This window comes from Takifugu flavidus, chromosome 15 (genome assembly GCF_003711565.1).
Source record: "Takifugu flavidus isolate HTHZ2018 chromosome 15, ASM371156v2, whole genome shotgun sequence".
NCBI lineage: Eukaryota > Metazoa > Chordata > Actinopteri > Tetraodontiformes > Tetraodontidae > Takifugu > Takifugu flavidus.
Window position 1 is genome coordinate 15,214,492 of NC_079534.1, and position 60,158 is coordinate 15,274,649.

At 52.4% G+C, this 60,158-nt stretch overlaps 2 protein-coding genes and 1 long non-coding RNA gene across 6 annotated transcripts in view; all 3 read left to right on the forward strand.

Annotated features, from left to right (window-relative positions):
• The window catches only part of pip4p1a (phosphatidylinositol-4,5-bisphosphate 4-phosphatase 1a), an 11,318-nt gene extending 8,820 nt beyond the window's left edge, over window positions 1–2,498 (forward strand). For both annotated transcript variants that reach the window (XM_057057096.1, XM_057057095.1), the window contains exon 7: window positions 771–2,498. In XM_057057096.1, coding sequence (XP_056913076.1) covers window positions 771–914 — 144 coding nt within the window. In that variant the 3' untranslated portion in view covers window positions 915–2,498. The remainder of the gene's footprint in view (window positions 1–770) is intronic.
• Window positions 2,499–6,063: 3,565 nt separating this feature from the next.
• LOC130538823 (uncharacterized) lies at window positions 6,064–22,610 on the forward strand. Of its 2 annotated transcripts, XR_008953984.1 has the most exons (6): window positions 6,064–6,516; window positions 6,620–6,725; window positions 8,521–8,998; window positions 18,719–18,776; window positions 21,785–22,012; window positions 22,471–22,610. It is a non-coding gene; the product is annotated as an uncharacterized LOC130538823 (long non-coding RNA). The 2 variants fall into 2 exon arrangements; XR_008953985.1 differs by lacking the exons at window positions 6,064–6,516; window positions 6,620–6,725; window positions 8,521–8,998 and having other exon boundaries at window positions 21,782–22,012.
• Window positions 22,611–26,548: 3,938 nt separating this feature from the next.
• lig1 (ligase I, DNA, ATP-dependent) lies at window positions 26,549–57,378 on the forward strand. 2 transcript variants are annotated; one of them, XM_057056745.1, is made up of 27 exons: window positions 26,550–26,829; window positions 27,138–27,194; window positions 27,451–27,619; window positions 30,036–30,162; window positions 32,308–32,451; window positions 32,890–33,174; window positions 33,258–33,366; window positions 35,223–35,309; window positions 36,036–36,092; window positions 36,363–36,421; window positions 37,202–37,315; window positions 37,424–37,590; window positions 39,069–39,145; window positions 39,245–39,336; window positions 42,123–42,222; window positions 42,409–42,494; window positions 42,928–43,043; window positions 43,530–43,625; window positions 46,404–46,514; window positions 46,676–46,747; window positions 46,859–47,003; window positions 47,249–47,331; window positions 49,015–49,167; window positions 49,268–49,321; window positions 50,179–50,322; window positions 52,905–52,997; window positions 57,216–57,378. In XM_057056745.1, the coding sequence occupies exons 1-25, from the start codon at window positions 26,813–26,815 to the stop codon at window positions 50,230–50,232; spliced, it is 2,631 nt and encodes an 876-aa protein (XP_056912725.1). In that variant the 5' UTR covers window positions 26,550–26,812; the 3' UTR covers window positions 50,233–50,322; window positions 52,905–52,997; window positions 57,216–57,378. The 2 variants fall into 2 exon arrangements, with proteins under 2 accessions (XP_056912726.1, XP_056912725.1); XM_057056746.1 differs by lacking the exons at window positions 46,859–47,003; window positions 49,015–49,167; window positions 49,268–49,321; ... (1 more) ...; window positions 52,905–52,997; window positions 57,216–57,378 and having other exon boundaries at window positions 26,549–26,829.
• Window positions 57,379–60,158: the final 2,780 nt, after the last annotated feature.

Genomic DNA, 60,158 nt, shown 5'->3' on the forward strand with positions numbered 1-60,158 from the left:
GGAGCGCCTCCAGCACGGCTCCACCGTACCGGCCATCCGGAAAAATACACACAACTCTTATTTTTGCCATGATTGCAGCGACAGGAAGTGGTGCAGAGGAAATAAACATCTGGAAACATTTTCCAAACCTCCCAGATGTGCTTGTCTGACCAAAGTAAACCCAACTTAATCAATTAATTAATTAAGGAGGAAGTATTAGGAATAAAGTCTGTGGCTGGTTTTATACGCTGTAAAGGCTCATTTCCTACATGAACTCCGTCACTACTGCCTGGCGGAGCGGCACCGTGCTGCTCAGCGTAGCAGCTTCCAGAGTACTGTCGGGGCTACATCAGCGCCAGATGTGAGGGTTCGATAGATTAGACGGCACATGTCTCCCGCCATAGGCTCCGCCCACATGCCCTAGCCTGACCCTAACCCTGGTTAGGGCTCCGCCCACATGCCCTAGCCTGACCCTAACCCTGGGTTAGGGCTCCGCCCACATGCCCTAGCCTGACCCTAACCCTGGGTTAGGGCTCCGCCCACATGCCCTAGCATGACCCTAACCCTGGTTAGGGCTCCGCCCACATGCCTAGCCTGACCCTAACCCTGGTTAGGGCTCCGCCCACATGCCCTAGCATGACCCTAACCCTGGGTTAGGGCTCCGCCCACATGCCCTAGCCTGACCCTAACCTTGGGTTAGGGCTCCGCCCACATGCCCTAACCTGTGCTCCGTTCCTGTGCTGTGAAGCTTGTCACATGTTCTGACGTGGGCCGCCTTCTTGTCCCTCCAGGCTGGAACGTGGGGGAACGCTCGGACCTACCCAGGAATCTACGCCTCATGGGCCGCGCTGCTGCTTCTGGTCCTCATCAGCCTGGCCCGGGCCCTTTACTGGGCCTGTATGAGAGTCAGCCAGCCCCTCCAGAACTTCACGTAGAGCCCTTCCCCAGCTTCCATCGGCGGCTCACTGGCTGCAGAGAGAAATTGCCAGCAAAGAAAACATGGAATATTTATTGAGTCAAACCCAGGACTGATGGCGCCCCCCATCTGCTGGTGTCCTCCAGTGGGTGCTGAGGGCTGTGACTGCTGTATCCATACATCCGTACTTCGGCATCGACGCTGCCTATAGCTTAATGTCCTCCTTATAATTGTGGCCAGTGTGGCATTTATCTTTTAATGTGTCCCCCCCCCCGTGCTGTTGATGACCATCTCATCTGGTTCGGTTCCTCCTGGGCTCATTTAGGATTCACATCCACGATGTGGAGAAGCAGTGAAGAGGCTCAGGGACGCCAACCAGTGGTTGCTGATGGTCACTGCTTGGGGCCGTCGGCCTCCTTCAGCCTCTGAGCAGAACCCAAATGTAGTGGAACCCGTCTGAGAATGGAGCTGAGCAGGACGTGAAGACAGGCGGCCACGTCTGAGAACCACCTGACTCCATGAAGGCGTCCCAGCCTCGGGGGGTCCCAGAGGCAGAGCTGCAGACAGCTCTTGTTCTGACTTCACACCTCCATTTTGTGAGGAGCCGGGATGGAATGTTTGGAGCCACGTGTGGATGTTTGTTCACAGCAGCAGAACACCGGCTCGGCCCGGTTCCCTCCGTAAACCGTTAGCATAGCTTCCCTTCTGCTACTCCACCCTCGTTCTTCTGTCTTTGATGTTCTCGGTGGTCCCAGACTCGTCCCGCTGACGCTCTTGTCTGTGTCTACAGTCCATCACTGCGATTGTGTTGAGGGCTGGTGTGAAGCTGCCTCCTCACCAAGGAGGGGAACCTCCAGCTGCAGGTGGAGGGCACAGCCAAGCCACAGAGACCCGCTGACCTTTGACCCCCACGCAGCAGACACCACACAGACGGCCTTTTGTGGGCAGTTCAGGACCTGTGGGACATCACAGTGTTGGCAGGTCCTGCTGTGAGATGAAAGTGTGACGCTGAGGAACCTCCGCCAGGCCCTCGCTCATCCTGACTGGGTCAGAGCGGGACGCTGAGGGCAGACGGGCCCACCTTGGAGCGCCACTGTGTGTCAGCGCTCGTGTCCGTGCACAGCAGTGCCCAGCTGCTGTGCACGGACACGAGCGCTGCGCAGCCACAAACCCACCAGCTGTCACCTTCAGGCAGCCCGTGGAACTGCAACACTACGGCTGTGAGCGCTCCCTGAGCTGGTTCTGACCCAGTCAGCCTCTGGAGGCCCTGGGGCTCGTTCTGCTCTGGTGGGAACCAAGTTCAGAACCAATCCAGCTTCTTTGCCTGACTCAAACTGGCCTTTTGAGTGCTTCATATGTCATTTATTTCCTGTCTTCATTTCTCTCCTTCAACTGTGAACCTGGTTTAACGACTTTTAAACTCCCTGCAGCAAACGTCTGTTTGTGTTTGGGCTGAAGACGCTGTGGTCACATGACTTGTTTCATAAGCGCTGTTGTTGCAGAGGAGTTTGACCCATGAAATCATGCTAATGCTAATAATCAATAATCTTGATGCTCTTCTCAGAGTTTGTTTACACATAATAAAGAAATGATGACCTGGAAAGGAGAGGATTTGGGCTATTTATTATTGTTGTTATTATTATTATTATTATCCATGTTCCTATTGGTCACCGGAGCCACTTGAAGTGGTCGTCGTTAGAACGGGACAGACATCGTCTTGATTCAGCTTTTTCCAGTGAAATGTTGGTTTTGTTGCACCATGAGTCGATACATTGTGGAAATGCTGATTAGCTTCTTTCTTTTTACTCGGCATCAAGCGGATCACTGCTGGGATCTGTGGGACGCGGATCTAGAACGGGCTGGGATCTGTGGGACGCGGATCTAGAACGGGCTGGGATCTGTGGGACGCGGATCTAGAACGGGCTGGGATCTGTGGGACGCGGATCTAGAACGGGCTGGGATCTGTGGGACGCGGATCTAGAACTGGTTGGGATCTGTGGGACGCGGATCTAGAACGGGCTGGGATCTGTGGGACGCGGATCTAGAACAGGCTTCAGTCCCACTTCTCCTGCTCTTGTAACTCTTGAAGCAGTTGCTGCTCAGCTGCTTTCAGCTAAATCTGCACGTTCACATCAGCCTTTTTATCAGAATTCAGATAGATGGAGAAAGACCAGTTAACCCCAACCCTAGTTAACCCTAACCTAGTTAACCCTAGCCCTAACTGTAGTTAACCCTAACCCTAAGACCAGTTAACCCTAAGACCAGTTAACCCAAACCCTAAGACCAGTTAACCCTAAGACCAGTTAACCCTAACCCTAAGACCAGTTAACCCTGACCCTAGTTAACCCTAAGACCAGTTAACCCTAACCCTAAGACCGGTTAACCCTGACCCTAGTTAACCCTAAGACCAGTTAACCCTAACCCTAAGACCAGTTAACCCAAACCCTAAGACCAGTTAACCCTGACCCTAGGTAACCCTAACTAGTGTCTCTGAGTTGAGAGGCCGTCCCTGAACCAGTTGGATGGTATCTTTGAGGTGACTCTTTGGATCTCTGTTCGTCAGAAGGTTTGGAGGAACCAGCCTCTGTCCTCTCAGCTGTGGCCCCAGCAGCCTCTACAGTTCCACCAGGATCTGGGTCCTAACCCTAACCAGCCTCTGTCCTCTCAGCTGTGGCCCCAGCAGCCTCTACAGTTCCACCAGGATCTGGGTCCTAACCCTAACCCTAACCAGCCTCTGTCCTCTCAGCTGTGGCCCCAGCAGCCTCTACAGTTCCACCAGGATCTGGGTCCTAACCCTAACCCTAACCAGCCTCTGTCCTCTCAGCTGTGGCCCCAGCAGCCTCTACAGTTACACCAGGATCTGGGTCCTAACCCTAACCCTAACCAGCCTCTGTCCTCTCAGCTGTGGCCCCAGCAGCCTCTACAGTTCCACCAGGATCTGGGTCCTAACCCTAACCCTAACCAGCCTCTGTCCTCTCAGCTGTGGCCCCAGCAGCCTCTACAGTTACACCAGGATCTGGGTCCTAACCCTAACCAGCCTCTGTCCTCTCAGCTGTGGCCCCAGCAGCCTCTACAGTTCCACCAGGATCTGGGTCCTAACCCTAACCCTAACCAGCCTCTGTCCTCTCAGCTGTGGCCCCAGCAGCCTCTACAGTTCCACCAGGATCTGGGTCCTAACCTAACCCTAACCAGCCTCTGTCCTCTCAGCTGTGGCCCCAGCAGCCTCTACAGTTCCACCAGGATCTGGGTCCTAACCCTAACCCTAACCAGCCTCTGTCCTCTCAGCTGTGGCCCCAGCAGCCTCTACAGTTACACCAGGATCTGGGTCCTAACCCTAACCCTAACCAGCCTCTGTCCTCTCAGCTGTGGCCCCAGCAGCCTCTACAGTTACACCAGGATCTGGGTCCTAACCCTAACCCTAACCAGCCTCTGTCCTCTCAGCTGTGGCCCCAGCAGCCTCTACAGTTCCACCAGGATCTGGGTCCTAACCCTACCCTAACCAGCCTCTGTCCTCTCAGCTGTGGCCCCAGCAGCCTCTACAGTTACACCAGGATCTGGTCCTAACCCTAACCCTAACCAGCCTCTGTCCTCTCAGCTGTGGCCCCAGCAGCCTCTACAGTTCCACCAGGATCTGGGTCCTAACCCTAACCCTAACCAGCCTCTGTCCTCTCAGCTGTGGCCCCAGCAGCCTCTACAGTTCCACCAGGATCTGGGTCCTAACCCTAACCCTAACCAGCCTCTGTCCTCTCAGCTCAGCTGTGGCCCCAGCAGCCTCTACAGTTCCACCAGGATCTGGGTCCTAACCCTAACCAGCCTCTGTCCTCTCAGCTGTGGCCCCAGCAGCCTCTACAGTTCCACCAGGATCTGGGTCCTAACCCTAACCAGCCTCTGTCCTCTCAGCTGTGGCCCCAGCAGCCTCTACAGTTCCACCAGGATCTGGGTCCTAACCCTAACCCTAACCAGCCTCTGTCCTCTCAGCTGTGGCCCCAGCAGCCTCTACAGTTCCACCAGGATCTGGGTCCTAACCCTAACCCTAACCAGCCTCTGTCCTCAGCTGTGGCCCCAGCAGCCTCTACAGTTACACCAGGATCTCCTTTGTGTCTGGAGCCCATAGATGGAGGGAGAAACCTTTCAGAAACCACAGCTCCCAGGAGGCCACAGCCAGAGGGCCACGCTCACCCCAGGTCTGCTGTCATCCAGCAGTCCAGATGTTTTCAGTCTCAGAGCGAAGGGTTGAAGCATGACGGCCGCGGCTCTTCTGGAAGGTTTCATCCACTTTGCTGCTTCGCCTGGCCTGAAGAGGTCCAAGGTCTTCATTAGCTCCTAGCACGTGTGCGATGGACGCTCCTATTATGTGAGAGGACGTGACTCCTTTCACCTCACTTTCATCTCGAGGTGATGAAGCTTCCCAGTCAGCAGACGTGCTCACCCCCCCCGGGCGGTGACGTGCTCACCCCCCGGGGGTGTGACGTGCTCACCCCCCGGGCGGTGACGTGCTCACCCCCCGGGCGGTGACGTGCTCACCCCCCGGGCGGTGACGTGCTCACCCCCCGGGCGGTGACGTGCTCTCACCCCCGGGCGGTGACGTGCTCACCCCCCGGGCGGTGACGTGCTCACCCCCCGGGGGCAGGAAAGACTCGGAGAAACGTTGAGGCTGCCACGGTGAACAGATGCTAACCCAGATGCTAACCCAGATGCTAACCCTACCCACCTGTGCATCCATCCCTCCATCCATCATCTATCCATCTTCCATCTGTCCATCATTTCACCATCCATCCATTTATCCATCCTGAACACACACACACACACACACACACCACACACCACACACACAACACACACACACACACATTGCAGGGTGCCTTACTAAAGCTTTGATCCCTCTCCTTCTTAACAGGATTTGAACCTTAAGTCCTGCAGCTTGACCCTTATCTTCTGCAACTCCATCATCCTGTTTATCATACACTGTCACTATTGTCCTGCTCACACACACACACACACACACACACACACACACACACACAGTCAAACCCTGTACCAGGTGATGTAAAACTGACAACCTGCTGTAGTTGGAAGTGTAACTGTTACAGTTACCAGTTACCACTGGAGATGAAGAGTGTGTGTGTGTGTGTCTGTGTATGTGTGTGTGTGTGTGTGTGTGTTGTGTGTGTGTGTGTGTGTGTGTGTGTGTGTGTGTGTGGTGAAGAGCAGAGGCGAGCATGTAGCTAAGCTCTAGATTAAGGCACTGGGGTCGTCAGCCCTAAAACAAACAGTCCTTTTAGCAGGGATCAAAACCAGACCCGACCCACCACCCTCGCCTCCTCCTCCTCCTCCTCCTCCTCACCCTCCTCATCCTCACCCTCCTCATCCTCCTCACCCTCCTCATCCTCACCATCCTCATCCTCCTCACCATCCTCATCCTCATCCTCTGTCCACAAACACAAAGTTATTTGGCGATGACACCTGATTAGGGTGTTACCTGCATTACCTGTGTGTGTGTGTGTGTTGTGTGTGTGTGTGTGTGTGTGTGTGTGTGTGTGTGTGTGTGTGTGTGTGAAGGACAGGACGTCCCTCTGGTGCAGGGTGTCCTGGCCCGGCTCAGAAACCATGACAACAACGAGGTAAGAGACAAATATTTGATCATTTATTTGCAAGAGTGAGTTCATAAACACAAACAAAGATGGCTGCTGAGGAGCGCTGAGCAGGAGCTGATGTGCTCCTCAGGTAGCTCCGCCCACCAGGTAAACCCCATGGTGGAAAACAACACAGCAAGGACCAATCAGGAGACTCATCCCTCCCTCCAGAAGGAACCAGACCCAAACGTTGCAGGGTCAGTGAGCTCCATCAGCAGGAAACTGGGAATTAGCCCAACTCAAGAAGTCGTTATCTCGTGTGACGATGACGAGGAGCTTTGGTCTCCCTGTCCAGTCCTTTGTCTCCCTGTCCAGTCCTTTGTCTCCCTGTCCAGTCCTTTGTCTTCCTGTCCAGTCCTTTGTCTCCCTGTCCAGTCCTTTGTCTCCCCTGTCCAGTCCTTTGTCTTCCTGTCCAGTCCTTTGGTCTCCCTGTCCAGTCCTTTGTCTTCCTGTCCAGTCCTTTGTCTCCCTGTCCAGTCCTTTGTCTTCCTGTCCAGTCCTTTGTCTCCCTGTCCATTCCTTTGTCTCCCTGTCCAGTCCTTTGTCTTCCTGTCCAGTCCCTTGTCTCCCTGTCCAGTCCTTTGTCTTCCTGTCCAGTCCTTTGTCTCCCTGTCCAGTCCTTTGTCTCCCCTGTCCCGTCCTTTGTCTTCCTGTCCAGTCCTTTGGTCTCCCTGTCCAGTCCTTTGTCTCTCTGTCCAGTCCTTTGTCTCCCTGTCCAGTCTTTGGTCTCCCTGTCCAGTCCTTTGTCTTCCTGTCCAGTCCTTTGGTCTCCCTGTCCAGTCCTTTGTCTCCCCTGTCCAGTCCTTTGTCTTCCTGTCCAGTCCTTTGTCTCCCTGTCCAGTCCTTTGTCTCCCCTGTCCAGTCCTTTGTCTCTCCCTGTCCAGTCCTTTGTCTCCCCTGTCCATCCTTTTTGGTCTCCCTGTCCAGTCCTTTGTCTTCCTGTCCAGTCCTTTGTCTCCCTGTCCAGTCCTTTGTCTCCCCTTCCAGTCCTTTGTCTCCCTGTCCATCCTTTGTCTCCCCTGTCCAGTCCTTTGTCTCCCTGTCCAGTCCTTTCACAGCCTGAGGATTTACTGCTCGCACAGATTTTAGTGTTGCACAAGAGGCTTGTGGCCAGGTTATAGCATGATAATAGCATGATAATAGCATGATAATAGCATGATAATAGCATGATTATAGCATTATAATAGCATGATAATAGCCTGATAATAGCATGATTATAATAGCATGATTATAGCATGATGATAGCATGATGATAGCATGATGATAGCATAATAGCATGATAATAGCATGATAATAGCATGGTTATAGCATAATAGCATTATAATAGCATGATAATAGCATGACAATAGCATGATATAGCTCCTTGTTGCCTGTTTCACCAAATGTTCACGTGCACAAATGTGTGCGTTGCTCCTTTTGTGTGACCCTGAGTGAGCCAACGTTCCCCTCAATTAGTGGCATGAATAATTGATAGCTGTCTGGGAGGGTATTTGTATTTACACTGGAATTAAAAGCCTCCGGTGTCAGCTGTCACATGAGAGGCGATAAGCGTGCGTGCGTACGTGCATGTGCGTCTTCTGTACATCATAAGCCTAATGGACCTAATCTGAGCCTCCTGTCTGCTGCCGTGCTAAAACTAAATCAGTTAATCCAAATAGAAACAAACCTGAACCAGCAGAGCGCTGAAACAGTCACCAGTGTGTGTGTGTGTGTGTGTGTGTGTGCGTAAGTGTGTGTGTGTGTGTGTGTGTGTGTGTGTGTGCGTAAGTGTGTGTGGTGTGTGTGCGTAAGTGTGTGTGTGTGTGCGTAAGTGTGTGTGTGTGTGTGTGTGCGTAAGTGTGTGTGTGTGTGTGTGTGTGCGTAAGTGTGTGTGTGTGTGTGTGGTGTGTGTGTGTGTGCATGCAATTTGTAAAACACACTTTCAATTCTCTCGAACGCCAAACTTGGACATTGAGGAAGTTTTCAGCAAAACAGTGATTTCTGTTTTCACAGTTAGTGAATGAAGTGACGTCATCTGAACAAGGAAAGGTGCCCCAGGTGCCCCAGATGCTCCAGATGCCCCAGATGCTCCAGATGCTCCAGATGCCCCAGATGCCCCAGGTGCTCCAGATGCTCCAGATGCCCCAGATGCCCCAGATGCTCCAGATGCTCCAGATGCTCCAGGTGCCCCAGATGCTCCAGATGCTCCAGATGCCCCGGATGCTCCGGATGCTCCAGATGCCCCAGATGCCCCAGATGCCCCAGATGCTCCAGATGCTCCAGGTGCCCCAGATGCTCCAGATGCTCCAGATGCTCCAGATGCCCCAGATGCCCCAGGTGCTCCAGATGCCCCAGATGCCCCAGATGCCCCAGATGCCCCAGATGCTCCAGATGCTCCAGATGCCCCGGATGCTCCGGATGCTCCAGATGCCCCAGATGCCCCAGATGCCCCAGATGCTCGTTTAGTCTGGTGCTTCAGCATCTTAAGCAGGTGAGACGGTTGTCTGGATGCAGCTTTATAGAAAACACACTTGGGCTGTGTCCTAACCCCCCCCCCCCCCCATACCCTACATAGGCTGTGTCCTAACCCCCCCCCCCATACCCTACATAGGCTGTGTCCTAACCCCCCCATACCCTACATAGGCTGTGTGCTAACCCCCCCATACCCTACATAGGCTGTGTGCTAACCCCACCCCATACCCTACATAGGTGTGTGCTAACCCCCCCTATACCCTACACAGGCTGTGTCCTAACCCCCCCTATACCCTACACAGGCTGTGTCCATAACCCCCCCATACCCTACATAGGCTGTGTCCATAACCCCCCCATACCCTACATAGGCTGTGTCCTAACCCCCCCATACCCTACACAGGCTGTGTCCATAACCCCCCCATACCCTACATAGGCTGTGTCCATAACCCCCCCATACCCTACATAGGCTGTGTCCATAACCCCCCCATACCCTACATAGGCTGTGTGCTAACCCCCCCCCCCATACCCTACATAGGCTGTGTGCTAACCCCCCCATACCCTACATAGGCTGTGTGCTAACCCCACCCCATACCCTACATAGGTTGTGTGCTAACCCCCCCTATACCCTACACAGGCTGTGTCCTAACCCCCCCTATACCCTACACAGGCTGTGTCCTAACCCCCCCTATACCCTACATAGGTGTGTGCTAACCCCCCCTATACCCTACACAGGCTGTGTCCTAACCCCCCCTATACCCTACACAGGCTGTGTGCTAACCCCCCCATACCCTACATAGGCTGTGTGCTAACCCCACCCCATACCCTACATAGGTTGTGTGCTAACCCCCCCTATACCCTACACAGGCTGTGTCCTAACCCCCCCTATACCCTACACAGGCTGTGTCCTAACCCCCCCCTATACCCTACATAGGTTGTGTGCTAACCCCCCCTATACCCTACACAGGCTGTGTCCTAACCCCCCCTATACCCTACACAGGCTGTGTGCTAACCCCCCCATACCCTACATAGGCTGTGTGCTAACCCCACCCCATACCCTACATAGGTTGTGTGCTAACCCCCCCTATACCCTACACAGCTGTGTCCTAACCCCCCCTATACCCTACACAGGCTGTGTCCTAACCCCCCCTATACCCTACACAGGCTGTGTCCTAACCCCCCCTATACCCTACACAGGCTGTGTCCTAACCCCCCTATACCCTACACAGGCTGTGTCCTAACCCCCCCCTATACCCTACATAGGTTGTGTGCTAACCCCCCCTATACCCTACACAGGCTGTGTCCTAACCCCCCCTATACCCTACAAGGCTGTGTCCTAACCCCCCCCTATACCCTACATAGTGCACTCAATAGTGTGGACGCCATTTTGAAATAGTGTCCGAATTGTTAGTGAGCATCGCTGGACCCTATGTAGTGCACTCAATGTATCCCACAATGCACTGCGAAAAGTAGTGTACAAGTGAGCACCCTAACTCGGTAATGTCTCCCATCAGCCTTTACGGTATCACGTAAAGGCTGATGGGAGACATTTTTAACGTAATTTCTACTGTGCGGTTTGATATATGAAATTTTTGGAAATAAGAATATTTTTTCAGTAGGGGTCCAATATGATCATCTTAAAATATTACAACATAAATGTGTAAAAAAAACAAAACAATCTTCACTGATCCCCCCCCCCCCCCACTTTAATTGTTCTTCAGAATCATCTGATCCTCACCAGGCGACAGAATCTCAGTAAAACAATATTTACAAAGATGAAAAGTAGCTCTGGATCCATTTTTTGATGAAAAATTGCTTTATTAAATGTTTTCACTACAGCGGAATATGACTAGAGAATGTTCCATCACGTCTTGGCTTGAAAATGTCAAGGAACACTAATTATTTTAGGTAATAAGTAATTATTATTGTATTATTATTGACATTAATGTTTCATTTTATTATATAAAGTTAATTATAGGGTAAAATATCGCATTTTCATAAAATGACCACTGAATGTGTTTCTGATGGGTTAAAATAATTAATGGACCTGGCCACTTTTAATTATTATAATTATAATTATTATTATGCGACACCATGACGCCACTTTACGAGTCATGGTGCACGACGGAGTTCACTCAGTCCACGTCCCCCATGTAGTGAGGAGGGAACAGGGAACGAGGGTGTGGTTCCATCATCACCATCATCATCATCACCATCATCACCATCATCATCACCATCATCACCATCATCATCACCATCATCATCACCATCATCACCATCACCACCATCATCATTATCATCACCATCATCATCACCATCACCACCATCACCACCATCATCATCATCCATCATCACCATCACCACCATCACCATCACCACCATCACCATCATCACCACACCATCACCATCATCACCATCACCACCATCATCATTATCATCACCATCATCACCACCACCATCACCACCATCATCACCATCATCATCACATCATCATCACCATCATCATCACCATCATCACCACCACCATCACCATCATCATCACACCATCACCACCATCATCATTATCATCACCATCATCATCACCATCATCACCACCACCCCCCACCCACCATCATCACCATCATCATCACCACCATCATCACCATCACCACCGTCACCATCATCACCATCACCACCATCACCACCACCATCACCACCACCAGCAGCACCAGCACCACCATCAGCACCAGCAGCACCAGCACCACCGGCACCATCAGCACCAGCACCACCAGCACCACCACCACCAGCACCACCATCAGCAGCAGCACCAGCACCACCAGCACCACCAGCAGCAGCACCACCATCACAGCAGCACCAGCATCAGGAGCAGCAGCACCAGCACCAGCACCACCAGCAGCAGCACCAGCAGCACCAGCAGCAGGAGCAGCACACCAGCACCACCACACCAAGAACACCAGCAGCAGCACCAGCAGCACCAGCAGGCACCAGCAGCAGGAGCAGCAGCACCAGCACCAGCACCACCAGCAGCAGCACCACCAGCACGCAGCACCAGCAGAGGGCAGCAGCACCAGCACCACCACCACCAGCACCACCAGCAGCACCACCAGCAGCAGGCACACCAGCATCAGCACCACCAGCACCAGCACACCACAGCAGGAGGCAGCAGCACCAGCACCACCAGCACCACCACCACCAGCACCAGCACCACCAGCAGCAGCAGCATCAACACCAGCAGCAGGAGCAGCACCAGCAGCAGCACCAGCAGACCACCAGCAGCACCACCACCAGCACCACCAGCAGACCATCACCACCACCAGCACCATCACACCATCAGCACCAGCACCACCACAGCACCAGCAGCAGCACCAGCAGCACCACACCACCAGAAGCACCAGCAGCGCACCAGCAGGAGTAGCATCACCAGCAGCAGCACCACCAGCAGCACCAGCACCACCAGGCACCAGCCATCACCAGCAGGATTATCATCAGCACCATCATCATCACCACCATCATTATCATCACCATCACCACCATCATCACATCATCATCACCACCATCATCATCCACACATCATCATCACCACACACCATCATCATCACCATCATCATCACCATCATCACCATCACCACCACCATCACCATCAGCACCATCATCATTATCATCACCATCATCAGCACCAGCATCACCATCAGCATCACCAGCAGCAGCACCAACCCAGCAACCCCAGCAGCACCAGACCATCACACCAGCACAGCACCAGCAGCAGAGCACAGCAGCACCAGCACCACCAGCACCACCAGCCACAATCACCACCAGCACCACCAGCAGAAGCACCAGCATCACCATCATCACCAGCATCAGCACCACCAGCATCCCACACCAGCACCACCAGCAGCACCATGCAACCACCACAAGCAACCATGCACCCAACAGCAGCACCATCACCACCACCATCAGCACCACCATCATCAGACCATCAGCCATCACCACCATCATCACCATCATCAGCCCTCATAGGATATCAGCACCATCACCATCACCACCATCATCACCATCACCACCACAGCAGCAGCATAACATCATTATTATCATCACACACCATCACCACCATCACCACCATCATCACCACCATCATCACCATCACCACCATCAGCACCACCACCATCACCACACCACCAGCACCACCAGCAGCAGCAGCACCAGCACCACCAGCACCACCAGCAGGCAGCACCACCAGCACCAGCAGCACCAGCAGCAGGAGCAGCAGCACCAGCACCAGCACCACCAGCAGCAGCACCAGCAGCACCAGAGCAGGAGCAGCAGCACCAGCACCACAACCACAGAACCACCAGCAGCAGCACCAGCAGCACCAGCAGCACCAGCAGCAGGAGCAGCAGCACCAGCACCAGCACCACCAGCAGCAGCACCAACCAGCACCAGCAGCACCACAGCAGGAGCATCGCACATCACCACCACCACCAGCACCACCGCAGCACCACCAGCACAGCAGCAGCACAACCAGCATCAGCACCACAGCCCAGCATCACCAGCAGCAGGAGCATCAGCACCAGCACCACCAGCACCACCACCACCAGCACCAGCACCACCAGCATCAGCAGCAGCAACACCAGCAGCAGGAGCAGCACCAGCAGCAGCACCAGCAGCACCACCAGCAGCACCACCACCATCACCAGCAAATCACAGCACCACCACAGCACCATCACCACCAGCAGCACCAGCACCACCACAGCACGCAGCAGCACCAGCAGCACCAGCACCACCAGCAGCACCAGCATCAGCACCAGCAGATTAGGAGCAGCACCAGCATCAGCACCACCAGCAGCACCAGCACCACCATCGGCACCATCATCAGCACCATCAGGAGAGTCAGCACCATCAATCAGCACCACCAGCATTATCAGCACCATCACCACCATCATCACCAGCATCATCACCACCATCATCATCATCACCATCATCATCACCATCACCACCATCATCATCACCATCATCATCACCATCATCACCATCACCACCACAGCCATCAGCGCACCATCATCATTATCATCACCATCATCATCACCATCATCACCATCAGATCACCAGCATCAGCACCACCACACAGCAACACTCAGCGCACCATCACCACCACCAGAACCATCACCAGCAGCAGCACCAGCAGCACCAAGCTACCACCAGCACCACAGCCACCACACCCACCAGCACCATCAGGCAGCAGCACCAGCAGCAACCAGAATCACCAGCATCAGAACCACCAGCAGCACCACCAACAGCACCACAAGCAGCACCAGCACCACCACAGCACCAGCACCACCAGCAGCACCAGCACCACCCACATCATCACCACCAGCAGATCACCATCATCACCATCACCACCATCAGCACCATCAGCAGCACCATCATTATTATCAGCACCATCATCATCACACCAGATCATCACCATCACCACCATCAGCATCAGCACCATCATTAGGATCATCACCACCACCACCATCACCACCAGCAGCACCACCATCAGCACCATCACCACCATCATCACCACCACCATCACCACCACCATCACCATCATCATCACCATCACCACCATCATCACCATCATTATTATCATCACCATCATCATCACCACCATCAACCACATCATCACCACCATCATCACCATCACCACCATCATCACCACCACCATCACCACCATCATCACCATCATCACCATCACCATCATCGGTACCAGGACCAGCACCCTGAGCAACAGCTTCTTCCCCAGAACTGGACACTTTTGGACGCCATCACACCACTTGATACTCCCCAGATCACAGTCGGATTCTTCTGTCCACACACACACACACCCTCACACTCGTGTCCATGAAATCCCACAAACAGAATCATCTCAAGTTCCTTTAGTGCTTCTACATGTTTGATGACAATAAACTCAAAGCAAATTTCATCTAATCTAATAAAATAAAATTAAACCGCTTCTTTGTTGATCATCAACATCAAAACATCAAAACACGAATTAAAAATGTTTCCTGATGACTTTTCTATTGTTTTATTTGATTGACTTGTTAACCTGCATTGTTGTGAGAGATCCGCTTAAGATGCTTTAGTTCTGGTTGTTTAGGGTTCAAAGGGAGTGTGTGTGTGTGTGTGTGTGTGTGGGGGGGGGGGGGGGGGTGGGTGTGTGTGTGTGGGGGGGGGGGTGTGGGTGGGTGGGTGTGTGTGTGTAGGTGGGTGGGTTTCTGTGTGTGTGTGTGTGTGTGTGTGTGTGTGTGTTGGGGTGTAAAGTGAGGAGCATCCGTCCTTCAGTCCGCTCAGACCTGAATGCTGACGGTTGCTGGTCGCTAACGAAGCGTCTCCGTCTCCACCTTTCAAGGTAACTCAGACGAAACCTTTTAATTCCACGTTCATGTCTGGAGGGGAGGAAATAAGGAGATTAGCTCGTTGTGTTTCTGGGGACGAGGACAGACATCAGTGGTCATTTCCCTGTTTCACTGCTCCTGTTCCTGTCTGAAGACACTTGGACCTGGTCCTGTAACCCTGTGCTGTCAGTCCTGAACCAGCACATGGTCCACATTTGTGTGTGTTTCTGTCCTGACAGCATGAGGGGGGGTCAGAGGGGACATGGCTCAGCTGGGAAAAGGCTCACAGGAAGTTCCGTTTACTGTCACACTGTCTGTGGGTGGACATCACAGTGTCTGTGGCTGTATGGTCACAGTGTCTGTGGGTGGACATCACAGTGTCTGTGGGTGGATGGTCACAGTGTCTGTGGGTGGACATCACAGTGTCTGTGGGTGGACGTCACAGTGTCTGTGGGTGGACATCACAGTGTCTGTGGGTGGACGGTCACAGTGTCTGGGTGGACATCACAGTGTCTGTGGGTGGACGTCACAGTGTCTGTGGCTGTATGGTCACAGTGTCTGTGGGTGGACATCACAGTGTCTGTGGGTGGACGTCACAGTGTCTGTGGCTGTATGGTCACAGTGTCTGTGGGTGGACATCACAGGGTCTGTGGGTGGACGGTCACAGTGTCTGTGGGTGGACGTCACAGTGTCTGTGGCTGTATGTCACAGTGTCTGTGGGTGGACATCACAGTGTCTGTGGTGGACATCACAGTGTCTGTGGGTGGTGGTCACAGTGTCCTGTGGGTGGACATCACAGTGTCTGTGGGTGGATGGTCACAGTGTCTGTGGGAGGACATCACAGTGTCTGTGGGTGGACATCACAGTGTCTGTGTCTGTGGGTGGACGGTCAAAGTGTCTGTGGGTGGACGTCACAGTGTCTGTGGCTGTATGGTCACAGTGTCTGTGGGTGGACATCACAGTGTCTGTGGGTGGACGGTCACAGTGTCTGTGGGTGGACGTCACAGTGTCTGTGGGTGGACATCACAGTGTCTGTGGGTGGACGGTCACAGTGTCTGTGGGTGGACATCACAGTGTCTGTGGCTGGACGGTCACAGTGTCTGTGGGTGGACGCCACAGTGTCTGTGGGTGGACATCACAGTGTCTGTGGGTGGATGGTCACAGTGTCTGTGGGTGGACATCACAGTGTCTGTGGGTGGACGTCACAGTGTCTGTGGGTGGACGTCACAGTGTCTGTGGGTGGATGGTCACAGTGTCTGTGGGTGGACATCACAGTGTCTGTGGGTGGACGGTCACAGTGTCTGTGGGTGGACGCCACAGTGTCTGTGGGTGGACATCACAGTGTCTGTGGGTGGACATCACAGGGTCTGTGGGTGGACATCACAGTGTCTGTGGGTGGACGGTCACAGTGTCTGTGGGTGGACATCACAGTGTCTGTGGGTGGACGGTCACAGTGTCTGTGGGTGGAATCACAGTGTCTGTGGGTGGACGGTCACAGTGTCTGTGGGTGGACGGTCACAGTGTCTGTGGGTGGACGTCACAGTGTCTGTGGGTGGACATCACAGTGTCTGTGGGTGGACGGTCACAGTGTCTGTGGGTGGACATCACAGTGTCTGTGGGTGGACGGTCACAGTGTCTGTGGGTGGACATCACAGTGTCTGTGGGTGGACGTCACAGTGTCTGTGGGTGGACATCACAGTGTCTGTGGGTGGACGGTCACAGTGTCTGTGGGTGGACGGTCACAGTGTCTGGGTGGACATCACAGTGTCTGTGGGTGGACATCACAGTGTCTGTGGGTGGATGGTCACAGTGTGTGTGGGTGGACATCACAGTGTCTGTGGGTGGACATCACAGTGTCTGTGGGTGGACGGTCACAGTGTCTGTGGGTTGACGGTCACAGTGTCTGTGGGTGGACGTCACAGTGTCTGTGGGTGGACGGTCACAGTGTCTGTGGGTGGACATCACAGTGTCTGTGGGTGGACATCACAGTGTCTGTGGGTGGACATCACAGTGTCTGTGGGTTGGACGGTCACAGTGTCTGTGGGTGGACGTCACAGTGTCTGTGGGTGGACGGTCACAGTGTCTGTGGCGTGGACGTCACAGTGTCTGTGGGTGGACGTCACAGTGTCTGTGGGTGGACATCACAGTGTCTGTGGGTGGACGGTCACAGTGTCTGTGGGTGGACATCACAGGTTTCCTGGAGGGTGAAGATGAAGAAGCTGCCATCATCTGAGTCCTGGAGGACGAATCTTCCTCTGAAGACACGTTTCTTCTTTACTGTCCCAGGAAAACCCCACTGTGCTGTCATTGAGTGTGTGTGTGTGTTCATTTGTGTGTTCATGTGTTAATGTGTGTGTTCATGTGTGTGTTCATTTGTTCATGTGTGTGTTCATGTGTGTGTTCATTTGTTCATGTGTGTGTGAGTGTGTGTGTTCATGTGTGTGTTTCGTGTGTGTTCATGTGTGTGTTCATGTGTGTTTGTGTGTGTTTATGTGTGTTCATGTGTGTGTGTTTGTGTGTGTGTTTGTGTGTGTGTTCATGTGTGTGTTCGTGTGTTCATGTGTGTGTTCATGTGTGTGTGAGTGAGTGTGTGTGTTTATGTGTGTGTTTATGTGTGTGTTCATGTGTGTGTTTGTGTGTTCGGTGTGTGTTCATGTGTGTATGAGTGAGTGTGTGTGTGTGTTTATGTGTGTGTTCATATGTTCATGTGTGTGTGAGTATGTGTGTTCATGTGTGTGTTTCGTGTGTGTTCATGTGTGTTTGTGTGTGTTCATGTGTGTTTTGTGTGTTTATGTGTGTTCATGTGTGTGTGAGTGAGTGTTTGTGTGTGTGTTCATGTGAGTGTTCATGTGTGTGTTCGTGTGTTCATGTGTGTGTGAGTGAGTGTGTGTGTTTATGTGTGTGTTTATGTGTGTGTTCATGTGTGTGTTCATGTGTGTGTTTGTGTGTTCATGTGTGTGTGTTCATGTGTGTATGAGTGAGTGTGTGTGTGTGTGTTTATGCGTGTTTATGTGTGTGTTCATGTGTGGTGTTTTGGTGTGTGTTCGTGTGTTCATGTGTTGTTCATGTGTTTGTGTGGTGTTCATGTTTGTGTTTTGGTGTGTGTGTGTGTGTTCGTGTGTTCATGTGTGTGTTCATGTGTGTTTGTGTGTGTTTATGTGTGTGTTCATGTGTGTGTTCATGTGTGTTTGTGTGTGTTTATTGTGTGTGTTCATGTGTGTGTTTGTGTGTGTGTTCGTGTGTTCATGTGTGTGTGTTCATGTGTGTTTGTGTGTGTTCATGTGTGTGTTTGTGTGTGTGTTCGTGTGTTCATGTGTGTGTTCATGTGTGTTTGTGTGTGTTTATGTGTGTGTTCATGTGTGTTTCAGATGCAGTGCAGCTGCAGCTCTTCAGCTGGAGAATCTTCATCCTCTTATTGGAGCAGGAGTAAGAGGGTTGATATTTCAATTAAAATTAATATTAAGAGAATTCACATTATTATTATTATTATTATTATTATTATTATTATTATTATTATTATTATTATTATTATTATTATTATTATTATTATTATTATTATTATTATTATTATTAAACAAACACACTGCAGATACTAAGTGAAGAACTTCCTCTGGACCTCCTGCCTTTAGCTGTCTGCCCCCCCTCTAACCCTCCTGTTTCTGGTTAGGGTTAGAGTTAGAGGGTTAGAGTTAGAGGGTTAGGGTTAGAGGGTTAGAGTTAGGGTTAGAGTTAGAGGGTTAGAGTTAGGGTTAGAGTTAGAGGGTTAGAGTTAGAGGGTTAGAGTTAGAGGGTTCGGGTTAGAGGGTTCGAGTTAGAGGGTTAGAGTTAGAGGGTTCGAGTTAGAGGGTTCGAGTTAGAGGGTTAGAGTTAGAGGGTTAGAGTTCGAGGGTTAGGGTTAGAGGGTTAGGGTTCGAGGGTTAGGGTTAGGGTTAGGGTTAGAGGGTTAGAGTTAGAGGGTTAGGGTTAGAGGGTTAGGGTTAGAGGGTTAGGGTGGGTTAGAGTTAGAGGGTTAGAGTTAGAGGGTTAGGGTTAGAGGGTTAGGGTTGGGTTAGAGTTAGAGGGTTAGAGTTAGAGGGTTAGAGTTAGAGGGTTAGAGTTAGAGGGTTAGGTTAGAGGGTTAGGGTTGGGTTAGAGTTAGCGGGTTTAGAGTTAGAGGTTAGGGTTCGAGGGTTAGGGTTAGAGGGTAGGGTTAGAGGGTTAGGGTTGGGTTAGGGTTAGAGGGTTAGAGTTAGAGGGTTAGGGTTAGAGGGTTAGGGTTAGAGGGTTAGGGTTAGAGGGTTAGGGTTGGGTTAGAGTTAGAGGGTTAGGGTTAGCGGGTTAGGGTTGGGTTCGGGTTCGCGGGTTAGGGTTGGGTTAGGGTTCGCGGGTTAGGGTTCGCGGGTTCGGGTTGGGTTCGCGTTCGCGGGTTCGAGTTAGAGGGTTAGGGTTGGGTTCGGGTTCGCGGGTTAGGGTTAGAGGGTTAGGGTTAGAGGGTTCGGGTTAGCGGGTTAGGGTTGGGTTAGAGGGTTCGGGTTGGGTTAGAGTTCGCGGGTTAGAGTTAGAGGTTAGGGTTAGAGGGTTAGGGTTCGAGGGTAGAGTTAGAGGGTTCGGGTTAGAGGGTTAGGGTTAGAGGTTCGGGTTGGGTTAGCGTTAGAGGGTTAGGGTTAGAGGGTTAGGGTTGGGTTAGGGTTAGAGGTTAGGGTTAGAGGGTTCGGGTTAGAGGGTTAGGGTTGGGTTAGAGTTAGAGGGTTAGGGTTAGAGGGTTAGGGTTGGGTTAGGTTTAGGGGTTAGGGTTAGAGGGTTAGAGTTAGAGGGTTAGGGTTAGGTTACGGTTAGAGGGTTAGGGGGTTAGGGTTAGAGGGTTAGGGGGTTAGGGGGTTAAGCATCGGTGGTCTCAGCATCATCTTCTGGAGCTTCTTCCAGCTGCTCCCTGCTGTCACTCCAGAACACAATTTCCTCTGCAAACATCACCATCGCCATAGCAACAACACATCTGTCCCACAGTTCTCACACCTGCCCTGGACCACTCCAACACACCTTTGACACACTTCCTCAGAGAGGACCCACTTCCTGTCATGTGATTTCTACAGGAACGATTGCGTCTGTCCTCTTGAAACCACCATGCTGCTCACAGATGTTCACGTCTGTCCTCGTAAAACCACCGCGCTGCTCACAGATGTTCACGTTGTCCTCGTGAAACCACGTGCTGTGCACAGATGTTCACGTCTGTCCTCTTGAAACCACGTGCTGCTCACAGATGTTCACGTCTGTCCTCGTGAAACCACGTGCTGCTCACAGATGTTCACGTCTGTCCTCGTGAAACCACGTGCTGCTCACAGATGTTCACGTCTGTCCTCGTGAAACCACGTGCTGCTCACAGATGTTCACGTCTGTCTCGTGAAACCACGTGCTGCTCACAGATGTTCACGTCTGTCCTCGTGAAACCACGTGCTGCTCACAGATGTTCACGTCTGTCCTCGTGAAACCAAGTGCTGCTCACAGTGTTCACGTCTGTCCTCGTGAAACCATCGTGCTGCTTACAGATGTTCACGTCTGTCCTCGTGAAACCACGCGCTGCTCACAGATGTTCACGTCTGTCCTCGTGAAACCACGTGCTGCTCACAGATGTTCACGTCTGTCCTCGTGAAACCACGTGCTGCTCACAGATGTTCACGTCTGTCCTCGTGAAACCACGTGCTGCTCACAGATGTTCACGTCTGTCCTCGTGAAACCACGTGCTGCTCACAGATGTTCACGTCTGTCCTCGTGAAACCATCGTGCTGCTTACAGATGTTCACGTCTGTCCTCTTGAAACCACCTCGCTGCTCACAGATGTTCACGTCTGTCCTCGTGAAACCACGTGCTGCTCACAGATGTTCACGTCTGTCCTCGTTTCTTCTCCTTCCTGGAGCGTGGGCTCAGGAACTGAGGAACTCTTGTTGCTCCAGCTTCACACCTCTGATATTCTTGAAGATCAGCACCAGGAAACTTCCATCTCTTGATCACGTGAACCTGCTGCCTCCATCTCTCCTTCTAACCTGGACCGATGCTTCTGTCCCTCCTTGCTGTCCATCCTCACATCCAGGCTCTCATAGACCCTCTTCTGTCCTCTCAGTTCCCATCAAGTCTCTTTCCCTGATGGAACCCCAGAACCTCCTCATTCCTCCACCAAGGTCCTGAGGGCCTGATCTGGAGCTATCGAGTCTTTGGAAGCATCTCCTGACCACCCAGAACTTGCCTCCACTCCTGAACACCAGGCTGCACTTCTCCTTTTTCCACCTCTCCATCCTCTGCTCTCCTCATCGTGAACATGTCTGTTAGAACCAGCACCAGTCAGCTTCCTCCCCTCTCCCTCCCCCTCTCACACACACTCTCTCTCTCTCTCTCTCGCACACACACACACACACACACACACACACACACACACACTTAAATCTACCTTTTGTCCACAGCAGTGCTGTGTCCTGATTGGGCCTACAAGCCGGCCTGGACTCCTGGCTCCAAACAGGTCCAACTGTGGCACTTCCTTCTGGAGCTGCTGGGACGGGGTGAGGGTGGGGCTATCAGCTGGGGGGGGGAATGGGGGAATTTGTGATCCATGACCCAGAGAAGCTGGCCAGGCTGTGGGGGGAGAGGAAGGGGAAACCACACATGAACTATGACAAACTCAGCCGTGCACTAAGGTGATGTAGAACACACACACACACACACACACACACACACACACATCCACACCCACACCTACACACACTTACACCCACACACACACACTCACTCACTCACTCACTCACTCACTCACGCACTCACGCACGCACGCACGCACTCACGCACGCACGCACGCACGCACGCACTCACGCACTCACTCACTCACAAACACCCACACACACACACACACCACACACACACACACTCACACACACACACCACACACACTTACACCCACACACACACACTCACACACTCACTCACTCACTCACTCACTCACTCACTCACTCACTCACTCACTCACTCACTCACAAACACCCACACACACTTACACCCACACACACACACACACTCACTCACTCACTCACTCACACTCACTCACTCACTCACACACACACTCACACACACACACGATAACTCGTTGCTGTACCTGCAGGTATTACTACAACAAACACATCCTTCACAAGACAAAAGGAAAACGATTCACATACAAGTTCAACTTGAGCAAACTGGTCCTGGTCAAGCCCCCAGCGGCCCCCCCCCGGCCTCCAGCTCAAGCCCCCAGCGCCCCCCCCCGGCCTCCAGCTCAAGCCCCCAGCGCCCCCCCCCGGCCTCCAGCTCAAGCACCCAACGGCCCCCCCCCGGCCTCCAGCTCAAGCACCCAGCGGCCCCCCCCGGCCTCCAGGTCAACCCCCCCGTCTTTCTAGCTAACCCTAACCCTAAAGGACTCCGGAGGCTGCATGCTGCCGTCCCCAGAGTTAAAGTGGGAATGTTCCAGGCATTCCCAGTGCTGCAGCGGAGTCCTTTAGGAAGAATTTTATTCCAAAATATTTGAGTCTAATTAAGACTGGGAGCAAATTGCATATTTCACATGTAAATATTAAATATTCACATTCTCTCAAAAGTGAGCAAGTTACAATGTTTGGAATAAAATTCTTGAGGATGTATTTTTGGATTCTGATATTTTCAAGAGTCAAAAACATATTTGGGCTCATTTCACTCCATAAATATTGTGTGTATATATATATATATAATATATATGATTTAAAACAGCGTTGACTTTTTGAGGGTTTAGAGTTACATTTAGAATAAATGACATGTGTCCCGTTATTTTTGATACACTCATAGATTTTGTTCTTGTTCCAAAGGGCATCAGTGCTCAGCAGGAAGTGTGTGTGTGTGTAAGTGTGTGTGTGTGTGTTGTGTGTGTGTGTGTGTGTGTGTGTGTGTGTGTACCCAGAACGACCAGGAGAAAACAGGAAGGTCCTAAAACTGACCCCAAATCATGCATCATGCTTCACACTCTTTGCTCCAACACTTGAGCTTCTACTCTGAGGACCTTCCATGTCTCTGGACCTTCTCTGAGATGTTCCTCCAGCTTGACTGGAGTCCACCTGTGGTAAAGGTCTCAGAGACTCACATCTCTAGAAGGCCTGACAGCTTCAGAGTAAAAACCAAACCATGAACTCTCAGGAACTGCCTCCACCACCCGGAGACTGGAACCACTCACAGATCTGCAAAAGACTACAAGAACAATTGTGCTGCACTGAACGTTCCTAAATCCCAGTTCCTTCTTCATCCTGACGTTGAAGAAGTTTGGAGCTCTTCCAGGACTCTTCCAGAGCTGGATGTCAAAACAAACTGTCTAAGCAACCTGAAGAAAAGGGTGAAAGAGAAAGAACGCAGGAATTTCCTACTCAGCCCCATCGGACAGATGGACAGATAAGAGAATGTTCTTGAAGGCCAACCAACACTGCAGCTCCACCCAACCAGACTGTCCAGAGAGAAGCTTCTCCTTCACCAAAGACATGGGGGGGGGGGGGGGGGGGGGTTAGAGAGACTAGAACAGAAAACCCTGTCCAGAGGACCTGGACCTCCGTCTGGGCTGAAGGGTCCCTTCACCTGACCAAGACTCTTAACACAGCCAAGACAAGGCAGAAGTGTCTGAGGGAAAAGTGTGAAGGTCCCGGAGTGGTCCAGCCAGAACCCTGACCTGAACCCAAACAAGCATCTCTGGAATGACCTGGAATGCTGCCCTGTATACCCTGACAGAGCTGGAGAGCATCTGCAGAGAAGGACAGAAGATCTTGAAATCCAGCTGTGACGTCAAACCCAAGAAGACTGGAGTCTTCAGGCTGGATGTCTGTGAAGGTTCTCAGCTCTTGGTATTTCTCAGAGGTGAAACATCTTCATGGAACTCCAACTCCAGTTGCTATGATTCAGCTACCATCATCCTGGAGTACTGACCAAAGAGTCTGAACACTGATGATGATGTCATAGTTGAGGTGCAGAACAACCTCCCAAATCCCTGTTTTAGGTTGTCGTTCTGAGGTGTTGAGAGTATTGCTGCTTGTGTTCTTCATCTCAAGCAGAAATGACTCTGTGGAAGTCCTTTTTTCTTCATATTTCTCAGTTGGTCACCAGATTTCTGTTTGAGAAGAGCAGATTCTCCTTTGCTCGTCACTAACGTCGCACCATCTTGATGGATGTCACTTAATGCAGAGTCTCTCCTCATGTTTCATTTGGTTCGTGCCAGAAATGTTAAAAACGACGTCAAAAATTAGCTTCATCGGAAAGAACTGGAGCTGCCTCGAGATCCAAGTCATGTGACCTGTGTCCAGCCCTCTGGTGGTCAGATGGTGCAGATGGTTCTGTATTAACACGGCTCAGTGGTTGAGGGGCTCCTGGACATGATGTTTAGGCAGATTCAGGCTGTGTTTTAGATGCTTTTGAGCATTAGCACCATGGTTGGTGTTCACCCTTCACTCTTCCATCCTGCAGCTGCTGCGGAGCGCCCCTCTTCCCTTCCCTCTTTTCCCTGCTGAGGGTGGAGCTGCACTGGGTGGAGGCTCATTGATGGACAGAGGTGAGAATGCAATGGCAGAGTCAGAAAGATGGGTCTTGATATCAAAAGGACTTCTAATTCCTAATTGTTCCTTTAAAACCTGTCCAACTATAACTGCACAATAACCCTAACCCTAACCCTTATTCCTAACCCTAACCCTAACCCTAACCCTTATTCCTAACCCTAACCCTAACCCTAACCCTAACCCTAACCCTTATTCCTAACCTAACCCTAACCCTAACCCTAACCCTAACCCTATTCCTAACCCTAACCCTTATTCCTAACCCTAACCCTAACCCTTATTCCTAACCCTAACCCTAACCCTTATCCTAACCCTAACCCTAACCCTTATTCCTACCACTAAACCTTATTCCTAACCCTAATCCTAACCCTAACCCTAACCCTTATTCCTAACCCTAACCCTTATTCCTAACCCTAACCCTAACCCTTATTCCTAACCCTAACCCTAACCCTTATTCCTACCACTAAACCTTATTCCTAACCCTAACCCTAACCCTCTTGGGTTCGGGTTCCAGCTGCAGCCTCCTCAGCCAAGCGTGAACTTATACCTTGACCTTTTCACGGGTTTTGTTGGGCCAATGATCCCGATCGGCTCTACTGGCCACACATTTAGCCCAAAGAGGAATGAATTGAGACCGAAGCGAAGAACAAACTGATATTTAACTATGAATTGCCTTGTGTCTGAATGATGCTCTGTGAATAAACTTGTCTTGCCTACCCAACTAAGCTAAAGATATTTTGCAGTTTATTTCTTCTGAACTGAGATAAATCCAACAGAACAAAAGACAATAGAATCCAAATTCTGGGAAAAGGCTGCCAGGAATTAATCTTCTCATGCTGACCCTTGTGTCTCTTTAGTCCCCAAAATAATCGACTTTATTCGACTCCACGTTATCACCAGTTTCTGATGTCTCTGTTTCCCATCCACAGTCCAAGCTGGGCCCTACCCCATCTTGTTCCAGTACTGTCTCCCTTATGCCGTCCCATCACCTCGGTCCCTCCACCTCCCCATCATCTCTGCCACCACGTGTTCTCAGATCTCTCTGGTGGAGCAGGAACAGTCAGTGTTCCCACCTTTGGCCTCGGCCCTGCACACCAGCACACACAACTGGCTGCACAAGGGTGCTGACGGGTGGGATCCGAACCAAGTCCTCACAGGCCTGTTCGATGAGGTGAAGCAGGGGTCCAGCAAGTGACTTTACTGGAAAAGAGCAACAAATTCAAATGCTTTTATTGCTCTGACATGAACCCAAAGCTGAGTTTACAGTAGGCTACTTTATTACAGACTTTATTGACTTAGACCAGATGTGATGCCACATTAGAAAATTGTGCAAAAATTGTGTGTCAATAAATCAGTTAATTCATTCCATTTGAAGCTGTTTGTCCTGCGATTCTCTCAGGTCTTTTTCCATAAAAACAAGAAAAGCACCAGTAATGGTGCATTTATACAGACGCACTGATATTTTCATGAAATCTAAGTTTTATTTCTGTAATTATCACTCCCTAGCAGCAGGGGGCAGAAGCTCCCAACGGAGCAACTTCCGGGAGAGAAGCAGAGTCAAGATGTGTGCTGGATCTAAGATGGATCACTCGATGATACTTTCAGGAAAACGTAAATCAAAAAGTGAATCATGAGTAAAATCTGTCGGTCTGATTTATTTGGTTGAAGTATAGATATTATGTCCATGTTGAGGATGTATAAAGCACCCAAAGGAATGATTCTAACTTCCTGACGTGCGCTGTGCGCTTTCCGCCCGCGAGTGATTCATCTTAACTCTTTTCAACCTTTGGCTGACGGTCGGTTTTGGCGCCGAATATTCCAGGTATCGTTTTTTCGCAGCGCGGGAGTTCGCGTCCGACAGCCTCGTCATAGTTCGGTTTTAGCGAAACTTGGAGACAAACCGAAGACAAGATGCAGCGGAGCATCGCGTAAGTTGGCCGTTGTCAAAGAGTCCGGTCCTGAAGCTGTAGCTAGTGCTGCCTTTGTGACGTCTGAACCTTGTTATTGGCTAGTTAAGGTAAATCGTGCTGGGTTCACGACCGCAGTGCACATTCGAACCGTATAGTAGTCAGGAACATTTGTGGGGAACATTTACCAAGCTGTCTTCTTTTAATTGATGGTTTGATAATGAGAGACGGCAGATGCTAGCAAGATAGCAACTCCGCTACCTGTTTCTGTTCAACTATATCTCCCACCTTTGGGGGAAAAGACTGAAAACTCTTGTCTGTTTCTCCAGTTCCTTCTTTCAGCCCAGGAACAAGGACAAGAAAGCTACAGAGGAACCTACCAAAAAGTAAGACTTCTTGTCTTTCTTCACTTTCCCTTCCAAAAGTCTTAATCTGCTCATTTTGGTGACTATTGTGCTGAGATGATGGTCTGCAGAGCTACATTGGCTGTAGATGCAGATGCAGATGCAGGAAGGACTTTTCTGAAGCTACCTTTGCACATCTACCACATTAGATGATGGAAAAGGGAGAAATATGAGACCTACTCGCCTCTCTTGCTGTTTTGGCCTTCAATGCTTATGGATTTGATTGTGTGTGTTGTAGAGCCACCAAAAGCCCCCTGAAAGTCCAGAATCGTGTTCCTGAAGCTGATTCACCCATCAAGAAAGTTGCGAAGCGCGGTCGGCACGTCCTCGATAGCGATGACGACGACGTCCCGGCTGTGAAAGAGGAAGTCACGAAACAGGCAGACAAAGAGGTTAAAAGAGAAAAGGTAAATGCATCGATGGGTCTGGGGGGCTGCTGCTGCCAGGGTGTCTGCGAGACCCAACCCAACACCCGGGGGGGGTCCCACGTCTTTCAGGCCCCTCTCAGAGCAAGAAAAAGGTCTTTCTTTATGTCCTTCCACCTTTCCGGTGATTTCAGGACTGGCATGTCGTCCTGTTCTTCCATCGAGGAGTCAGATTTAGAAATGTCTGTTCTCCAGCCCGTCTGTCGTTCTGACACCCCAGAACTCACCGGGGCAGTAAGTCTGTTTGGTTGGGTGAGGGGACTGAGGATGGGTAATCGCCATTTCAAAAAGCAATATTTTAGTACCTGAGTCAGCCCCTGACACAGCTGATGTGTCTTATTCTAGGAGAATAAGATTTCATACAGCTTCCTCAAGTTTGCATTGACAGGTGTGAGAGTTAATACATATAAACAGCATTATAGAAGGAGATGGGTGGTTAGGGTTAGTTAGGGTTAGGGTTAGAGTTAGGGTTAGAGTTAGGGTTAGTTAGAGTTAGGGTTAGTTAGAGTTAGGTTAGAGTTAGGGTTAGGGTTAGTTAGGGTTAGAGTTAGGGTTAGAGTTAGGGTTAGGGTTAGAGTTACGGTTCGGGTTAGAGTTAGGGTTAGTTAGGGTTAGAGTTAGGGTTAGAGTTAGAGTTAGGTTAGGGTTAGTTAGAGTTAGGGTTAGGGTTAGAGTTAGAGTTACGGTTAGAGTTAGGGTTAGAGTTAGGGTTAGCGTTAGAGTTACGGTTAGAGTTAGGGTTAGAGTTAGGGTTAGAGTTAGGGTTAGCGTTAGGGTTAGGGTTAGTTAGGGTTAGAGTTAGGGTTAGAGTTAGAGTTAGGGTTAGGGTTAGTTAGAGTTAGGGTTAGAGTTAGGGTTAGGGTTAGAGTTAGAGTTACGGTTAGAGTTAGGGTTAGAGTAGGGTTAGCGTTAGGGTTAGGGTTAGGGTTAGTTAGGTTAGAGTTAGAGTTAGGTTAGAGTTAGGGTTAGAGTTAGGGTTAGGGTTAGTTAGGGTTAGAGTTAGGGTTAGTTAGGGTTAGAGTTAGGGTTAGTTAGAGTAAGGGTTAGTTAGGGTTAGAGTTCGGGTTAGAGTTAGGGTTAGCGTTAGGGTTCGGGTTCGTTCGGGTTAGGGTTAGAGTTATGCTGCATGTACATGATTAGGGTTAGGGTTAGGGTTAGAGGAGAAGCGACGTCAGCAAGGGTTCAGGGCCTTTCTAGTGACCTATCCTGGAACAGGGGCGCACTTGGGCTCCATAAAGGTTCCTGTAAGAGGGCTTTCAGGGCAAGTTCCTGCAGATGAGACGCGCTCCAACAATCTGACCCTGTAAAATGACTCTGAAGCTCCTGCAGTGGAATCACATCTAAAGCACAGCGCACACGTGACGAGAGTCAGGTGGTTTTTGTTCCGATCTTCCCCCTCCCAGACAGGCAAGCGCCTGATTAGCCTTCGTCTTATAAAATGATCGATGGTCTGAGGTGTCTTAAGAATAAATTTGTGCCTATAATCGGCTCTGAAAAGGGTTAGGGACACAATTGTAAATATTAAACTTGTTCATTATATAAAAATCTTGGTATGTGGGAAGGCGACGCGTCCCGAGTTGAAGGAAATGTAGCCAATCAGAAGTGAGCTGATTGTTCGATCACGTCTGATCTAACAACATCTTTCTTTGATGTTGTTGGATCAGGCCTGATCTAACGGCATCTTTCTTTGATGTTGTTGGATCAGGCCTGATCTAACAACATCTTTCTTTGATGTTGTTGGATCAGGCCTGATCTAACGGCATCTTTCTTTGATGTTGTTGAATCAGGCCTGATCTAACGATCATGATGTTGATGTTGTTGGATCAGGCCTGATCTAACGGCATCTTTCTTTGATGTTGTTGGATCAGGCCTGATCTAACGGCATCTTTCTTTGATGTTGTTGGATCAGGCCTGATCTAACAACATCTTTCTTTGATGTTGTTGTTGTTGGATCAGGCCTGATCTAACAACATCTTTCTTTGATGTTGTTGAATCAGGCCTGATCTAACGATCATGATGTTGATGTTGTTGGATCAGGCCTGATCTAACGGCATCTTTCTTTGATGTTGTTGGATCAGGCCTGATGTAACGACATCTTTCTTTGATGTTGTTGGACATTTCTGGCTCGGAGGATGAGATTCGAGCTCGGCGGTGCGGCTGAATCTGGTGCTTGGTAGGTTGAGGTGATAGGAGGACATCGCTCAGTACCATCAGAGCTGCCCAGTGCCTGATGCTTTATCTCCACGTGCGCGCGCTCGTGGATAGAAAATCTCTTCAGATTGAACCGATCCTTCGTCAGGTCGAGCTAATCCAGCGGCTGCTAACGCGGTCTTGGTTCCAGGCTGGTGTGCTTCACTGCTAACTCTTGCTAATGCTGCCCCTCTTCTCCCGTTTTTAGAAGGATGGGGCTTTAAAGGCAGATTCCACCCCCCTCTCTCCAGCTACCCCGGCCTCTTCAGCTTCACCTGGGACCCCCCGCACACCTAACTCACTCTCCCCTTCTGGGATCGTCAAACGCAAAACTGGTCAGTTTCTTTCTTTCCTTCGTTCTTTGAGACGTGAACGTCTTCAAGAAACTCCCAAACTCCATTTGCTGCCGATCCAGCTGCATCGTACCTAATAATTATGTATCCCGTATCCTGGCGACCTCAAGGCGCCGTGTTCAAAGGCTCAGCCTCAGACGGGTGCTGCTTCTGTATGTGACACACACATAAGGAGAAGAGTGCGTCTGAAGTTGTGGCTGCGCCGTAAATATTGCTGCATATTTGTGCTTCCACACTCAATAATATAATAAATAATAATAAATGATACAGGGTAAAGAAAGGCTGCATTAATGCTTTGTTGGCCTGTGATTGACCTGTATCATCGATGGGCAACATTTACCAGTTAATTACACAATTGAATTCTTCTGTGTGTATCAAGATGTATGTTATCCCCTCGATTAAGATCATTAAATCCTTTTATGAATGTGGAAGCTGTCGGGTTTCCCAAGTCTGTTCGTGGCTTCGGAAGTGACGGGAGCAGAGGTGGCCCCTCGGAGCCCAACACTCTCCCAGCGCTCCAGTTTTCCTTGTGCTTGGTCCAAGTTTCGGCACGACGCTTGCAGGAGGGATTTCGCTCTCTGTCTCTCTCTCCCTCCCTATATCTCTCTCTCCCTCCCTGTCTGTCTCTCTCTCTCCCCTCTCCCTCTCTCTCCCTCCCTCTCCTCTCTCCCTCCCTCCTCCCTGTCTCTCTCTCTCTCCCTCCCTCTCTCCCTCCCTCTCTCTGTCTCCCTCTCTGTCTCTCTCCCTCCCTCCCTCCCTGTCTCTCTCTCCTCCCTCTCTCTCCCTCCCTCTCTCTCCCTCCCTCCCTCCTCTCTCTCTCCCTCTCTCCCTCCCTCTCTCTCCCCCTCCTCTCCTCCCTCTCTCCCTCCCTCCCTCTCTCTCTCCTCTCTCCCTCCCTATCTCTCTCTCTCTCCTCCTCTCTCCTCTCTGTTCTCTCTCTCTCCCTCCCTATCTGTCTCTCTCTCTCTCTCCTCTCTGTCTCTCTCTCCCTCCCTCCCTGTCTCTCTCTCCTCTCTCCCTCCCTCCTGTCCCTCTCTCTCTCCCTCCCTCCCTGTCTCTCCTCTCTCCTCCCTCTCTCCCTCTCCTCCCTCCCTGTCTCTCTCTCTCCTCCTCTCCCTCCTCCCTCCCTGTCTCTCTCTTCTCTCCCTCCCTCTCTCTCTGCCTCTCTCCTCCCTCTCTCCTCCCTCTCTCCTCCCTCTCTCCTCCCTCCCTATCTGTCTCTCTCTCTCTCCCTCTCTGTCTCTCTCCCTCCCTCCCTCCTCCCTGTCTCTCTCCTCCCTCTCTCTCCTCCCTCCCTCTCTCTCCCTCCCTCCCTGTCTCTCTCCTCCCTCCTCTCTCTCCCTCCCTCCCTATCTCTCTCTCCCTCCTCCCTCTCTCTCCTCCCTCCCCTCTCTCTCCCTCCCTCCCTATCCCTCTCTCTCCCTCCCTCTCCCTCCCTCCTCTCTCTCCCTCCCTCTCTCCCTCCCTCCCTCCCTTCCCTCTCTCTCCTCCCTCCCTCCCTTTCTCTCTTCTCTCCCTGTCTCTCCCTCCTCTCTCTCGTCTCTCCCTCTCTCTCTGTCTCTCTCCTCCCTCCCTCCTCTCTCCTCCCTCTCTCTCCCTCCCTCTCTCTCTCCCTTCCCTCCCTCTCTCTCCCTCCCTGTCTGTCTCTCTCTCTCCCTCCCTATCTGTCTGTCTCTCTCTCCTCCCTCTCTCTCCTCCCTCTCTCTCCCTCGCCCTGTCTCTCTCTCCTCCCTCTCTCTCTCCCTCCTGCCCTCTCTCTCCCCCTCTCTCCCTCCCTGTCTCTCCCTCCCTCCCTGTCTCTCTCCCTCTCTCCCTATCTGTCTGTCTCTCTTCATCTCTGTGGTGCTGCAGCGCTGCCGTATATCAGTAGATTTTATTTTTAATGTAGGAACAAGCCAAACGGTACAACCACGACCACATGATGTTCCAAGGATGACGGGGCTGGAGCCCAGATGACTTCATTCATTCATCAGACTTCAGGATGAATGTTTTGATGATGAACGTATGAATTCGACGGCCCCACAGCGGCTGTCGTGCAGCTAACACCTCCTCTTCAGCTCCACCTACTCTGTGTGCGACTTGATTGGTGAGATTTCCTCGCTTATGAAACCTGTCCTGTAACCACAGCGAGGAAGACGTTCCCAAAGAGGAAGCTTGATGGCAGCAGGAGTGGCAGTGAGAGTCCGAAGGAGGAGGAGGAGGAGGCCAAGGAGCAGGAGGAGGTGCAGCGGCACAAACGACCCCGCGTGGAGAGCGGCCTTGGTGGTGGAGGTATGAGTCTGGTCCATCACAAGGTGGTCCATCCAGCCTCTGTGGAGTTGGCTTTAGAAATATTCCAGAAGGAATCAGATTTGGAGAGCGCCTGATCTAAGGAGGCAGGCTTTGGCTCCTCCCCTCTCACCGTTTCTGACGTGTGCTCAACAAGCATTTACGTCACCTTGAGCTAAGACCTCGACTCCTGGAATAAGTGGTGCAAACGTTTGTTCTGTGCTCTGAGTGGCATGTTTGGTGCTGGCTGCAGGCAGGTTTGATGATAGCACTTATCTCATTTTAGATTTTACCTCAGTCTTCAGTTTTATGGGTCCCACGTTTGGTCGTCCGTGAACCTTCTCAGTTATACAGCTCAAAGAAGTCCAGAGGAACTCTCAGCCAAGCTGCTGGCACGTATCTGCTCACTGACTCCACTTGTTTCTGTTTCACCTTGAGTAGAAACCCCCAGCGTACCCATGGAGGAGGGAGAACAGGAAGAACAAGTGGAAACGGCAAAGATTCAGGCTACCAGCCCAGATCAGGAGGAGAAGGAGCAGGCGGAGAGCAAGATCTCCGATGAGACCGACCTAGAAGCTGAGGCAGCAAAGAAAAATGAAAGGACTCGGAAGAAGCATGATGAGAAAAGACCTGCTTCTGCAAAGGAGAGAGACACCAAGGAAGAAGTCTTGAAAGGAGGAATGGATAAAGAGCCATCAAAGAAAGCTCCTGTCAGCAGCTTCTTTGGTGAGCAACATTTGCATGGCTCTGTACTGTTCCAGCCGCTGTGGAAGCTCGTGTTCATCTGTGCTGCCTCATTATCTCAACAGCTCCCAGAAAAGCTGCTGTGAAAATGGAGAAAGCAGAAACGCATGAAGGAGAGAAAAAGACGAGTGCAGAGCTGAAACCTTCAGCGGATGAAGACAAAGATGCTAAACGGTGAGGTCACCACTCGGAGTTCCCTGGATCTGAACCCTCACAGATCCTCAGTCAGGTGATCCTTCATGGATCATGACTGCTGCTTTAAAGCTGCTGAAGGCGTCCTTGACCCGCGTAGATAGGGAGGCCCTGCCGTACGGACCACGGCACCGTGGCCGGCTCTGTCTGGGGCTGGTGTGCACGGAGACGGCGAGGCACGCAGAGGGGCAACGACCACGGAGGCAGCCTTCATACACATGACTGGTGACCACAGGCTCCATGAGGGCGGAGCAAAGAACAGCTCGATTGGTCAGGCTCGAGTATCGGTGGCCGGAGTTGTTCTGGCTGCACAATGTTGCGTTTATACGTTGAATTAGACACACCGCCGCCTCTACGATGGCATGTTGGGACTCATCTGTAGGGCTGGGCACCAAACGAGGGATTAAAGCCCCCATCTGTCTTCTGTTCCGCTCCTCCATCAGCAGCAGCGTCTGAGATGAGCTGGAACATCTTCAACATTTGAGTTGTGCTTTGATTATTGCCACCTTCCTGTAAATGATGCACCCAAATATAGAAAAGGTTTCACTTTTAAAGGAGTCACATGAATGGTCCAGGTCAACCCTAACCCTCTAACCCTAACCCCAACCCTCTAACCCTAACCCTCTAACCCCACCCTCTAACCCTCTAACCCTCTAACCCCAACCCTCTAACCCTAACCCTAACTCTAACCCTCTAACCCTAACCCTCTAACCCTCTAACCCTAACCCTCTAACCCCAACCCTCTAACCCTAACCCTTTAACCCTAACCCTCTAACCCTCTAACCCTCTAACCCTAACCCCAACCCTCTAACCTCTAACCCTAACCCTCTAACCCGCTAACCCTAACCCCACCCTCTAACCCTAACCCTTTAACCCTAACCCCAACCCTCTAACCCTCTAACCCTAACCCTCTAACCCTAACCCCAACCCTCGAACCCTCTAACCCTTAACCCTCTAACCCTAACCCCAACCCTCTAACCTAACCCTCTAACCCTTTAACCCTAACCCTCTAACCCTAACTCTAACCCTCTAACCCTAACTCTAACCCTCTAACCCTAACCCCAACCCTCTAACCCTAACCCCAACCCTCTAACCCTCTAACCCTCTACCCTCTAACCCTCTAACCCTAACCCTCTAACCCGCTAACCCTCTAACCCTCTAACCCTTTAACCCTCTAACCCTCTAACCCTAACCCCAACCCTTTAACCCTCTAACCCCAACCCTCTAACCCTCTAACCCTTTAACCCTCTAACCCTAACCCTCTAACCCTCTAACCCTTTAACCCTCTAACCCTAACCCTCTAACCCTCTAACCCTTTAACCCTCTAACCCTAACCCTCTAACCCTTAACCCTCTAACCCTCTAACCCTCTAACCCTAACCCCAACCCCAACCCTAACCCCTGAGTATCAGCAGAGGTCAGTTTAGCCTTTGAGTTTCAGCTCAGTCAAAATTAACTTTGAAATAAAATGGGATGAGGCCAGTTGTTTGGAATGGACCCAGTCTGATATGTTTGGGCACAATTCAGAACCTTCAGTCAGTGGTTGGTATTTTAGTGAAGCGGAGCCCAGCAGCGCCACCACAGCATTGGTCTGTTCAGGCCTCCATCAAATACCCAAAGGCTGTTTGATCATCAGGATTTCAAGTGATGGGACGGGAATGAAAGCTTTCCAGCCCAAATCCACTGGAAGCCTAGAGAACACTGTCAGGTGCTCCTGAATGTATCTCAGTGACCGTAAAGATCCCGTCTGTCCTCCAGACACCTGCTGCAGTGATGTGCAGCTGTGCTGGGCTCAGACACCTGGATCACAGCTGCTCTTCCTCTTGTGTTTGCTCTCAGTGGGACGGTCTCAGGACGCCCAGACTACAACCCAGCCAGGCCCAACTACCATCCTGTGGACCACGCCAGCTGGACACGGGACCAGAAGTGAGTCTTTACCCGCTTTGACCTGTATCGATGCTGAACGAGCCCATCTCCCAAATGATAGATGACACACAGACTGATCAATTCCACCCCCCCACCCCCTTTGTACAAGTGCAGCATTCTTTCATCTTTTCAGTGTTTTCTTTGCACCACAATGCACCCTGCTAGGTGGGGCACCCTGCCAGATGGGGCACCCTGCCAGATGGGGCACCCTGCCAGGTGGGGCACCCTGCCAGATGGGGCACCCTGCCAGTGGGGCACCCTGCCAGGTGGTGCACCCTGCCAGGTGGTGCACCCTGCCAGGTGAGGCACCCTGCCAGGTGGTGCACCCTGCCAGATGGGGCACCCTGCCAGGTGGGGCACCCTGCCAGGTGGGGCAACCCTGCCAGGTGGGGCACCCCCTGCCAGATGGGGCACCCTGCCAGGTGTCAGTTTTCTGTACCACCAGCGGTTCCCTAATATTTGCTTTCCTGTGGAATAGAGTGGTGTGTGTGTCTGTGTGTGTGTGTGTGTGTCCGTGTGTGTGTGTGTGTCCGTGTGTGTGTGTCCGTGTGTGTGTGTCCGTGTGTGTGTGTCCGTGTGTGTGTGTCTGTGTGTGTCCGTGTGTGTGTGTCTGTGTGTGTCCATGTGTGTGTGTGTGTCCGTGTGTCTGTGTGTGTCCGTGTGTGTAAAGGCTCTTGGTCTGCTCCTGACATCTCCTGGTCTCTAACCACGAGCTGCTCCCTGCAGGGTGCCGTACCTGGCTGTGGCCCGCACCTTTGAGAAGATCGAGGAGGACTCCGGCAGGTGAGGCCTCCACAGGCTGATGGCAGAGCCGCGTGTCACTCACCTGCACCCTGTTTTTCTTCGTCAAAAGTGTAGAAATCTGATGTTTTAATGCTAACGAGCGCACTTGCTTTTAATATGTGGACAGCATCAGAGCTGCCTTTGCTCCACTCGCTGCAGCTGCTGAGCCTCTTCCAGAGGAACGCTGCCGTTTCCATCTCATTTCCTGCCTCTGCCTCGTTACCCTCAGGTGACCCTTGTGTCTCAGAAAGTCCTCTCGTCCTTTTCCAGGTTGCGCAACATCGAGACTCTGTCGAACCTGTTTCGCTCAGTGCTGCTGCTCTCTCCAGGTACTGGCGCCGCTACAGTTCTGCCAGCCTGCTGGGCTTCACCCAATCAGATGATGTTTCACGTAATGTCTTGATTTACTGATCCGATGGATGAGGTGACCTCGTTTTAGCGACCGCGCCGGCCTGTTTTCTTTCGTCTTTCATCTCTTTTGCTCTAAAGACGTGTCACCAGCAGGTTTGTTGCTCATGACGATGTTGCTAGGTAACAGTTCAAGTTTCAGAAAACTTCTCTGCTTTATTCAGAACAAAAGCAACCGTACGTTTTGTGTGATTTGTTTTGAGCTCTGTCTCTCTGTGATGGACGATAAAGTTTTTCAATACGCATCTTGACGACGTTAGACTGAGAAACATGTTGGTGAATCTGCAGTTTACTAGTTACAGACAGTGAGTTAAGTTGTTGCACCCAACATTTGTGTCTCGAGGGATTGTTGAACGTCTATATGCCAGTCCTGAATGTCCTCTAGAGGTCATTGACCTTTGACCTGTCCATCTCAGGGGCTTTGGGGCCAAAGCTGGCAGGAAAGGCATGAGAATATGGTTGATCCTGGTTATATGAGCCCCAAGTCTATGCAGTCACCAAAGAAGTTCTTTAACTGGACACTTGGCACCCTCACATGGGCGGTGACAGTTTATTTAAACTTACTAACTGATGATGTCGGGTTGCTAATGAGGGCAGAAGGATGTGTCGCCTAAACAGGCGCCTGATGTTTGTGGGAGCTCCTCCTCCCATCTGGTTCTGAGTGTGTAAACATCTGGGTGACCTTTGTGTTCTGTTGCCAGATGACCTGCTGAGTTGCGTGTACCTGTGTTTGAATCAGCTCGGTCCAGCATACCAGGGGATGGAGCTGGGCGTTGGAGAGACGGTGCTGATGAAAGCTGTTGCTCAAGCAACAGGTAAGGGTTGACCAGGACCGGTGGCCAGTGAGGCTTCACCTCCTGCTGACGCCCATCCCACTGATCCACCATCATGGCTGCAGCTCACCGTCTCGCTCTGGCTTCCAGGGCGACAGTTGGACAAAATCAAGGCAGAAGCTCAGGAGAGAGGAGATCTGGGCCTCGTGGCTGAGAGTTCCCGTAGCAACCAAAGAATGATGTTCCAGCCGGCCAGTCTGACAGTCGGGGGCGTGTTTAGGAAATTAAAGGAAATTGCCAGCATGACTGGAAACTCGGTGAGTCCAGAATCACAGTTGTAAGAACAGAACCAGTCTTGGACACATATTTAGTTTCTGTGACCGGTTTTCTAGTGCAGTCAGGGAGGAAAAGGAAGGAAATGTGTCGCTGATTGTCAATCAAATTATTGGGCCCGATTCACCAATATGTTCTTACGAATCTTCTTAGATTCTTTCTTAAGTTGTCCTTAAGAAGTTTTTTAAGAAAACCCTACGTCGGATTCATCAACGCGTTCGTAAGCCCCAGAATTGTTCGCAGCTGTGTTCTTAGATTGATGAATGCCATCTGTTCGTAAGTTGAAAGCGCGTGCCAGGTGAGTCTAATTAACATACGATTAGCATAAGTCACCGCCCACTAATGCCCATAAAAGGAACTGCAGCAGGACCCTGTAGACAGCAAAATGCCCAAAGCGAAATGCCCAAAGCGAAATGCCCAAAGCTTGCCTCTCCACGCCTGATTTCTGACGCCGTGTTGAACAATCAAGAAAGGATGGCTAACACGCTTGATAAAATTGCCTCAACCCTGATGACTATAGCCAACACGCTTAAAGAAATCAACGAGAATGTAAAAAAAGAATGTAAAAAAAATAAACGTGTAAAAGCTGTGCTCGGATTGTGACAATAATGCATTTTATTCACAAACGGGCAATTAATCGCGCTCGAACGTGAACCGCGTGCCTGCAGTCTGGCCCCATCATTGCGTCAGGACGCACATCCTCACGGGGTCGTGGCTCTGTGTCCAAACACATCCAGCGCCCCTTTAACATGCCGATGGTGCGTTCAATGGTGGAGCGACTGCGCGCATGCATCTGATTGAATAAAACTCCTGTGGAGTCTGAGGGTTGGTCAGTGGTGTCAACAACCAGGGCATATCCTCGATCCCCTAATAAAATAAATCAAGATAAAATCAAATAAAAAGACAGTTTTGGCATGGTTTCCAATTTGGTTGATTAATGTTAAGTCATTGGCACATTTACGTAATTTTAAAATTCTCCGTAAATCACCAAAAATAGGAAATAACAAATAAATAAATAAATATGACAGAATTATCATTGTAATATTGAATTTTATTGAACTGCACAAGAGAAGAAAACAGAACCATGCCAACATGTCGGCACTGAAATGTGCGCAAGAGTACTCCTGAGTGTTCGTAGGATTTGTTCTTACCTACGAATAAATCCAGGATAAGAAATTGGTGAATGCCACAATCTTCGTCAGCTGTTCGTAAGTGGGACTTAAGAACAAATTTGTTCGTAAGAACGCTTCGTGAATCTGGCCCATTGTTTTTATTTGATTTCTGGAGACCAGATGAAGTCATAGTCCTTGTTAAAACACCTGCTCATGGTGTGTGTGTGTGTGTGTGTGTGTGTCTGTGCCTGTGTGTGTGTGTGTCTGTGCCTGTGTGTGTGTGTGTCTGTGCCTGTGTGTGTGTGCCTGTGCCTGTGTGTGTGTGTGTGTGCGCCCTCCGCTTGCCTCAGGCAATGAATAAGAAAATCGACATCATCAAAGGGCTCTTTGTGGCGTGCCGCTTCTCTGAGGCTCGCTACATCGTCAGGTAAAAGACCACCCTCGTGCACGCTCATGCACGTTTGGCTGCACACACCTGGAGACACTGCTGACTACATGCTTTATTCCTTTATTCCTTTATGGGCAGGTCACTGGCTGGCAAGCTCCGGATCGGCCTGGCAGAACAGAGCGTCCTGGCGGCTCTGAGCCAGGCTGTGTGCCTCACCCCCCCTGGACAAGGTAACCTTTGACAAGTTACACATTTGTACAAAATGAAAGTAAAGACAAAGTTTTCCAGTTAACATTGCTGGGTTAATTGGTACTGAGTCCATCGGACCTATTGACCCCCACCCAGTCTCCTCTATAATGTGTGAGGCGGGGGGGGGTGTATTTGTGAACAGTTAAAGGCGATTGAATGTTGTCCTCGGTTTCTTTTTCCAGCTTTTTTCTCAGTGGGATAAATGAGATGCTTCTGAAATGATCCGTCATCAAATGTGATATGAATTTAGAGCTGTGACTTCACAATCCCCCACAGGAAGTCCTGCTTTCTTGGCTTTACGAACCCCAAAGGGAACATCTGTAGATACTGAAAATCTCTGATTTGTTAGTACTTTGGCACCGTTGATGTGATTTCACCAGGAAAACAACTCTTAATATTGTGATGTTCTCAGAATGCCCCTGAACTCATCACCTCCTTTAACTACCACTTTAGCTCTGAGGTCAAACTAAATTCATTCCTCACTTATTAGTATTTGTATTTTATTCCTGACTGGAGGTGCACTTTAATAAAATGTGGTGAAATTGGAGGCTCAGTGTGCACATCTGCACTGATTTGTGGGTCTGGTCTGAAAATGCTTTTAAAGCTTTTATTCAGTTATTTAGACCAGTGTTTTTCAACCTTTTTTGAGCCAAGGCACATTTTTTTTCATTGAAAAAATCTTGCGGCACACCACCAGCAGAAAAAAAGCTTATTTTAACACTGAAGAATTATGTTATATTATAGTGTCTTGAATAGGAATCAAGTAAACAAAACGAAAAAGGTATTTTATAATCTTTCCATTTTTTACTCACTCAGTGTGAAACCTGGGCCTGTTTGGATGAACACAGAGCTGATATCCTGGCAGGAATCGATGAAAGACACACGAAGCTCTTCCTCCACAGCTCTCAGTCTTTCTCTGTTTTTAGTTTTTACAGCAGTCAGGCTTGAAAAGCTCACCTCACAGATATGTTGTGGAAAACGGGAGCAGTGTTAAAGTTAAAGTTCCTCTCGCAGCTCATACACACGGGCCAGCACCTTGCCGCGCGACAAACAAAATACGAACAAAATACTCAAATACGAACAAAATACTCAACATTTTTATTTTGAAGTGAAGGGAGTTTTGTTTGGAGATGGCGTTTAAGCTTACTTGGGACCATAGCACTGTTGGAGAGCTTTTCACCACATACCAAACACAATGGAGTCGGCGCCGTTGCATCTCCGGTAAAAGTAAATCCAAATGAAAGATAGCTTTCGTTGTATTGCCTCGCGCCAGAAACTTTGCTCGACGTCACCGTCTTTGCTTTCTTTTGACCTCCACTCATACTGGGGCCTTCATCTGGGTCTGGATTTTGTCCAGGGTCCAGTTCAGAGCCAGAATTTTTTCTCTTCAAAAACGTATCCATCACCCTCACCGCTGTCCCGCTATCCACAACGCCACCGTAAACATCACCTGCCGCGGCGTCGATGCGTCACTAATTCGCTTGTCTCCAAGCACAATGCAATTAACAATTAGCTACCTACTTACCACCACCTACTGGTATAGAAGAGTACTACATGGTTACTGCCAGGCGCTAGACCGCACAGGCACAAAAAATTGATAATTTCCCACGGCACACCTGATAATATCTCACGGCACACTGGTTGAAAAACACTGATTTAGACGACCCCTGTTGGATCAGGCAGACCACCATGAACAGCACGGTGACTAACCCTAACCCTAACCCCTGTTGGATCAGGCAGACCACCATGAACCGCACGGTGACTAACCCTAACCCCTGTTGGATCAGGCAGACCACCATGAACAGCACAGTGACTAACCCTAACCCTAACCCCTGTTAGATCAGGCAGACCACCGTGAACAGCACGGTGACTACCCTAACCCCTGTTGGATCAGGCAGACCACCATGAACAGCACGGTGACTAACCCTAACCCCTGTTGGATCAGGCAGACCACCATGAACAGCACAGTGACTAACCCTAACCCTAACCCCTGTTAGATCAGGCAGACCACCGTGAACAGCACGGTGACTAACCCTAACCCCTGTTGGATCAGGCAGACCACCATGAACAGCACGGTGACTAACCCTAACCCCTGTTGGATCAGGCAGACCACCATGAACAGCACAGTGACTAACCCTAACCCTAACCCCTGTTAGATCAGGCAGACCACCATGAACAGCACGGCTAACCCTAACCCCTGTTAGATCAGGCAGACCACCGTGAACAGCACGGTGACTAACCCTAACCCCTGTTGGATCAGGCAGACCACCGTGAACAGCACGGTGACTAACCCTAACCCCTGTTGGATCAGGCAGACCACCGTGAACAGCACGGTGACTAACCCTAACCCCTGTTGGATCAGGCAGACCACCGTGAACAGCACGGTGACTAACCCTAACCCCTGTTGGATCAGGCAGACCACCGTGAACAGCACGGTGACTACCCTAACCCCTGTTGGATCAGGCAGACCACCGTGAACAGCACGGTGACTACCCTAACCCCTGTTGGATCAGGCAGACCACCGTGAACAGCACGGTGACTAACCCTAACCCCTGTTGGATCAGGCAGACCACCATGAACAGCACGGTGACTAACCCTAACCCCTGTTGGATCAGGCAGACCACCGTGAACAGCACGGTGACCCTCTCTGCAGGACTGCAGCTGTTCCCTGGCTGTGAGGAGCCTGTGACGAGCCTGTGACCCTCCAACCAATGATGCCAAAGCTCCCTCACATCTGTCTCAAGGCATCTTCTCTTCCTGCTCATAGGTTTTCCTCCAGCTGTGCTGGATGCAGGGAAGGGAATGAGCCCTGAGAGCCGGCGCTCCTGGATGGAAGAGAAGAGCCTGATCCTCAAACAGACTTACTGGTAACTGAAAGCTTAACCCCCCCCCAGTCTTGCTTTGCAGTCTCTTTGGAGGTGCATGAGTTGCTCGTCCCTCTTGACCCTTGTTCTCCGTTCTGGCTCAGACTTTCTGCTTCCTTTTATTTTGATTGCCATTGATTTTTCTTTTTTTCTTTGCCAAACCTGCTGTGTCATCTTCACTCACTCCAGTGAGATGCCCAACTATGATGTCCTCATCCCAGTTCTCCTGAAAGAGGGCATCGACCAGCTGCCCAACCACTGCAAGCTAACTCCAGGTAAGCAGCCAGCTGGTAACCCAAGAACGGGTTGATTGATCTGGTCACTGGAAGGAAGTGATTTGGTTGAATCATTGGCACAGAGATAACAGCCATTTGTTTATAGTTGTTCTTTCTTGGATAAGGAGCTTCTCCACCTGTGCACATATTAAATGCAGTGTCGAAAGAGAAACAGAGCAGAAAACTGGTTTTGTTCCAACCATTACGGTTGTGACCCAGGATTGTTTCTGTCCTGTTCTGAGCTCCAAAGTCAGTTTCAGTCAGAATCACCAGCAAAACCTGCTTCAACTGTAAAACCTCTTTCTGCTCTGAGTTGTGCCTTTATTTTGCAATCCCCTCCTTGCTACTAACCCAGCTGACACCTCTATCCCCACCTGTTGTGCTCTGGAAAAGACCTTTGGAGTATTTCTAATTGGACCACCTTTGTTGTCAGGTGTTCCGCTCAGACCCATGTTGGCTCACCCCACCAAAGGAGTTGGAGAGGTGATGAAGAAGTTTGATGAGGCAGTCTTCACCTGCGAGTACAAATATGATGGAGAGCGTGCACAGGTGTGTGTGTGTGTGTTTGGGGGGTGTGTGTGGGTGGGTGTGGGGGTGGGTGTGTGTGTCTGTGTGACACAGTGGCATAAAGGGGTAAATGGCTTATTTCAGTATCAGCTAAACTCAGGATACCATGTAGCTGGTCACTGGTGGCTGGGTTAAACCGCCAAGTCAGTTTTCTGTCCAGGTGCAGATTATTTGGCGGGTCCGAAACATAAAGACAGAAATGAGAATGTCAATTTTCTGCTGCTCAACTGCTAATTTTGAACACGCAAAACGATGTGCACATAATGTGTTACCCCTAAATCTGTGGGTAATACTGTGGCTGTCAGCACCACAGAGGGTAACCCTGTGGTACCCTAGCCCTCGGTAACCCGAACCCGATGCTGGTTAGGTTAACCCTAACCCTTTTCAACACAGGGTTCAGCATCGCTCTAACCCAACCTGCACATTTGTCAGGCTGCACTTTTTAATCTCTTTCTTTTTGCCCTCCAGATTCACATTTTGGAAACCGGCGAGGTTCGAATTTTCAGCCGGAACCAGGAAGACAACACCAGCAAATATCCTGATATCGTCTCTCGCGTGGCCAAGGTAAAAGGTTCGAGGCCCCCAGGAGTCATCATCGTTAACTCGGTTGTAAATGAGAGCTTTTCCAGCACTGCAGACAGCAACGAGCTCACCCCTCTCTCACGCCTCTCTCACCCCTCTCACCCCTCTCACATCTCTCTCACACCTCTCACCCCTCTCTCACACCTCTCACCCCTCTCGCCTGTCTCACCCCTCTCACATCTCTCACATCTCTCTCACGCCTCTCTCTCACACCTCTCTCACCGCTCTCACCGCTCTCACGCCTCTCGCCTGTCTCACACCTCTCACGCCTCTCTCACGCCTCTCTCACCCCTCTCACATCTCTCTCACCCCTCTCACACCCCTCTCACGCCTCTCTCACACCTCTCACCCCTCTCTCACGCCTCTCTCACACCTCTCACACCTCTCGCCTCTCTCACACACCTCACGCCTCTCACGCCTCTCTCACACTCTCACCCCTCTCACACACCTCTCTCACACCTCTCACGCCCCTCTCACGCCTTTCACACCTCTCTCACACCTCTCACCTCCCTCACACCCCTCTCACCCCTCTCACACCCCTCTCTCACACCCCTCTCACCCCTCTCACACACCCCTCTCACCCTCTCACACCCCTCTCACCTCTCTCACACCCTCTCTCACCTCTCTCTCACACCTCTCACACCTCTCACCCCTCTCACCTCCCTCACACCCCTCTCTCACACCTCTCACCCCTCTCACCTCCCTCACACCCCTCTCTCACCTCTCACACCTCTCACCTCCCTCACACCCCTCTCACGCCTCTCACACCCCTCTCTCACACCCCTCTCACCCCTCTCACACACCTCTCTCACCCTCTCACACCCCTCTCACCTCTCTCACACCCTCTCTCACCTCTCTCTCACACCTCTCACACCCTCTCACCTCCCTCACACCCCTCTCTCACACCTCTCACCCCTCTCACCTCTCTCACACCTCTCTCTCACACCTCTCACCTCCCTCACACCCCTCTCACCTCTCTCACACCCCTCTCACATCTCTCTCACGCCTCTCACCCTCTCTCACACCCCTCTCACCCCTCTCACCCCTCTCTCACCTCTCACACACCTCTCTCACACCTCTCACACCCCTCTCACACCCCTCTCTCACCTCTCACACCCCTCTCTCACACCCCTCTCACCTCTCTCACACCTCTCTCACACCTCTCGCCTCTCTCACACCTCTCACACCTCTCACACCCCTCTCACAATTCTCTCTCACCTCTCTCACACCCACTGGGTCCTTCATGTAGTAATTACAGTGCTAGCAGAAATAAGCCTTGTTTAGATGTTCCAGGACATTACTGTCCCCTTCTGTACATGATTAACCCTGGAACTCTGATGTTGAGGGGTCTGTTGTGAAGGCTTGCTCACTGTGACATTGGTGTCATCTGAATCAAGCCCCATTTTTCTGACTGAGCTTTATTTTATCTCTTGTTCTTCTTGTTTTTTTTGCTGTTTTTAATCACTGAGATTTTACGTGTGGATCTGATTTGAGACCAGTCAGTGTTGTATCTATCTCATCCTACCAACACCCCATAATGGAAGAAGTAATCATCCTCAAGCTTCACGGCCCACTTTAGTGCCTCAGATAATTGGCAGCCACTCTGAAATCTCAAGAGAATCAATGGCATCGATCAATATCATTTGCAGAGTTTTGTTTTATCCCAAACATGAGCCCTGGCTAATCTGGGCCCTGGCTAATCCGGGGGCACGAGCCCTGGCTAATGTGGGGGCACGAGCCCTGGCTAATCCGGGGGCACGAGCCCTGGCTAATCCGGGGGCACGAGCCCTGGCTAATCTGGGGGGCATCAGCCCTGGCTAATCCGGGGGCACGAGCCCTGGCTAATCTGGGCCCTGGCCAATGTGGGGGCACGAGCCCTGGCTAATCTGGGGGGCATCAGCCCTGGCTAATCGGGGGGCATCAGCCCTGGCTAATCTGGGGGGCATCAGCCCTGGCTAATCCGGAGGACGAGCCCTGGCTAATCCGGGGGGCATCAGCCCTGGCTAATCCGGGGGGCATCAGCCCTGGCTAATCCGGAGGACGAGCCCTGGCTAATCCGGGGGGCATCAGCCCTGGCTAATGTGGGGGCACGAGCCCTGGCTAATCCGGGGGGCATCAGCCCTGGCTAATGTGGGGGCACGAGCCCTGGCTAATCCGGGGGGCATCAGCCTGGCTAATGTGGGGGCACGAGCCCTGGCTAATCCGGGGGGCATCAGCCCTGGCTAATGTGGGGGCACGAGCCCTGGCTAATCGGGGGGCATCAGCCCTGGCTAATCCGGGGGCACGAGCCCTGGCTAATCGGGGGGCATCAGCCCTGGCTAATGTGGGGGCACGAGCCCTGGCTAATCCGGGGGGCATCAGCCCTGGCTAATCCGGGGGCACGAGCCCTGGCTAATCCGGGGGGCATCAGCCCTGGCTAATGTGGGGGCACGAGCCCTGGCTAATCCGGTTAGGGTTAGGCGACCCAATGATGGAGCGTCTTTAAGGCTTTGGTAACTATGAGTAACCGACCGTCTCACTAGAGAAACTGTGTCTGTGTCTTCTGATAGAAACATTGAGGGCAGCTGTCGGGGCCAAAGTGACTGATGGTCTTTTCTTCTGTTCATGTCTGTTTTTTAGTCCTTTTATTTTTACCTTTTCCCGGTGAATCCTGCAGAGATTTTCCGTCTCCCAACCACTGAGCAGATGTTTTTTACCTTCCAAACACTGTCGTGGAAAAGAAGACAAACAATCTTTTTTCATTCCTTCCTTCCTGACAAGGTGAAGAAGGACTTTGTGGTGTCTTGTGTCCTGGATTCAGAGGCAGTGGCCTGGGATCATGAGAAGCAGCAAATCCAGCCCTTCCAGGTTCTCACGACCCGTAAGAGAAAGGTAGGAATGGGGATGGAGGAGGGCAGGTCTAACCCTAACCTGGAGGAGTGACAGATGTTAGCATCAGCTGAGCTGTCTGCAGCAACATAGAGGGAGAGGACTCCAGCGAGTGAATTGGTGGGATACGAGTGTATTGAAAACCATTCAAATCTCTCCTGCAGGACGTGGACGCCTCAGAGATCAGAGTTCAAGTGTGTGTGTATGCGTTTGACCTGCTCTACCTCAACGGGGAGGTAAGCCCCAGTGCTACTGTGGAAACCTTTACCAGATATCTGCACAGTTCTCACTTCAAAGCACCTTTGTGTTCATTGCTTGTGTGTGTGTGTGTGTGTGTGTGTGTGTAGTCTCTTGTGCGACAGCCACTTTGCCACCGTCGGGCTCTGCTGAAGGAAAACTTTGTCGAGGTGGAAGGAGAATTCATGTTTGCCCGATCCATCGACTCTGACAACACCGACACCATTGCTGAGTTTCTGGAGCAGTCTGTCCGAGGTGTGTGTGTGTGTTTGTCTTTCTCAACCATTTCCTGAAGTTTGTGTGTCTCCATAACTTTCACTGTGTTTGTGCATCAGCCTGCTGCTTTCATACATGTAGTTATTGTGTATTTGTCTTTTTGTTCTGTGTTTAATGTTGGACTCAATGTTTAGAACAGCTTTAGTTTTGGCTTGATGTGTGTGTGTGTGTGTGTGTGTGGTGTGTGTGTGTGTGTGTGTGTGTGTGTGTGTGTGTGTGTGTAGACTCCTGTGAGGGCCTGATGGTGAAGACTCTTGAGAAGGATGCCACCTATGAAATTGCGAAGCGTTCTCACAACTGGCTGAAGGTGGGTGTGTGTCACACAGCCTGTTGCACACACACACACACACACTCATCATTGTTCACTGCATCTGCCCTGCGGTTTGCAAGTAAAACAGTTTTAGGAAGAATTCCAAAATGGACGTGTTAAACTAAATGCTTCTTTCATCTTGTGTCCACTCGTACAACAACAGAGGGTTCCTCTTCCTCACAAGGGCCAGTCGCACTGATGTCACCATGTTGGTGTACGACGTGCTCACCACAACGCCGTCGTTACACGTGCTCTTCATAAAAACACCTTAAAGGGGCACTGAGAGGAATTCTTCATTTTTAGATGGAAGGAATTAACTCTAAAGATGTAATTTCATATGGAATATAACATGATGTCATGCAGCCTGAGTGGCTCCTCGTCCGGCTCCTCGTCCCGCTCCTCGTCCGGCTCCTCGTCCCGCTCCTCGTCCGGCTCCTCGTCCCGCTCCTCGTCCCGCTCCTCGTCCCGCTCCTCGTCCCGCTCCTCGTCCGGCTCCTCGTCCCGCTGCTCGTCCCGCTCCTCGTCCGGCTCCTCGTCCCGCTCCTCGTCCCGCTGCTCGTCCCGCTCCTCGTCCCGCTCCTCTTCCCGCTCCTCGTCCCGCTCCTCGTCCCGCTGCTCGTCCCGCTCCTCGTCCCGCTCCTCGTCCCGCTCCTCGTCCCGCTCCTCGTCCCGCTGCTCGTCCCGCTCCTCGTCCGGCTCCTCGTCCGCTCCTCGTCCCGCTGCTCGTCCCGCTCCTCGTCCCGCTCCTCGTCCGGCTCCTCGTCCCGCTCCTCGTCCGGCTCCTCGTCCCGCTCCCGTCCCGCTCCTCGTCCCGCTCCTCGTCCCGCTCCTCGTCCGCTGCTCGTCCCGCTCCTCGTCCGGCTCCTCGTCCCGCTCCTCGTCCCGCTCCTCGTCCCGCTCCTCGTCCCGCTGCTCGTCCCGCTCCTCGTCCCGCTTCCTCGTCCCGCTCCTCGTCGGCTCCTCGTCCCGCTCCCGTCCCGCTCCTCGTCCCGCTCCTCGTCCCGCTCCTCGTCCGGCTCCTCGTCCCGCTCCTCGTCCCGCTGCTCGTCCCGCTGCTCGTCCCGCTCCTCGTCCCGCTCCTCGTCCGGCTCCTCGTCCCGCTCCTCGTCCCGCTCCTCGTCCCGCTCCTCGTCCCGCTGCTCGTCCCGCTCCTCGTCCGGCTCCTCGTCCCGCTCCTCCTCGTCCCGCTCCTCGTCCCGCTCCTCGTCCGGCTCCTCGTCCGGCTCCTCGTCCCGCTCCTCGTCCCGCTCCTCGTCCCGCTGCTCGTCCCGCTCCTCGTCCCGCTCCTCGTCCCGCTCCTCGTCCCGCTGCTCGTCCCGCTGTCAGCACTGGCTGACAACCTGACACCATTCTATGATGATGTGGCTAGAGTTAGCATTAGCATTAATGTGCAGGGAACTGCTGCCCTCCTGGGCTCCTCCTGGTTCAGGGCCCTTTGGCCTAAACAGGAAGAGACCAAGCAGGTTGGAACCACTGCAGCAAGCAGTGGAAAATAGTGTGCGTTTCTAATTATGAGGATTTTATACGTTTTTAATGACTTTTTGCTGCAAGTTGATGTTTCGGTGAGCACAGTAAAACCAAAGATTGGACTGAAACGCCAGATTATCCTGGACACAAGATTAAAAATCCACTGGTGTTTCGAGCCACGTGTCTGATGGACCGCTGTCTTTCCCCTGTCAGCTAAAAAAAGACTACCTGGAGGGTGTGGGCGACACGGTGGACTTGTGTGTGATTGGTGCCTACTTGGGCAAAGGAAAGAGGACCGGGACCTATGGGGGCTTCCTCCTGGCCTGTTATGATGAGGACAATGAGGAGTTCCAGTCTGTCTGCAAGGTACGTTTTCACTCATCTGTCGAGATGTTTTTGGAAGAATGTATCGCTGGGTTCTCCGTGGTGTGTTCACGCATGTCTGAGCGTGTCTCATCTCGTGCAGATCGGGACGGGCTTCAAGGATGAAGACCTGGAGCAGCACCACAGCTTCTTGAAGGTAAAGCTTCAGCTCCTCATTGGTGTGGGATGGTTCTGTTTCTGGGTTTTCCATGTTCTGCTTTTACTCTGCTTGATTATGATGCTGAAATCCTGCTGCTGCGTTGTTGTTGTTGTTGTTGACACCATCTCGTAGTCTGAACACCCCCTTTTTAGCCCTCAGGTGTGCACCTGAAGAGCTGTAGTCCCTGGGTCTGACTGGAGTCGGCCGTAACTGCTCTGGTGTCAGGTCACCATTTGCTTTTTCAAATTCCAGGTCCCACAGGTTTTCCAGGTTTTTTCCAGAGCAGCGTTGAAGAAGCCGACAGGCTGAACGTGAGGGCTCTCGTCAGTCAGCGTCCATTTCTCTTCTCTCTTGCTCTGCTCGGGTTCAGATCAAAAGAAAAGAGACTTTTCAGGATTTGCCTGTGAAGTCCTCTAAATAATGGAATAATAGTGAAATGTGGAGAAGCTGCTGCACAGGGAAGCACCCTGAACTGGACCTGTGCTCAGATCAGAGTTAGGAGCTGTCAGGAACCGCATTTGACCACCTGGAGCATCATTCAGGAGCTCACGTGCGCTCTCATACAGAGGTCTTGGACTCCAAAAGGAAACTATTGTGCATGGAAACACAGTGAAATGGGAGCCGACAACCTCGATATCATCTTCTCAGAGGAATTAACAGGACGTGGTCCAATTTCCCATGTCCCGTCTCCCCGTCTCCCAGGAAGGGAAGGGAAGGGGCGGGGTTAGGATAGAGCAGCAGGATGGAGCAGCAGGATTCGGCCCTCGCCAGCTCTTTAAAAGCTTTTGCCCATTAATTGTTTCAGGTGGTGCTGTAACTTCCTTGAACGTGGTCTTCATCTCCTCCCTCTGCAGGAACACATCCTGCCAAAGCCGCGGGCCTACTACCGGGTGGACCAGTCCGGCTGACCGGACCTGTGGCTGGACGCTGTGCAGGTCTGGGAGGTGAAGTGTGCTGATCTCTCGCTGTCGCCCATCCACAAAGCTGCCCTGGGAATGGTGAGTTCAGCTGGTGACCGGGGCTTAGGGTTAGGGAGGAAGGGTTAGGGTTAGGGAGGAAGGGTTAGGGTTGGGGAGGAAGGGTTAGGGTTAGGGAGGAAGGGTTCGGGTAGGGTTGGGGAGGAGGGTTAGGGTTAGGGAGGCGGAAGGGTTAGGGTGAGGGAGGAAGGGTTAGGGTTGGGGCGGACGGGTTCGGTTTTAGGGCGGAAGGGTTCGGGTGCGGGGGGCCGGTTCGGGTGCGGGCGGCCGGGTTCGGGTTGGGGCGCCGGGTTCGGGTTAGGGCGGAGGGTCTGGTGTTCGGGTTGGGGCGGCCGGGTTCGGGTTCGGCGGCCGGGTTCTGGGTTCGGGTTGGGGCTGCAGGGTTCGGGTTGGGGATGCCGGGTTCGGGTTGCGGCGGCCGGGTTCGGGGTGCGGAGGCCTGTGTGCGGGTTGGGCGGCCGGGTTCGGGTGCGGGCGGCCGGGTTCGGGTTCGCCGGTCGGTTGGGGCGGCCGGGTTCGGGTTCGGGCGGCCGGGTTCCGGGTGCGGGCGGCCGGGTTCCGGGTGCGGGGGCCCGTTTCGGGTTGGGGAGGTCCGGGTTCGGGGCGCGCGGCCGGGTTCGGGTGCGGGCGGCCGGGTTCGGGTTGGGGCGGCCAGGGTTAGGGCGGCGCCAGGGTTCGGGTTGGGCGGCCGGGTTCGGGTGCGGGCGGCCGGGTTCGGGTTCGCCGGGTTCGGGTGCGGGCGGCCGGTCGGGTTGGGCGGCCGGGTTCGGGGCGGGCGGACGGGTTCGGGTTCGCCGGGTTCGGGGTGCGGGCGGACGGGTTCGGGTTGGGGCGGCCGGGTTCGGGTGCGGGCGGCCGGGTTCGGTTGGGGCGGCCGGGTTCGGGTGCGGGCGGCCTGTTTCGGTTCGCCGGGTTCGGGTGCGGGCGGCCGGTTCGGGTTAGGGGCGGCGGGTTCGGGGTGCGGCGGCCGGGTTCGGGTTGGGGCGGCCGGGTTCGGGTGCGGGCGGCCGGTTCGGGTGCGGGCGGCGGGTATCGGGTGCGGCGCGGGTTCGGGTGCGGGCTGCCGGGTTCGGGTGGGGCGGCCGGGTTCGGTGCCGGGCGGCCCGGTTCGGGTTGGGGCGGCCGGGTTCGGGTTCGGGCGGCCGGGTTCGGGTTCGGGCGGCCGGGTTCCGGGTGCGGGCGGCCGGGTTCGGGTGCGGGCGGCCGGGTTCGGGTGCGGGCGGCCGGGTTCGGGTTGGGAGCGGCCCTGGTTCGGGTGCGGGCGGCCGGGTTCGGGTGCGGGCGGCCGGTTTCGGGTTCGGGCGGCCGGGTTCGGGTTCGCCGGTTCGGGTTGGGGCGGACGGGTTCGGGTTGGCGGCCGGGTTCGGGTTCGGGTCTGGGGCGGCACGGGTTCGGGTGCGGGCGGCCGGGTTCGGGTTGGGGCGCGCCGGGTTCAGGGTGCGGCGGCCGGGTTCGGGTGCGGGCGGCCGGGTTCGGGTGCGGGCGCCTGGTTCGGGTGCGGGCGGCGGGTTCGGTGCGGGCGGCCGGGTTCGGGTGCGGGCGGCCGGGTTATCGGGTTGGGGCGGCCGGGTTCGGGTTGGGGCGGCCCAGGTTCGGGTGCGGGCGGCCGTTTGGGTTCGGGCGGCCGGGTTCGGGTTCGGGTTCGCGGGTTGGTTCGGGGCGGCCGGGTTCTGGTTGGGCGGCCGGGTTCGGGTTGGGCGGCCGGGTTGTTTGCGGGCGGCCCGGTCGAGTTCGGGAGCCGGGTTCGGGTGCGGGCGCCGGGTTAGGCCGGGTCGCCAACCCGCGGCTTGGAGCCCCTGCGGCTCTTTGGCTCGCCCTAGTGGCTCCCTGGAGCTTTTTCAAAAATATGAAATTTCTGTAGGAAGAAAAACGTGACAACATTCTTAAGTTTTTCCAATGCTGTATAACTGCGTATAATAATATTTAATTTTCAACATCTCATTATAATGGAGAAGTTAAACTTAGAGTGGCCATGTGGTGCGTCATTCTCTCCAGGATCTGCAGGAAATACATTTCATCAGAATGCTCATCATGTATTTGTCGCCTACTTATCGTTTGGAAGTAGGCTAACAGTTAATATAGACACTTACAGCATGTGTTGCCTTTATTATACAAGCCCTATATAAGGCTTTTAATTTTTGCGGCTCCAGACAGATTTGTTTCTTGTTTTTTTTGGTCCAATATGGCTCTTTCATTCAACATTTTGGGTTGCCGCCCCTGGGTTCTAGGTGAGGGAGAGAAGGGTTAGGGTTGGGGCGGAAGGGTTGGGTTGGGAGGCCGGGTTCGGGGTGCGGCGGAAGGTTTCGGGTGCGGGCGGAAGGTTTAGGGTTAGGGCGGGGGTTCGGGTGCGGGCGGCCGGGTTCGGGTGCGGGCGGCCTGGTTCGGTGCGGGAGGCCGGTTTCGGGCAGGGCGGCCGGGTTCGGGTGAGAGCGGCCAGGTTAGGGTGCGGCGATGCGGGTTCGGGTTCGGGGCGGCTGGGTTCGGGCGCCTGTCGGCGCAGAGGGCAGCAGCTAACACGCGTGCAGGACTCGTGACTATCGTTGGTAGGAGCAAACCTTCATGCTCCTGAGGAATCAAGCTTCCACTTCCTGATGTGTCCTCAGGTGGATCCAGAAAAGGGCATTTCTCTGAGGTTCCCTCGCTTTCTTCGAATCAGAGAAGACAAGAAGCCAGAGGACGCCACCACAGGAGCACAGGTAGATCACATGACCAGCTTCACAGGGGTCCTGTCAGCATTGCAGGTGGCCCGTGTTCTGATCCTCACTGGTTCCTCCTGCTGTTCCTCCTCCTGCCCTCCTTCCTCCCCTCCCTTCCTCCCTAACCCTCTCCTTCCTCCCTACCCTCCTTCCTCCCTAACCCTTCCTCCCTAACCCTCCTCCCTAACCCTCCTCCCTAACCTTCCTCCTCCCTAACCCTCCTCCCTACCCTCCTCCCTAACCCTCCTCCCTAACCCTCCTCCCTAACCCTAACCCTAACCCTTCCTCCCTAACCCTAACCCTCCTCCCTAACCCTAACCCTCCTCCCTAACCTTCCTTCCTCCCTAACCCTCCTCCCTACCCTTCCTCCCTAACCCTCCTCCCTAACCCTCCTCCTAACCCTTCCTCCCTAACCCTTCCTTCCTAACCCTCCTCCCTAACCCTAACCTTCCTCCCTAACCCTCCTCCTTCCTCCCTAACCCTTCCTCCCTAACCCTCCTCCCTAACCCTTCCTTCCTAACCCTCCTCCCTAACCCTTCCTCCCTAACCCTCCTCCCTAACCCTTCCTCCCTAACCCTCCTCCCTAACCCTCCTCCCTAACCCTTCCTCCCTAACCCTCCTCCCTAACCCTCCTTCCTCCCTAACCCTCCTTCCTCCCTAACCCTTCCTCCCTAACCCTCCTCCCTAACCCTCCTCCCTAACCCTCCTTCTCCCTAACCTTCCTCCCTAACCCTCCTCCCTAACCCTTCCTTCCTAACCCTCCTCCCTAACCCTCCTCCCTAACCCTTCCTCCCTAACCCTCCTCCCTAACCCTCCTCCCTAACCCTCCTTCCTCCCTAACCCTCCTTCCTCCCTAACCCTCCTCCCTAACCCTTCCTCCCTAACCCTAACCCTCCTCCCTCAACCTTCCTCCCTAACCCTAACCCTTCCTCCCTAACCCTCCTCCCTAACCCTTCCTCCCTAACCCTAACCCTAACCTTCCTCCCTAACCCTAACCCTTCCTCCCCAACCCTAACCCTTCCTCCCTAACCCTTCCTCCCCAACCCTAACCCTTCCTCCCAACCCTACCTCCCTAACCCTACCCTTCCTCCCCCCCTAACCCTTCCTCCCTAACCCTAACCCTTCCTCCCCAACCCTAACCCTAACCCTTCCTCCTCCAACCCTACCTCCCTAACCCTAACCCTTCCTCCCTAACCCCCTTCCCCTCCCCACCCTAACCCTCCCTAACCCTAACCCTTCCTCCCCAACCCTAACCCTTCCTCCCCAACCCTAACCCTTCCTCCCTAACCCTTCCTCCCCAACCCTTCCTCCCCAACCCTAACCCTTCCTCCCCAACCCTAACCCTTCCTCCCTAACCCTTCCTCCCCAACCCTAACCCTTCCTCCCCAACCCTAACCCTAACCCTTCCTCCCCAACCCTAACCCTTCCTCCCCAACCCTAACCCTTCCTCCCCAACCCTAACCCTCCCTAACCCTAACCCTTCCTCCCCAACCCTAACCCTTCCTCCCTAACCCTTCCTCCCCACCCTAACCCTTCTCCCCAACCCTAACCCTCCCTAACCCTAACCTTCCTCCCCAACCCTAACCCTTCCTCCCCAACCCTACCCTTCCTCCCTAACCCTAACCCTTCCTCCCTAACCCTAACCCTTCCTCCCTAACCCTTCCTCCCCAACCCTAACCCTTCCTCCCCAACCCTAACCCTCCCTAACCCTAACCCTTCCTCCCCAACCCTAACCCTTCCTCCCTAACCCTAACCCTTCCTCCCCACCCTAACCCTAACCCTTCCTCCCTAACCCTAACCCTTCCTCCCTAACCCTACCTCCCTAACCCTAACCCTTCCTCCCTACCCTTCCTCCCCAACCCTAACCCTCCCTAACCCTAACCCTTCCTCCCCAACCCTAACCCTTCCTCCCCAACCCTAACCCTTCCTCCCTAACCCTAACCCTAACCCTTCCTCCCTAACCCTTCCTCCCCAACCCTAACCCTTCCTCCCCAACCCTAACCCTAACCCTTCTCCCTAACCCTACCTCCCTAACCCTAACCCTAACCCTTCCTCCCTAACCCTAACCCTTCCTCCCTAACCCTAACCCTTCCTCCCCAACCATAACCCTTCCTCCCCAACCCTAACCCTTCCTCCCTAACCCTAACCCTCCTCCCTAACCCTAACCCTAACCTTCCTCCCTAACCCTAACCCTTCCTCCCTAACCCTCCTCCCTAACCCTTCCTCCCTAACCCTAACCCTTCCTCCCTAACCCTTCCTCCCCAACCCTAACCCTCCTAACCTTAACCCTTCCTCCCCAACCCTAACCCTTCCCTCCCTAACCCTAACCCTTCCTCCTCCCCAACCCTACCCTACCCTTCCTCCCTAACCCTAACCCTTCCTCCCTAACCCTACCTCCTACCCTAACCCTAACCCTTCCTCCCTAACCCTAACCCTTCCTCCCCAACCCTAACCCTCCCTAATCCTAACCCTTCCTCCCCAACCCTAACCCTTCCTCCCCAACCCTAACCCTTCCTCCCTAACCCTTCCTCCCAACCCTAACCCTTCCTCCTCCCTAACCCTTCCTCCCCAACCCTAACCCTAACCCTTCCTCCCTAACCCTAACCCTAACCCTTCCTCCCCTAACCCTAACCCTTCCTCCCTAACCCTAACCCTAACCCTTCCTCCCTAACCCTAACCCTTCCTCCCTAACCCTAACCCTCCTCCCTAACCCTAACCCTCCTCCCCAACCATAACCCTTCCTCCCCAACCCTAACCCTTCCTCCCTAACCCTAACCCTTCCTCCCTAACCCTAACCCTTCCTCCCTAACCCTAACCCTTCCTCCCCACCATAACCCTTCCTCCCCACCCTAACCCTTCCTCCCTAACCCTAACCCTTCCTCCCTAACCCTCCTCCCTAACCCTAACCCTAACCTTCCTCCCTAACCCTAACCCTTCCTCCTAACCCTCCTCCCTAACCCTTCCTCCCTAACCCTAACCCTTCCCCCTAACCCTTCCTCCCCAACCCTAACCCTTCCTCCCTAACCCTTCCTCCCCAACCCTAACCCTTCCTCCCTACCCTAACCCTTCCTCCCTAACCCTCCTCCCTACCCTAACCCTAACCCTTCCTCCCTAACCCTAACCCTTCCTCCCTAACCCTAACCCTTCCTCCCCAACCCTACCCTTCCTCCCTAACCCTAACCCTTCCTCCCTAACCCTACCTCCCTAACCCTAACCCTTCCTCCCTAACCCTAACCCTTCCTCCCCAACCCTAACCCTCCCTAACCCTAACCCTTCCTCCCCAACCCTAACCCTTCCTCCCTAACCCTTCCTCCCAACCCTAACCCTTCCTCCCTAACCCTAACCCTTCCTCCCAACCCTAACCCTACCCTTCCTCCCTAACCCTAACCCTTCCTCCCTAACCCTAACCCTTCCTCCCTAACCCTAACCCTAACCCTAACCCTTCCTCCCTAACCCTAACCCTCCTTCCTAACCCTTCCTCCTAACCCTAACCCTCCTCCCTAACCCTAACCCTCCTTCCTACCCTTCCTCCCTAACCCTAACCCTCCTCCCTAACCCTAACCCTTCCTCCCTAACCCTAACCCTTCCTCCCTAACCCTAACCTCCTCCCTAACCCTAACCCTAACCCTAACCCTAACCCTTCCTCCCTAACCCTAACCCTCCTCCCTAACCCTAACCCTAACCCTCCTCCCTAACCCTAACCTAACCCTCCTCCCTAACCCTAACCCTTCCCTCCCTAACCCTAACCTTCCTCCCTAACCCTAACCCTCCTCCCTAACCCTAACCCTCCTCCCTAACCCTAACCCTAACCCTTCCTCCCTAACCCTAACCCTCCTCCCTAACCCTAACCCTAACCCTAACCCTCCTCCCTAACCCTAACCCTTCTCCCTAACCCTAACCCTCCTCCCTAACCCTAACCCTCCTCCCTAACCCTAACCCAACCCTAACCCTTCCTCCCTAACCCTAACCCTCCTCCTCCCTAACCTAACCCTCCTCCCTAACCCTAACCCTAACCCTAACCCTAACCCTCCTCCCTAACCCTAACCCTAACCCTTCCTCCCCCTAACCCTAACCCTCCTCCCTAACCCTAACCCTCCTCCCTAACCCTAACCCTCCTCCCTAACCCTAACCCTAACCCTAACCTTCCTCCCTAACCCTAACCCTTCCTCCCTAACCCTAACCCTTCCTAACCCTCTGTTTCTCTCCTCTCCGCTACAGATCGCTGATCTGTACCAGAAGCAGCAGCAGATCCAGAACCAGGGCGAGAGAGCGGACCCTGAAGACTACTGAGGTCATCAGAATCACATTGTTCAAATAATTGTGAATAAAATTCTTCCTTGTCAATGTTGAATGAGATTAAAGTCTTTGTCCTTCTAAGCAATGTTTGTCTGTTTGTTCTTCAAGCCGCCCAAACCTCAAAAAGCTGTTTGCTTGGTGCTGAACGTCCTCCCAGCAGCTGGTCCCTGCCCCCCCCCAGCAACTCTCACTTGTTGTATCACTTTCAGGCTCTGCTACAAATTAGTGTAAAACTCTTGACAATGGCAACGTGACGGCGGCAAGGAGGGAGGGAGGGAGGGTGGAGGGACGCTGGTGCTCCTGACGGTTCTGTTTGGACCCGTCCAGCAGACCTGAGCCTTCACTCTCCAGTCGGACTCGTCACGGTTGGACAGAAGAACCGTTGAAGGTTGAACCTTCAGATCAAATCCTCCTGAAGCCTTGTCATTTAATCCGGGATAATCAAGACTCCAGGAGCAGGTTTCCCTGTCACCAAAATTAACTTGGAGTCGGTGTGTAACTACGCAAAAACGATGTGGGACTCCGTAGCACTCTCTGGTCCCCTCCCCAATCTGGCCAGCGAGGAGATGTTTAGCCCTGTCATCGCTCCGTTCCGTCGCTGTCACGGTGGTGCCCCGATAACCAGGTGGCCTTTATAGACAATTGGAGCACCTTTTGGGGAAAACCTGGTCTGATTAGGAGAGACGGTGTCCATCCCACACGAGATGGTGCTTCTCTCTCATTTCTAGTAATCTGGCTAATTTTATTAGACCCAAAGTGACCTGACAATCCAGGGTCCAGACCAGGATGCAGAGTTGTGGTCTTACACACCTCTCTGCTGCTTCCTTAGAACCCTCATCCACCACAATAACATATTTAACACTATAGAGGTAGTCTCTGTTCCACGGTTAAAAGTTCACCAAGCACAGAGCAGAGGCGGTCATCACCACCAAAATCTTATTAAAATTAATACTGAAGCACAAGTTGGAGAAACTAATATCACAATTAAGTGTGGACTGTTAAATATTAGATCTCTTTTGTGTAAATCCCTGTTAGTGCACGACCTGATAGCGGATCATCACATTGATGTATTCTGTCTTACTGAGACCTGGCTTCAGGAGGAGGAGTATGTAGCTAAAATGATCTACTCCTCCTACCCATCTTAATTATCATATTCCACGTGTTACTGGTCGAGGAGGGGAGTGGCAGCAATCTATTCACTCCAAGTTATTAATTAATCCCAGACCAAAACATGGCTCCAGTTCATTTGAAAGCCTGACTCTTGGCATCACTCATCTGAGCTGGAAGGCAGAAAAGCCACTTCTGTTTGTAGTTGTATATCGGGCCCCCTGCTGGGCCACATTCAGAGTTCCTGTCTGAGTTCTCTGATTTCTTATCTGACTTGGTCCTTAGAACGGACAAAGTCATTATCATTGGAGACTTAAAATCCATGTAGACGTTGTAAATGACAGCTTTAGAAATGGCTTCATTTCATTACTTGAGTCAGTTGGTTTCCTCCAGCAGATAAACCAACCAACTCACAGCTTTAACCACACCCTAGATCTAGTCCTGACTTATGGTGTTGAGGTAGAACATGTGTCAGTGTTCCTTCAGAACCCACTCCTGTCAGACCATTCTTTGATCACTTTCACATTTATGATTAAGGATTCTTCTATGCTCAGAACAAAGTCTTACTATAGCAGATGTCTTTCAGATAATGCTGTAGCTAAGTTTAAGGAAGTGATGCCTGTGCTGATCCCAGGACCACCGTGTGTTTCCCCAGGGATCAATCATTATAATCTTCAGCCCTGCTGAGGTCGACTATTGCTGAAGGTGCAGCAACCTCACTGAGAATCACGCTTGATTCTGTTGCCCCCTGAAAAGAAAATAGTAATCAGAGGAGGTGTGCCCCCTGGTATAATTCACACATCAGGACCCTCAAGCAGAAAGTGTGAAGACTGGAAAGGAAGTGGCATTCTTGTAAGATAGACAGCTATCATGTAGCCTGGAAAGACTGTCTATTAGTTTACAAAAAGCCCTCCGCAAGGCTAGAACAGCTTATTTTTCTCTTCTTTGATTGAGGAAAATAAGAGCAACCCCAGGTTTCTTTTCAGCACTGTGGCCAAATTACCAAGAGTCACAGTGTTTTAGATCCACGTATCCCTTCTTCCCTTAGTGGTGAAGACTTCATGAGCTTCTTCACTGATAAAGTTCTAGCTATCAGAGAGAAAGCTAACCAGGCCATCCCAACAACTGGACCATCACCAGATGTGCCGACTGTGGGAACATACAGGGTCTCCAACGAGCCCTTAAGCTCCTTCAGCCCTATATATTTTTCTGAGGCGTCTTTGCTAATTCAGAATCCAAGACCACCACGTGTCTTTTAGATCCCATCCCAACACACCTGTTGAAGGATGTTTCTACCACTGATAGGCAGTTCTATCCTGGACCAGATCAATGGTTCTTTAGTGTCAGGTTATGTACCCCGGTCCTACAAGGTGGCAGTGATTAAGCCGTTGCTTAAAAAACCATCACTGGATCCCGATGTCTTAGCTAATTATAGGCCAATATCCAACCTTCCTTTTATCTCTAAAGTTCTAGAGAAGGTGGTGGTGACTCAGTTACTGGAGCACCTGCAGAGGAACAGCCTGTTTGAGATGTTTCAGTCAGGCTTTAGAGCTCATCACAGCACAGAAACAGCACTTCTTAAAGTCACTAATGATCTTCTCATAGCTTCAGATCATGGACTGGTCTCTATGCTGGTTCTGCTGGACCTCAGTGCTGCTTTTGATCCAGTTGATCACAGCATCCTGTTTACAGAGACTGGAACATGTGATTGGGATTAAAGGGACAGCACTAGACTGGTTTAGATCATACTTATCTGAT

Coding starts and splice junctions, on each gene's coding strand:
- lig1 (XM_057056745.1), top strand. Junction 47,332..49,014: donor GTTCTCACAACTGGCTGAAG/GTGGGTGTGTGT, acceptor TTCCCCTGTCAG/CTAAAAAAAGACTACCTGGA. Junction 49,168..49,267: donor AGTTCCAGTCTGTCTGCAAG/GTACGTTTTCAC, acceptor CATCTCGTGCAG/ATCGGGACGGGCTTCAAGGA.